The sequence below is a fragment of the Pinus tabuliformis genome, chromosome 8, assembly GCF_031772625.1.
Source record: "Pinus tabuliformis cultivar Carrire ecotype Pingquan chromosome 8, CPIR1, whole genome shotgun sequence".
Taxonomy (NCBI): domain Eukaryota; kingdom Viridiplantae; phylum Streptophyta; class Pinopsida; order Pinales; family Pinaceae; genus Pinus; species Pinus tabuliformis.
In genome coordinates this window covers 2,020,652,565-2,020,724,653 of record NC_142294.1, presented here as the reverse complement: position 1 = coordinate 2,020,724,653, position 72,089 = coordinate 2,020,652,565, and the positions used below count along the sequence as shown (strand labels likewise).

Here is a 72,089-nt window from a genome sequence, read left to right as displayed (position 1 = left end):
CTTTATGTTATTTGGGTTGCATGGTGAATGGTATTTCAGGCGGGCTTCAGGTGGTAAGTGGTATTGGACGGGCTCCGCCCGATCCCATACACTGACTGACACGTAGCACGCAACAAGGAGAGAGAAAATCGCTTTTTGGGTGGTTGATCTCCACGCAAGTAAGTCATCCAAAATGCACATCATCCGTCAAATCAAATGGTCGTAGATCAACGGTGCACAATGCAAGAGCAAGTTGGATGATCGGGATGGATGTGAACCATCGGATGAGAACAGATCTATGGTGTGGGATGCCAAAGGACCGATAATGGATGAGGCATAACAGCCGTTTGATTCCTCTGTTGTAGAGTTTTTCCTGTGTATTTCTCTATGTAAACAAAGAAGCAATTCTTTGGGATTTTCACTGCACCAATCTTTCCGTTTGAAAATAGGTGGCCACCGTACCTTAAGCGTTTTACAATGATTGTTTAACACTCGACAGGGAGTTGAACAGAAAGCGGTCGGGAGCCAGAAAACCCAGGAATGTAGATGAACCAATAGCGTCGATAGGCTTAAAAGCCATTCAATGGCAGCACAGAGGGGGGTCAATTGAAGACAGTCACAGAAAGACAATCAGTCAGTCATGTTGAGGCAGATTGAATAAAGGAATAGGACAGAGGGAGAGTCTGTGCACTCTTTTAGACTCGAGGTTTTCGAGCAGATCCCTCTTTGATGTCACTGTTGGTTGAGACTCTGTTTTGAGCTCACCCTTGTAATAATATATTCTTAAAGACTTAATATAGAGGTCGACATTGAAAGCTGGACCAGGAGACGTAGCCAGGAAGTCTGGTGAACTCCTTGATTATTTGTTGTGTTGATGTGTGTGTGTGTGTTATGTTTTCTAACTGCTCATTGTCTATATTATTTGCAATCTTTTCGATCTGTTGCACCAAGTAATATAGGAATTCCTACACATGAGTCTGTAATACCTTAATATTGATTTAAGATCTCATTTTTAGATCACTTAGGTTTATAATCATCATCAAGCATGGTACAATGTCACATTCTGGCAAGGATTGTCTCAATATGAAAATCAACCATGGTCAACCATTGTCAACAGTTGTAAATGATGGTCAATGATGTTCAAGCATGGTCCAATGTCACATTGTGACAAAGATTGTCTCAATATGAAAATTAACCATGCTCAACCATGGTCCAATGTCACATTTTGACAAATATTGTCTCAATATGAAAATCATTTTGACAAAGCTTGTCTCAATATGAAAATCAACTGTGGGCAACCATATTTATTTTAGGGTTTATAATATTTATTTTAGGGTTTATATACCTTGGCTTTATAATATTAATCCCTTGGGTTTAATATTATTCCCTTTTGTTTGTGATCCCTTGGGGTTTTAGTATTAACCCCTTAGATTTATTATTCTCTTGGTTTTATAATATCATTCCCTTGTGTTTATTTATCTAAGGGTTCATATTCCTAGGGTATAATATTATTTAGAGATTTATAATATTGATCATTGGGTTTAATATAAATCCCTTGGGTCTATAATGATGGTCAACCATGGTCCAATGCCAGATTGTGACAAAGATTGTCTCAATATGAAAATCAACAATAGTAAACCATGGTCAACCATGTTTATTTTAGGGTTTATAATATTCATATTAGGTTTTATATACATTGGGTTTATAATAATAATAATATTATTATTATTATTATTATTAATTAATATAAATATATATATATATATATTATATATATTATTATTATTATTAACAATATTAATATATTGTTATTTTAATTTTAATTATTTTTTAATTATATTATAGAATTAATTATTGTTAATATTGTTGTTAATAAATATTGTTAAGTTGGATTCTAAGTGATATTGACCTTATTTTTCTATTTGAAACTTGGGAGCATGACAAATCTAGGGTTCCTAACCTTGACGGATTCATTCTTTGATCTGCTTGGAACAAGAAATCCTCTCGAAGGGGTCTTGGCGGTATAGCCTGTTATATTAAGAACATTGTTTCTTCTCACATCCAGCTTCATACTATCAACTCCTTTAATCAGTACATTTGGATCGAGATCTTTGATTCTTCCTCCAACAAGATTTTTCTTGCAATCTACTATTTTTCTCCTATCAACTCTACCTCCTATAATAAAAACAACTTAGATAAGAATTTTCCTTTCACTACCTTAGAAAAACACATTCACATCCTGAGGAATGAAGGTAATATCCTTTTTCTTGGGGACTTCAATGTTAGAACTGCTACCAACCAAGCTATTGTGTTAAGTAACCACTCTAACCCCGAACCCTTATGGCTTGATGAAGATGATGACTCAGCTAATAGATTCAAGAGAACCTCTGAAGTCAAAATCGAGAACTTATTTGGCACCAACCTCCTCAAGATTTGTATTTCCCAAGACCTGATTATCTGTAATGGAATTAGCAAGTGGCCTTCCTCTGGCTAGATGACTTGTTTGCAATGGTTGGGAAGTAATGTTGTGGACTATGTGATTTCTGACACCCATGTCCTTAACCATATTACAAACTTTGAGCTCCTTAAAGATTTTTAGCCTGACTCTAGCCACAAGCCTTTGTCTTTAGCCCTCAATCTCATTAAAGACCTTTTCCTAAAGGAGTTAAAAATGGATTTAAGTTCCTTGACTTATAATAATAATATTGATCAAATTTATCAAAAGTTTACTACTACCCTTTCCACTACCATTTGCAAGTTCTCTACTGAGGTTTCATATAAGAATATTAATATAACTTCCAACCCTTGGTATGACAAAGACTGTAAAAGTGCCAAGAAATTTATTCAAGATGCTCCTAACGAAACTGTAAAGCTCTGAAATATTAGTATATACAAAGCCCTCATTAAAGAGAAGGAGCGGTCATATATTAATAAGAGACAAGAGCATCTTCTTCACCTTTCTAAAGTTTCACCCAGGAACTTTTGGCAGAATGTATTTGTTTGTAAATCTAAAGACAATAATTTGATCCCCTTAGAAAAGTGGTACATATATCTTAAAAAGTTGTAGGACTTCGTGAACACCATGGACAACATTGTTAGCACTCCTACTAAGGAAGATATCTTTTCTCTTGAGGACGTTGAGTCTGGGATTAATAAGCTCGCTAGTGGGAAAGCTAAAGATATTGAAGGATACCAAGATTAGATCTTAAAGATGGGAATATTTATCCTCATTCCTCATCTCCACAAGCTTCTCAATTTGGTTGTAAAGCATGGCTTCCCTAAGCCTTGGACACAAAGCCTTATTGTGCCCATCTTTAAAAATGGGGACAAAATTGTTCCCTCTAACTACAAGACCATTATGATTAGCCACATCTTAGCCAAGCTTTATGGTCTCATTTTGGATAAGAAGATTAGCCATTGGCTTAGTATCCATCATGGTAAAAGAGCTAAAGGGAAAGTTGTTTTAGGAGATACCACTCAACTATCGACCATCTTGTCACTCTCAAGATCATTGTTGTGGAGTGTCGTAATGGTAAATTTGATCTCTTTTGTTGCTTTGTAGACTTTAGAAAATTCTTTGACTTTGTTCCTCGGGATAAGTTTTGGAAAATACTTTATGAGATAATGATTCCTCTTGAGTTGAAGATTGTCATGATTCGCCTCTACGATATGGTTGTTGTCAAGCTTAATGGTTTTTGTCAAGATTAAGACCAACGAAGGATGGTCTAAAGATATTAAATGCAATATTGGGGTTAAGTTTGTCCCCTTTCCCCCACCCTTTTTGGTATTTACATCGATAAGCTAGAGGAGTGTTTGGAAATCGTGGGGTGTAAGGGGGCTGAGCTTCCTGGTATTATCATTAATCTTCTCCTCTACGCCAATGATATCGTTATTCTTGCTATAATCCATGAGGACATGGACAAGCAACTTAAGACTCTTCATAACTATTGCTCCAAGATGGGTATGACGGTTAATACCGACAAGACTAAAATCGTGATAATTAAATCCAAAAGGATCACCAATGAAATTTCGTCTATGATAACAATTACTTGGATTAGGTCTCATATTTGGGTATTGGCATTCCTTATCAACTCAACTATAATTACAACATCGAGAAAAGGATTATTAGAGGCTAGAAACCTTATTATGAACTTGAAAACAATTGTAAGGTCGTCGATATTTATATTTGGAGTTAAAAAAATTGTTCCTCTTTGAGACCCTCGTCACCCCCATTGTCCTATATGGTTGTGAAGTCTGGTGTTGTAGTATATCCAGAGATTCATGGAGAAATATTGAGATGATTCAAAACCAATTCACAACCTACAATCTCAAGATCAAGGGAAATACCCTTTATCATATCCTTCTGATCGAATTTGGCCTCTCCCCTATTGAAAGCAGGGCTATGTTTAAGTATCTGATGTATAAGAAGAAGCTTTACAACATGGAATTGACAAGATTCCTAAATTTTCTTCTAACTTTAGTCAAAACCCCCACATTCACCTCAAGCGTGGTGGCACAAGGATTCCTAGACTTGGCTCAACCTTTGGGGGATAAATGAGGAGATCATCCTAGGAAACAAGGATAATGTCAAATATACTATCATCTCCAAATTTAAGGATAAGTTATGGGATGATAAGGAGATAGAGGTTAAAATGAAGTTAAGATATTATAAGGAGGTGATCAACCCCACCTTTGAGAACTAGAATTATCTTTCTGTGTTGACTAGCTTGAAGAAAAAGATGAACATCATTAATATTAGAACTAATTCTCATGAGCTTCAAAGTGAAATCGGGTGGTGATCTACTCCCAAGACTCCTTGGAATGATAGGATTTGTCAGCTTTGCAATAATAAGAGGGTGGAGGATGAAAAGCACTTTCTTTTAGATTGTCCGACCCTTACTCACATCCGCTCTCATTTCCCTAACATTTATCACAGTTCCAATCTTCTTGACTTGTTAAGTCAACCCAACTATAGTGATCTTGGTGTGCTTCTTTCCCTTCTTTTTGAGCACAGAAATAATATTCTAAAGAATTACAATTAGATTCTTCTTCTTCTTAAGGTCCAATAGATCACATTGGTCTTAGTGGATGTTCTTCATCATCATCATCATCAAATTATTAATAACAATAATTATTAATATTATTAATAATAATTTGTATTATTATCATCTTTAATTTTTTATATTATTAATATTATTTATTAATATGATATACACCTATCGGCGTATATCAACCACATTCATTAATGTGATTGTGCTAATTGTAATATTATTGGCATGTATTATTATTCAAATTTATTTTAAATAGAAATATTAACATATTTTCATATAATGTTATTTAATATAAGATATATTAAATTATTTCATTAATACAAAAATATAATAAGATTAATTTTATTACAATATGTCATTTCTAGGAATATTGTATGAAAAAATGTAACTATAAACTTTATTTAAAATTGGAACATGAAACGCGATTTAGATTTATAAGTGCAAGTATCTGAGAAGAGTGGCTTGGTTATATATATATATATATATATATATATATATATATATGGAGATGGTCTAGAAAAGGTGAGATTTAGATTTTGGATAATATATCAAATGAAAACATTCACATTTTCAACTAAATTTATAGTTTACTTTTGTACATTGAATCGCATGAAAATAATGTTATTATTCAAAATAGATAAATGAAGTGTATCACCATTTTGGTTGACATCTTCACAATGAGAGTAATTTTCGTTGTAACATTGTAATGATTGAGTTGTGATTGAAAGGTTTTGATATTGTGTATAAATACATGATTAAGAATGTGCATTTTGATGATAGTGATTCATGAACAAGGGACTTATAACTTATTTGCTTCATCAACATAAATATTTTGTAGAATTTATTTTCTAATATTTGTTCTCAGTCTTGAATAGATATATAAATGTTCAAAATGGCTACAAGACCTCTATTATTGTTACAATTTTGAGTATAAATACTTTGCAACACTACCTGGGATGGATAAGATGACTTGTTTTCTAGTGTAACATACACATGAGCAACTAGTAGCTAAGAATGAAAAAATAATTAGGTCCCTAGAAGTGGTTTGACAATGCTAGGAAGGACACGATGAAAGGAAATCTAGGGGCATATGTTGTGGGTAATGACTTTTTTGTCTTTCTCTTTGAGTGCAAAGAAGACAAAACATTGCTTTTAGGAATGGGCCACATTTCTTTGGCTCAAGGGGAATGTATATGAATGCCTAGTTTCTAGATTTCAATCTAGATGAGGATATCCCCACTATTGTGCTTGTATGGGTAAATCTTCCTCATCTACCTTTGTCATGCTAGAGCAATGATTACTTTAAGGCTATCAGAAGTGGCATTGGAAGGTATCTAAACTATAAGGAACCAAAAGGTTCATAGTTTGGATGTGCTAAAATATGCATTGTGGTGGAATTAGAGAAAGGTATCCCCTCTTAAATCATCTTGATTCAAGGATATTGGAAGCATGTGCATTCTCTTGAATACAATAAAATTCCATTTAAGTGCAAGAGCTTCCATGAATATGGCCATTTCACCTATGACTGCAAAAACTACTAGAATGGAACTGAGGAAGAAAAGAGATGCCCAAGAAAATTAGTTGAACATTCAAAAATGGGGAGTAAAGATTGGGAAAGGTATACTTAAGAACTTCAATCCTATTGTTATAAAGGGTTCCTTCTCCTCAGCCAATCCAATTAAAATTCTTTCTTAGGAGGACAATGACGAAAACGAACTAAATGTAGAAATTGTAACATTCGGTCATGAAGGAAATGTGATAGAAGGAGAGGAAAATATTGTTGAAAGAGAAAATGGAGAGGCTTAAGAAGGGGATCTGATAAGGGAAGCTCAAGTGGCCAATGTCGATAAATCTCAGCCTCTTCAAAGCTCATCCACTCCGACATTATCTGGAAGGAAAGAGATTAGGATTGAAAACAAGTTTCCCAAACATCAAGAATTAGTAGAAGGAGCAGGAAAAGTTTTAACATGAAGTGCCAAGAATATAACCAATTGGGGAAGTGGCTCCTTCATCCAAGAATTAGAAAACCTTAAAAAAAGTGGCAAACCTTCTAAAAAATAAGCAAGGGAAGTAGAATCCAATCAAAACATTAAGCTTGGAAACCAATTACAAATCATAGAGATTTTCAAGAACGTGAGCAACAAGGAACATGGGAGTGTGAATTCTAGAGGAGGTAAGTTGAGTTCCTATAAATTTAAATGATCATTGTTTCATGGAATATATGGGGAATCATAAACCCCATTAACTCCCACACTTTGAAAGATTCAGTGAGAAGAGATAAACCTAAAATCATATTTTTACAAGAAGCCAAATTAGAATTCAAGTCCCACTAGCACAACCGGTTGAGGATGGGCCTCTTTAGAAAGGCGACCTAGGATCAAACCTAATGGGGGGTGGTTGTGTGCTGTGATAGGGGGAGGAGACATGCTAAAAAATCCAGTCAGCAAAGGGTTGGTGTGGCCAAGTCTGGGTGCGATCCTGTGGTGACTTTGACGACTTAGATGCCCCTGGGTCACGGCTCCTCAAGCAATAGGTCAAGCCTAGAGGATCACAGACAACTTGACAAACAAACAAAAAAGAAGCCAAATTAGAAGAAATTGATATTCTCTCTATGGAAATAAATTTTTTGGAGAGATAGTAATGGTGTAGCGCAAAGTTCTTGTGAAGCTTCAAGTGGCTTATGCACTCTTTGGATAAATTCTTGCTTCTCGCTAAAAGTGTGCTCCAAATCCAAATTTTGGGTGGTGGTTAAGCTAAAAGACAAGAGGAAAAAGGAAACTATCTAATTTCTTAATATTTAAACTCCAATATTATACATTGAGAAGGAATAATTTTGGAAATCCTCAATTAAATTAAAAGACTAAAAGTGGCATATAAACATAATTGTAGGGGGATACTTTAATATTATTTTATATTCAACATAAAGTCATAGGGCAAGCAATGTTAGAGACCCCTTCAGGAACAACTATAATATCTTATTATTGAATGGGACCTATTAGGGATTCCTTCAGAAAATGAAAGTATACTTGGTCCAATCACAAAAGCAGTTTTGAGCACATCATGACTCGTTTGGATCACCTTCTTATCCATAGTGAATGGTTGGTCAATGGAATAGTGTTTATGTCCTCAATCCTAGTGCAGGGAGTCTCATACCATCGGCCAATTATTCTAACTATGGATCCTCCTAAAAATATTCTACCAATCCCATTTCACTTTAATCCTGGGTGGCACCTGAAGGAAGGAGTTACTTGCCTAATGAAGAAATTATGGGCAATGTCGATTATCACATCTCCAATGTTTTGTGGGAAACTAAGCTGAAGTTGGTAAGAAAATCCTTAAGGAAATGAGAAAAGTAAAAATTCAAGCCTCTAGGCCAAGAGAAGCATGAACTTATCAAGAGTATTGAGGCTCATCACTCCCTGATGGAAGATGAATATATTACAGAGGAGCATATATAAAAATAAAACAAATTAACCAATAAAATCCATGTTCTCGGCAAGTAAGAAGAATATTATTGGTTATTAAAGTCGATAATTCTTTGGCTTCATGAAAGAGACAGGAATTCTTCCTTTTTCCAAAACAATCTCGAACTCGGGAAATAAGAAATCAAGTCAAAGAAATTTATCCTGAGGGTCTTCTTAAAATATCCTCCTTCCCTAAGATCAAGCAAGAATCCTTTCACTTCCTTAAAGAATTATATTCAGAAGACAAGGAAAATGATCTTGAAGATGTGTAATCCTCAATTTCTTGTCTTCCTTTGACTGTATCAGACTCGGATAATATACAACTCATCAAAATAATTGAGGAATCTAAGGTGATTGAGGCAATCTAGTCTCTAGAACTAGACAAATCTCTTGGCCTAGATGGTTTTTCCATTAGTTTCTACAGATCCTTTTAGGTCTTAATTAAAAAGGACCTTATGAGAATTCTGAATTCATCCAGATTGAAAAGGAATCTAGAAGGAAGTACAAATTCTTCCCTTTTGTCTCTTATTCAAAAGGAGTCCAATCCCACCTCTTTCTCTCATTTTTTACCTATCTCATTATGCAATTATTCTTACAATATTTTGACTAAGGCAATGGTTGTTGCTTGTACTTGGTTTTCGACTTATCCAAGATGGCGTGCACTTGTTAGCAGATGTTTTGGATTCGTTTGATAGACTTGGTTGCGTTCTCAACCTCATATTGTACATCTGAGAATTTTTGCTATCTAATTGCATGAAGTATGGCAACATCAATCGAACACAATGGTTGAAATCACAGGCCCACTTGAAAGGGACTGCAGTTAGTCAAGCTATGGAGAGATTTCTAATAATTGTGTTGCACATAAGGAAGGCTCTCATCCTAGGTTCATGGCTTGGAGTTGTACATGTGTAGTATGTGCACTATCATTTTGTTGACGACCTCTGTATGACCATTAGTTTGGGGATGGACTACAATAGACTTGGTGAGATTGGTGTCCAATAACGTCAAGAGGCTCGACTAGAATGTGCTTAGGAACCTGCTATCCCGATCTAATATAATGGTCCACAAGATCCCAAATGTACCCACACTCGTTTAAATAAGAGTTTGCCAGTTTCCTTCGCTTTGATACTCTTATTATAAGCTACCAATATAAACATCTTAGAAAAAATTCCATGACCACAAATACACAGTCATTACCATGCTTGGTTGAAGGGAGTCTCGACATATAGTCCATGGAGATAGATTACCAGGGTTGGTTGGGAGTAGGAAGAGGATTGTACAAGCCTTTCTTCTTGATGGTTAGCTTGGCGATGGCAAAAGTAGTGCGGGATCTAATATATTTTCCAACGTCTTGTCATATTTTTGGCTAATAAAAATACTTCTATAGTACATCCACAGTTTTCTCCACACCAAAGTGTCTTGTTACCCGACTATAGTGTGCCTCCCAAAACACCTTGCAATGCTTTCTTGAAGGAACACAAAGGTGGCCCAAGTAGCATAATAATGCATCCTAGAGGAGGAAATATGTAACTTTATTGCCATCCATTAGCATCTAATATGTGGTGGTGAACTCTGGATCATTTTTGTACAGTTGTGGCCATCTGAAGGTCTCATGGTGCCTCCTAAATTAGCTTGGCATGCTCACTCAAAGGAACACAAAGGTGGTTTAGGTAGCGTAATAATGCATTCTGGAGAAGGAAATATGGAACTTTCTTGCCATCCATTAGCATCTAGTATGTGGTGGTGAACTATGGGTCATTTTTGTATAGTTGCAGCCATCCAAAGGTCTCTTGGATACAAGAGTTGAGAATTGTAGTTAGTGTTGCAACTATGGGCTAACTGAGGAAATCTGAAAAATGTTTGGTGTTGCCCTTCATGTATTTAATGTTCAAGTGAAATTGTTGCATATATGTATATCACTTCTGATGTCGATCATTACGCAACTTATCTTATGTCTGTATAAAATAAATAGGTTCATGATCTGTTTGGATGACGTATCCTTCCCCATAATCTAATGTTCCATTGTCGGTATGCATGCATGAGAGACTACATTTATTTATAATATATGGGGTATTTTTGAATTATGTCGGAAAGTTCCTCACTGTGATAGGCCACTGGATGCCCTTTCTGGGTGAGAACTGTGCCAATAGCATAGTTGGAGGTGTTTCTCTCAATTTCAAAATGGTTGTTGCAAGTCTAGAAATATGAGTATCGATGCAAAGCATAGGTGATGCTTGAGTTCAATGAATGTCGTATGTTGGGACTTGGACCAAGAAAACTTTAATTTCTCTCCACCCTTGGTAACATGACTTAAAGGCCAAGTGATACGAGAGAATCCCAACACGAGCCTCTGATAAAAATTGATAAGGCCAAAAAAGATGTGAAGCTCTGTTATAGTGGTGAGGGTGTTGGGTTGTGTTATATTCTTTCCATGACTAGCCCACGTAGTTAACCGGGGGGTTAGAGGGGGGGCGGAGCCGCAGCGGGGGGGTCATAGGGGGGCGATAGCCCCCCTTGTCCTGGGGGTTTGAGGGGGGCGGGTAGCCCTCCTCTATGGGGAAAGAAATTTGGACCCTATATTAGGTTGGGCAGACCTACCTATGCTTTTGTGCATGGCTTTCACACATGGTTTTGGACGCGATGGTTTTCGGTCCATGGTTTTGGATGCGATGGTTTTCGGTCCATGGTATTGGATGCTTCGACATGTATAAATATGTATTGTAACATTGAAAGGAATATAATGACAAATCAAGCTGGTAGTCCCGGTTTTGGATCCAGGGGAAAATCTCTGTGTATATGTGTTTTATGTGTTATGTTCTCACATTGTTTATTTTCTTTGTTTTAGAATTCGTATGGAGGTAATTATGTACGGGGTTAAAACCTACATTTGGTATCATGGTCAATGCAAAATGAATTAGATCTTAGCTAGATCCAAATGCACACCTTGCTCATCAATCTTGTAGCCCATATACTGGACTTGGCTCATGCCAAAGGTGCACTTCTCCAAGTTGGCACATAGTTTGTGCTGCTACAAGGTTTGAAGAACATGTTGAATGTGTTGCAAGTGATATTCCCAACTCTTGTTGAATATGAGGATGGTGTCCAGATATGAAACCATGAATGACTTGGTTAAGGGATGCAATATGTCATCCATCGGCCTCATAAAAGTTGTAGGGGAATTTGTCAAACCGAAAGGCATGACCAACCACTTGAAAAGGCCCTCCTTGCATTTGAAGGCAGTCTTCCATACATCTGTGGGTTCTATTAGAACTTGGTGATAGCCAAACTTCAAATCGATCTTGTTGAAATGCTTGGCACCCTTGAGTTGGTCAAGAAGGTCATCAATCCATGGGATTAGATACCTGTTCCTGACATTAATTTTGTTTAGTGCCTGATAATCAATGTAGAGCCTCTAGGTTCCATTCTTCTTCTATACAAGTATAATCAGGCTCCCACAAGGTGAGGAACTTGGTCGAATGTGCCCCTTTTGTAGAATTTCATGGATTTGCTGCTTGATTTATTTATTTTCTAGAATGAAGCGACAGTATATCAGCCCATTTGGTAGAAGTGCTCTAGGAGTTAGATCGATCGAATGCTTGATATAGCAATGCAAATGTACCCCTGTGGGTGAGGAGAAGATGCCCCTATATTCTTGCATGACCTTATCCACATGCTTCTGATGCATGGGGGAACCCTTCCCGGGGGCCATGGATGTGGCCACTATCTTCCCCTTGCTTTGAGATCGAATCATAAAGAAAACAAATTTATTTGCATGGAAGATGATCTTACTACATTGATTACAGTAATCAAAGTGATAACGGTAGGTGAGGCTACCTCTAGTATCCTATATAACTTATTGCGCAAAGTAACAATAACAGTGTGAGGAATGGACTCATACACAACATGACGCTTCCACAAGTATGGTTGGCCTAATAACACATCACAAAATTAAAGAGGAGAAACATCACATAGTGCCTCATCTGTGAAGGGCTTGATGTAGTAGCAAAGGCGACACTAATGGATGACGCAGAGATCTCGTCCTTGGTGGAGCTACCCAATGGTGTATGGCTGCAAGTGTGGTGTGGTCGGTAGGCCCAACCATTTAATGACCTCTTCTAAAATGAGGTTATTTTGGGTCCCATTGTCAATAATGAACTATAACGTAGAACACTTCACCCATATCTTTGAGTGGAAGAGATGCTCCCCCTCCTATAGATCTTTGGGCTCGGTCTTCTGGACCTTCGTGGTGGAAACAGTGGCACTGGATTCTGCATCGATAATCTTCTTCCCCTTGTCCTTCCCCTTATTAGGTTCTAGCTTAGAATCAGAACATGTATCAAATTCTAAAGCTTTTAACCCGACCACAAATGATTGCTTTGCATGACACTCATTTTTTTGTTGTGAGTGGGGCTCTTGTGGAACTTGCACCACTTTCATGTGTCCTTCTGATCCAGGTGGATGTTGGTGGCCACCCACCTATCCCATCTGGACCCCCACAACTGTCCCTTTCAGTTTTTCAATTTCCTTAATTATAGCGCAGTTTACTATTTTTAGCAGTTTTTCGGGTCCTAAACTTCCAGAGCCGTTTTGAGGCCCTAAACGACGTTTTTTTGGGAAATCTACGCCAGCAATTTTTCTACCAAAAAATCGTCTTTTTCGTCGTAGTCCTCGGAGAGATCTTTCCAACGGGCTATCATGCGCGTCAAACAGAGATAATACGACCAATTCGCGACCCCGGGAAGTTGATGTACCAACTTACCCAAAAACGGGGCCCACAATTTGGCGTTTCATCTTCTAGGGTTAGGTTTTGGAATGTGAAGGGTTTTCCATTGTTTCCAAACAATAAATAGGCCTCCGAGCCTCATTGTAACACAGTTCAGAACAGTTCAGAGACATGTAGCCACCACATCTCTTCTCAGAGATAAGCTACCATCGCCCTAGCTGGTTTATTTCCATTCCTGTTTGTAAGCATATTTCAGTATTTTCTATTAATGAAATGAAGCATTATTTCCGTTGCATCTTTGTGTATATGGTTATCTCTGTATTTTGTTGTGTTCCTGTTTAAATCCGGATCACCTTCTTCGTCTTCATGGTGCCATTCTTTGCTTTTGACTTCAATGGATTGTCCTGGGTTGCTCCAACATCGCTCTGTCCCTTGTTCTGTCGTTTTGGGGTGCTCTTACCCTACTTCTGATTCGCAGATTCAAAGTCACGTTTCTTTTCTTTAAATTTTTATTCAAACATGGTGGCACATTGGTATGATGCACCAAGTGAGGAGATGTCCATGAACTCCATTTCTTCCTAAAATAAAGTAAACTATCAAACGGGAACTATATCAAGTACCCATTTTTTTGAGGTAGCAAAAAATCATCTAATTTTTAAAAGTGTTGATTTAGAATACACCCTTTTTTTGGAGCATATTTTTGACACTTTAAATTTTCTTATGTATCAAGTATGAACATTTTTTTTTAAATCTTAGTGATTTTCATGTTGATTTTGAAAAGTGTTGATGCAGCATCAGCCTCTTTTTTTAAAGGGCCTATTTTGACACTTTAAATTTTCTAATGTATTAAGTGTGGATCATTTTTTAAAATGTTAGTGATTTTCATGCAGATTTTGAAAAGCATCAACATTTTTTTAGGGCATATTTTTGACACTTTAAATTTTCTTATGTCTTAAGCATGCACAATTTTTTTTAAATGTTGATTATTTAACCATTTTTCAAGTTGTTTTATTCCTCTTCTTGTTTTCCGTCCTAAGATGTTTATTTTTTAAGGGTTTTCCAAACATGTGTTTTTTGTTTTTCGGCAATGTTTACTACAATGAAATTTTTAATTTTTTTGCAAATTAAAAAATAATAAAATTAATATTTTGAGGTTAGGATTTTATATATATTTATATATCATTAATTAATACTTCAATACACATAAAATAATTGTCATTAAAAAATAATAAATTTGAACACTCGGCCAAAAATACACATTTTCATATAGATATAATTAAAAATGCGTATTTTAGGACCTTTTTACTAAAAATGATATGTTAAATAAAATATTTTTATGAAAAAATTGAATTAAAAAAGTTGGAAAAATAACAAATTTTATGAATTTTATATCCAAGGATGATAACATTTGAAGTTTCTTTTCCAAAAAAAATGTTTAAAAAAAATAAAACACACAATTTAAAAAACAATAAAAATTATAAAATAAAAAATAGAAACAAAATTCTTAAAAATAAAAATTAAAAATACAAAACAAAATTCAAGTAGCTCACTACTGGAAACCAACTACTCAAGGTAGTAGATGGAGAGAATGGTTGAATAGCCAAGAATGACATCCCTTTCCTGAAAAATATGAATTGGGATTATTTTGACGAGCTCCTCAAGGAACGTCAAATTCAAGTTGATCACGAGGAGGAAAAATTAAGGTGGGGGGGAAACTCTGCAAGACTTTTCAATCTCAAGGAGGTTTACGGGTACATTGCAAATGACAAATAGATGGAGTGAAATCTAAGATGGATCACTTTATGGGGCAAACAACAATGACCTAAAATTACCCTCTTCCTTTGGCTTGTCCTCTATAGTAAAATCCGTACTTGGGACAATCACCTTGGTAATACCTGGGAAGAGTCCATCAATCACCTTATGAATACCTACAACTATACTTCCAAGCTCTGGGATTGGGGGGTTCAAATAGGAACAGGGTCTCATTTCATATAACTACGGGCAATTGGAGAACTAACATGTCTCATCCCCACTAGTCAACCAAGCTGGAATCTCCTACCGGGAGTCGTTTGCGAGGTCACCTTGAAAGAGAGAAATAATAGAATATTCATAAATATGAAAACTTCAGGGGACAGTCTTCTCACCGTGGTCAGGTAGATAATCCGAGAAATTATCTTTGTTTCCAATCTCCTTACTGTGAAAGGCCCTCCCCGTGCATCTGATATTTGTATCTTGCAACTTTTGGACTTTGAAAACTTCTCCACTGCTACTCCGACACCGCTTCCACCCTCTCCTGGAATTCCCTATACTTGTAGTCCACTGGAAGGTAGTGTATTCAAACTAAACTATGACGAAGCCTCTAAAGGAAACCCAGGAATGGCAGGCTTTAGGGGCGTCTTTAGAAATCATACGGGTAATATGCTATGGGTCTTTCATGGTAAATTAGGAATCAACACCAACAATGTGGCAGAGCTCCAGGCCATGGAGCTTGGGTTGGCAATAGCAAAAGATCAGCACTTCATCCCACTGATAATGGAAGGAGACTCCACGATGGCTACTCTTGTTCACCCCAAGCTCCAGTGTTGGATCCTCGGTCAGCAAAGTAATTTACAATTGAAGGCTAGCAAAAACTCTACACCGCATCGAGCAACACATCAATGATTTGGGTGGGCTCCACTTTTAAGCAGTCTGAAGGAAAGCTAATGCCATGGCAGGAAAGGATAGGTTGTACTCCTGTGCTTGGAGGGATATTAGGGAAGGCCCCCTCCGCAATGATTTTGATGCAATCAACATCAAGGACAATGAGGGCGGTAGTATTAATGAACCTTACACAGGCCTATAGAATTCTCTTGCTCAACACATACAAACCCTCTAAATATGTGTGATGTGCTCTACTCCAAGCATCAAGCCTCATAATTTCCATAAAATCCCTTGGATCTCAGTCATGTCTTAGGTTAGCAATCGTTGCCTTCTTCTCCCAAGTACTTATAAGATTCCTTAATCCTCCATGGGAATTGATTACATAAATGAAGCTAGATTTCATGGTTTTATTACCATTATCATTCTTCTCGGTAGCCTCATCTCCTATATGCCCTATGAATACCCCTTACTTGGCACTCTCCTCCACCATTACATCACCACCCGCACTCTAGAATTCCCTCCCATCTTCTCTGGCAACCCTGGCCACAGCCCTCTGCATAACTCGCCTAGCAACAGACCTCTCTCCTTGCATATAAGTATGGCTCGAGCTCCCTGCCCCAACAGTGGCCCTTCTACCAACCGGCGTAGAGGTAGGAACATGGATTTTTGGTGTCAAGCCAACCTGAGAACGAGGAATAGAGTGGAATTGGTTTCCAGGCAAGACGTCCTAAACTGCCACAACATCATCCCGCAAGAGACTAGGGGCCAGATTGATCACCCAAAGAACCAAGCCAGAGACATCAAAAGAAATACCAGTACTAAAAAAGTGGGTGCCCAATTCGAGTGGATTCGCAACCCAGGGCTAACGAGAGCTAGAGAAAATTTGTGTAGCAGATTCATAGAGATTTCCTGGAATATGAAGACAATTATGGGATTAGCAATGAAAGAAAATATCCAAGCCAAAAAAAACATAGAGGAAAAGTTGGTTAAGTTGAACGAAAATTTCACATTTTATGTCGAAATGGTCAACCAGAATGCCATTTATCGCCAGGGAATCCCCGCACTTCACCTTTCTCAAGCGGAGGATGGAGAATTCTAAGGATGGGAAATATATCATGCTTAGAATCAAGAGGAATTCGGGAGGCACCTCATCTAGCCAACCAACCAACTAGGGCACTCCTGCAAGAGATAATCTAGATATGCCCATCACGATGGAAGAGGACCGCTCTATCTGAATTGTCTCTCATGTGGTTTGTGAGCACTTAGTTTTAGCTTCACGCTCTGTGGGCTTGTTAAATCTCTTTTTTTGAAAGTGCTAAAGGTCAAACAATCTATAAGACTCATGGAAACCTTGAAGAGGGGTATATTTTCACCTATTTTGTTATCGAATATGTTCATGATAGCATGTTTAATGATAGTAAGGAGAATATTGTCAAACACCACAGAAAGTCCAGAAAGGAACTCTATTGTCGGTGATCAAACCTACATTCTAACCAACCGTACCCATCTAATGTCAAATGTAGTCTTCTGTTTTTGATAATATAATATAGCTCTCTCTTTCTTACAAAAAAAAAAAACATTAAAACTTATTTTTGTTAAAAAAAAATGTAAATGAAAAACATTGAAAACATTAAAAATAATTAAAACAAACAATTAAAATTAAACTAAAAAAAATAAGGCCCCACGGTCCCTGGCCGAACGCTCGTTGATCAGCCTACGTTGGCAAGGGTGAGGAGTTGGGCTCAACTCCTCCCCTGCCTCCCCCCCCCAACCATTCTTCTGGCCCCATTGACCCTGGGAAGAGGTAATCGAATTCCGAGAATCACACTGCCTTCGCCTAGGGACGCAACTCCCCAGGCCCTGGTTAGAGACAATCCAATTCTCGAAATACGACTGCCTCTGCCCATGGCTCATTGGTTCGAAGCCCTGGGTGGGAAGTTGGGCGCAACTCCTCCCCCCTACCTAGGCCCTGAGCCCCGTGGGCCTTAGACGAAGGCAATCCGATTCTGGGAATGACATTGCCTTTTCCTAGGGGATTTGGTGTTGCGGGCCTGGGCAGGGGGGAGGAGTTGCAGCCAACTCCTCCCCCTGTGCCAAGGCCCCCAGCCCCATGGGCCCTTGGCGGAGGTTGTATGATTCCAGGAATCGAACAACCTCCACCCAGGCCCATGGGGCCTTTTTTATTTATTTTTATTTTTTTAAATGTGTTTTTTGTACAATTTTAATTTTTAATTTTTTTTCCAAAAAAATGTTTTAATGTTTTTTGTGTTAATTGTTTTCTTAAATTTTTTTTTTAGAAATATTTTCTTGTTTTTTAATTTATATGTTTATATTTTTTAAATTTGATTTTTGTTCTTTTATCTTTTATAAGTGAAATTTTTTTCTTTACATTTTTTGTGTTTGATATTTTTTTGCCTTTTTTTATATGATTTTAATATTTGATTTTTTTTTTGGGTCATGTTTTTTAATTTTTTATGTTTTAAAATATATTTTTATTTACTTACTATTATTTTTTTTTTTTTTCAAAGTTTTAATTTTTTTCTTTCGTATTTTTTACTTTTATTTATTTTTATTTTTATTTTTTGCAAGGTCTTTGTCGATGCTCGACTATCAACTCGATCCCATTATGTGTCAAATTGATAGTTGTTTTTAAAGTTTTCGTTATAATGGATCAAGTCCACCCCCACAATGTGTCAATTTCATAGTTGGTCTTTAAGTTTTCATTACAATGTGTCGAGTTCACCTACACTTCGTGTCAATTCTATTATTGATTTTTTATTTTTTGTTCTAGTGTGTCAAGTTGTCTTAGGCTAAGATTTTAAAAACGCTATACTTTTGGCATTTAAAAAGGAAATTACTCTTGGTATAATGTCTCTTGCATTCAAGTGTTCATTTTTAAAGTGTTTTTAGTCATAAAAAAAATCCATAATGTTAAGGTTGAAATATGTTGAAAACTTAAGGTTTTTTTGTAGTCTTGACATTTGTTTTAATTCCATGGTTGAAAATTTGTTAAAAATTTAAGGTTTTGCTAAGGTATGATATTTTATCTTTAATTCTATGGTTGAAAACAATTATAAGTATTTTTTCTTTAATACCATGACTGAAATTATTGGAATTTTAAAGATTTTCAGAGACGTTATATTTTATCTTTAATGCCATGTCTGAAATTCATTTGAATTTTAAGGATTTTTAGAGATGAGGTCTTTCATCTTTAATTCCATGCTTGAAAACCATTGGAATTTAAGGTTTTTCGGATTCATGATATTTTATCTGTAACTTCATCATTAAAAAATGTTGAAAATTTACCTCGAAATATATATATATATATATATATTCCAGCAGCAACACTTTTTGTTTTTAGGGTGTTTTTTGCACCAAAAAAATTGGTTTTTATTGCCTTTTGCTGCCATTTTTAACAAATATTGAGTATTTACCTCGAAAAAAAAAACAAAACAAAACAAAATACCTGAACGTTATTCCAGTATCAACTCTTTTCGCTTTCAGCAGATAGTCGCAATACTTGAGCACCAAATATCGCTTAGTGTCTTTAATACCCAACTTTATGTGTAGAGTATGAAAAATATTTGTGAACTCATGCACATCTTGGTCCTTTTGATGTCGTAGTGTGGTTCATTGTATGTACTTGTCCTCGTAGCTCCCCACAGGGTAATATTGTTCCTTGACAGTGTCTCAGAAAGAGTTCCAAGAAGGTCTGGCTATAAACATAGAGGGTTCCTCGGCCCTTTTCTCATAGTGAGCTTCCCACTAGTCCTTGACATGGGGGGTGGCCTTAAGCAATGCAATATTAATATTTTCCCTATAGGAGAAACTATGGACCCAAAAATAACCTTCGAGTAGATTCAACCATTTATCTACAACATCTGCTTCTATTTGACCTTTGAATATATGTATATCAAACTTAACTTGTACTTTACAAGGGGGCGGCACTGCCAAAGTGACTGTTGGATGAAGATGTGTGACCTGTGGGCATCCACTGAAGGACCTGGGAAAAGTTGTCCATCATCTCATTCCTTTGTCGCTTGAGGGCTTCTTCGAGCAACAGTATGATAGGATCTCCTCCTCCCTCATCTTTCTTTCTTCCGCCATGGTAGGCCATCAATGTCGGTTAGGACGGCCTTGCAAAGGTTCAACAAGTTCAAGTCCCAACTCCTTATAACCCGACCTCGTTGGGGACATGCATAGAAAAATAAAAAAAGAGCAGATTGCTCTGATACCATTGATCTGTATTTATGAATAAATGAAATGAAATATAGATATAAATAGAAACAAAAAGCTACAATTAAAATGGAACTTCATTTCATTAATGACAAAGTACTAAAAACTGTTACATGCAAAATGGAAAAAAACTAGCTCAAGCAATGATAGCTTATCTCTCAGAAGAGATGTGGTCACTGCATGCCTTCTCAATTGTGTTAAAATGAGGCTTAGAGGTCTATTTATCATTCAGAAACAATGGAAAACCCTAAACATCCAAAAACCTAACTCTAGGAGATGAAGCACCAAAATTTTGTTGGCCCCGCTGGGGTAAATTGGTACATCAACTTACCAAGGTCGTAACTTCGGCATACGATCTTTCTTTGACATGTATGATACCTCATTACAAATATTTATCTGAGGAATACAAATTTTAACTATAATCCCTTCCCATAAACAATGGGTTTTCACAGTTTCAAAAAAACGTCGTTTAGGGCTTCAAAACAGTTCTGGAAGTTCAGAACATGAAAAACTGTAAAAAAATAAAAAAAAATAGTAAATTGTGCTACAATTAGGGAAACTAAAAGAAAAAATGTTTGGGTTCCAAGTGGAATAGGAGGGTGGCCACCAATATCCACCTAGATTAGACACCATAAATAAATTTAAAAATAAAATCCAATTGTGGGCAGCACAATGGTTGACCACATCCAGAAGATCCATTTAGTAAAAGCAGTGTTATCTTCTTTACCCCTCTACATGTGTTCTGGCTTGATAGCTCTAAAATTAGTGCTTAATCATTCGAGTCTCCTAATTCGAAAATTTATTTGGCAAGGTGGGAAAGGTAGTGAAAGGAAATTTCATCTAGTGCAGTGGAACATCGTCCATCTTCCTAAGGAAAATGTTGGTCTTATTGTGAAAGACCCTTTGTATATGAATCTTGATCTAGGAGAAAAAATAGTTTGGAGGCTCATCTCAAAATTGAAGCAATGGTGGAAATTGGCATTCATCAAAAATTACTTTAATAAAACTTAATTGCTAAAGGTTGAACTTGTCAATTGGTCTGGTCCTCGATCCCAAATTTGGAAGCTATATATAAAGGTCGCCCCTCTCATTGTCCACCACCTCAATTGCCGCATTGAGAATGGGGTTTGCGTTAACATATGGAAGGATAATTTTTCCCCTAATGACCTGCTAGGTGGAATCGAGAAATATCATGAATTGGCCAATTGGATGCAACAACATGGTTATATCAAGCTAAGAGATATCTCTCTATGGGATGGTCAGGGTCCTTGGAAAGGTTGGTTTCTCTTAGTGTTTCTGATTCATCTTGGGCCCCTATGAAACATTTTGGTTGCTACTTTAACGGGTTTGGATCCCATCTCTTTCTCTATGCACGATCATCGAACTTGGAATATAAGCTCACAACATAAGTATTCTATAAAGTTGGTTTATTCACATTTGATTAAAAAACTACCACAATCACCACCAAAAAAATTGTGGAAAAAATTTTGGAGCAAGGATAGTCTTCCAAAAATAAAAATGTTATGTTGGACCCTAGCCCACTAGAAAATTCTCACTGGTAAAATATAAAGAAAGTAAATATTCAAGGTCCATCACGATGTGTCTTGTGTTCTAGCTCAGAGGAAAATATTCCTCATGTTTTCTAGACTTTCCCCTTCTGTTTGGAGAATCGTCGTACAACATTTGCTCCTAACTTTTATATAGACTCCATCCCTGGATCACGAGTGGACTTTTTTAATAAATGGAAAAAACATATCCTTGGGATCGAAAGCATCTTCCCAATCAATCATAGTTTGAGAAGCCCTTGCTAAGTTCCTATGTTGGTCTATTTGGATTGCAAGGAATAAGGTTATTTTTAAAAATGAGCACTTAGATCCTATGTCAGTTTCCCTCAAAGAGACTTCCCTACTTTTTGAAACCACCTCATCAAGGGGATTTAATGTCAAAGATCTTGAAGATATAAACCCTATAGAACGCAAATGGATACATGTAAATAGGCAACTATAATTTTCAAGTAATCATGTGCATCGTCCTCTTTGCATAAAGGTCCCTAGCTTATGTTTGAATCACCTTAAATTGAATTAGTAGTGAATGTCTCATAATTAGCATTCCTTCTTGTTTGATGGCTCATCGATTGGGAATCGAGGGGAGGTAGGAGTGGGAGGGGTGTTGCTCATAACTGATGGAAAAATGGTATTCTAATTTTCTTTGGGTTTCAGCTTCGTGAGAAATAATCAAGTTGAGTTCTTAGCATTGTGGAAAGGTTTGGAGCTATCCCTATCCAAGAAAATCTATAATTTATTTGTTTTTGTGACTTAATGATCATCATTCGACAAGCCATAAAAGCTAAGTGATGTGTCCATAACATCTTCTCATTCTCCAAATAATTTCCTTATTTGCCTCTTAATTTGAGTGCCTGGATTTAATACATGTGTATAGACATTTAAACTCGTTTGTTGATGTATTGGCAAAAAAAGGTTCCTCCCTTGGGCAGGGAAAAATAGAAAGAACCCATGGATTAATAAATTACAACCATATTCCTTATTCATGCTCAGTGTCCCAAATATGAATGACACTCATATGTTGGTTAGCATTAGAGTTATAACTCTCCTCGGGTTATGCTCTCTTGTCATTCATATTGGTCATACGTTGTCACATCTATTAAGGTTGAAGAACGTTGTGAATTAGCAGAAGTTTAAATTTCAGCCATGCTTTTTCATATTTTCTTCCTAGTGGCATCTTCCTTGCAACAGGTGGATTGGATTCACATCTATCTTCTATGTGGATAGCTACTTATATTTATTTTGTTTTTGGTCGAAGTGTGCGGGAATTAACATGGGAAAGGCAATGCATTCATTGAGAAGATGGTTGGAGTTAATATTTCCACCTTGTAACTCCCATCAACAATCTTCTCATCGCCCTTTCAAGGATTTGGGTTAAGATATGGATTCTAAGTCACAATCTAGCTTGTGCCATGATCCTAGTGTCATTTATTTATTGTTAATTCGGGCTCCCTGGGGATTCTACAAGGTGTTGTTTTTTCCTAGCCCTGAATGTTGGCTCAGGTCGATCTCTATGACATTCATCTTCTTTTGGTGATTCACTATGGCCATGGTAGACTCTTTAAAGCCCTCAGATCCTAACACTGATGGTATATTGTTTAACAAAATTATAGACTTGGATAAAGCCTTATTAGAGGATAGGTAACATCAAGATAATATGGAGGGAAAGTAACATCAGTATTTCCAACTCCTTTTGGAAGAAAAATTGCTTCGGACCTAAGAAACATGGAACTCTCATTGAATGGGTTAAGCGAGGAGCTCTCTTCCCTCAATGCTTGGGTTATGCTAATGGAAAACAATTTCACTCGAAGTGCTAAATTTGGATAGGGTGGCATTGGATTTAGTTCCACTCAGGAGAGCAAAAATCTCATCGTCGCAAGGGAGTTGATACTTCTAACAATGGCCGAAGTTGATGGTGAACACCGTCGTTGTCTTTTGCCAGTTCTCTCGTCGTCTTAAATTTCCTTATCCATTTGTGTAAGTATTGTTTGATCCTTGGTTCCTTTTGTCAAGTTATTAGAGGTAAAGTTTTATATATTAGCAAGAACTATAGTGCCAAGAATGGTTTTTTCTATTGTATGGGTAGATGAATTATCTTATGTTCAAATCTCATAATACTGCTATAAGGGTTATGGCGCATAATCTAGCCTTTAATTGATATAAAACTTATAATTGTTCCTTAAAAAAAAAGTAAGTCCCTGCAATTTTCTATCATTGATAACATCGTATTTTATTCAACCTCTTTGCATGTTTATACCAAATTGAATTAGATATCTCAAGTTGTTCACTTTTGATACACTGTCAATGTTATGTATCTTTTTCTAGTTTTAATCAGTGGCTTAATTAATTATTGATCGATTGGACTTACTCTTTATTGGTTGAAACAAGGTAATAAATATGTTCTCCTGTGTTTAAATTATATCCACACCAACCAACCACTAATTATCAAACTCAAGCAATACTATCTAGCAGCGTTACCCAAAATCTACATATGTGCTTGTAATTATAATCCAACAATTAAGAAATATATATGCATTACCTCCATTATGAAAAAAGAGTGATGAATTCCATAATTAATTAAGATAACATTTCTTTAATTCATGGCCACATTTTCCCATACTCCCAAAGCAATATAATTAATTACTCTAGCATTGAAGTCAAGCAAACAATAAGTATAATTTATTTCTCCAGCAATGAGTTAGAACAGGGATATTGTGGTTAAATGCCAATATTTGCCATAACAATATATGTGAATAAATATGCTTAGATGAGGCTAGAAACTAGAAAATCGTGTTCTTTCTCTTCAATAGTTGACATAGGAATGACCATGTATTTGTTTTATATGATTGGTTTTGAAATATAACTCTTTTGTTTAATGCCCATTCTCTTAACGTTGAATGGTATCACTCCCCATCATGGCTTATGTAATTATAATCAAGTTCAATACAAACTTAATATATATTTACATATCATTAGCTCCATATTTAATGAAATATGATGGAAACAACAAACTATCAAATGTATTGATAATAATAATAAAAACTCAACAAAGTGGTGTTAGATATACAACATAGCGAAAATAAAATCGAAAGGTTAATGGAATGTAAGAATTAAAGCATACATTTCCAATTTAACATTTAATTTGATGCTTACATACATTCATCCAATCAAAAATTCAAAGGGGAAGATACTACCACGTATTACATGGTAATGAATACCCTTGTTGATGTGTATGATATGTGTACAACCCCAATATCCAAGAAACAATTGGATATGGATTGTAGGAAAAGTGTATGATCTCCATCCTTCATCAACTTTTGCATGCAAGCTTATTAAAGACTTACCATTGCTTGTCTTACAAACAATCTCTGTGATCCACTACTTACTATATAAGAACATAAATAGAAATTTGAGCAAACAATTGTAGAATTAATACTATTACAACTATAGGTCTTAGTGAAAACAATTAATTGGATGGTCTGAGTTCCATGGTTGTTGTGTTCAACAAAATGATAAGATAAAAAAAAAATATTATTGTAGATTTCATGGCCCCCACCGTATAGTGAATGGGTCAGCACGTATCGTGATTAGGTTAAAGTCTTCATGAGAGCATGAATCATAAGATTCGTTGGAGTGGTGAGCAAGTGTAGTGAATGAAAGGTAAATGGACCCGGGACAAAGACAAAGTGAAACCATTATTGTAAGTTTTGTAGGAACAATTATTTTAAGATTTGTAATAACAAAACTTTTCTACCAGAAATTTGGGTCGATGGAAAGCATAGGGAATGTTGAATAAATAAATACTATTATCCTTTTTCGGACCCAGCGCTATAACCCATGTTGTTTATGTTTTTTGGACCCATGTTGTTTATGTTTTTTGGACCCATCGCTATAACCCATGTTGTTTTTTAGACTAAGTTTTGTGGACAAAAACAATAATAGAACCTCAAGAACAAGCAATGGACATACCAAACCCAAGGATATACCAAATCCCGGAGAAGGGTGATATTGTCATCCAACGGGTGAAAATCCTTGTCTTATATTTATGAAACAGTGCCTCTATCACAATTGACCCCATCGCTAAAACGAACGTTCAGACAACGTGATCCGGGCAGACAACGTGAAGAAAAGTCCATGAATGTACCAAACGGTGAAGGGTGATATTGTCATCCAAAGGGGGAAATTCCTTGTCTTATATTTACAAAACATTCCCTTTATTACAATTGACGCGTAACTTCAACTAAACCCATCGCTAAAACGAACGTTCAACGTTAAATTTATGACTAAATGTTGTCGACGAAAACAGGAACACAACATGACCAAAAGTCTATTCCATCTAATCCATTTGACGGCAGTTTACCAGGGAATTTATTGTGAGAAGGTTACACGAGACTTAACTATTCAGACGGGATGGAGAATTTTGAAAATACTTAATTTTGAAAGATTAGATTAACTATCAGTACAACTATTTTATAAATATGATAAACGGATTAGTTACCATATTTTTTTTAAAGCCAATTATTTTCCAAATATATTATCTACTAAATCACTAAAACTAAAATTCTTTAACATTAATTGGTATTTTTAACTAACTAATATTTCAATTCTTCACTTCTGGCTCATAGATACCTTGGTCGATGGGTAGCGGCTACGTCCAAGGTTGTTTAATATTGAAGTTCTTGGTCAATGGGTAGCGGCTACGTTCGAGGTTGTTTAATACTGAAGTTCCTGGTCAATGGGTAGCAACTACGTCCAAGGTTGTTTAATACTGAAGTTCCTGGTCAATGGGTAGCGGCTACGTCCAAGGTTGTTTAACACTGAAGTTTAATACTAAGTGAACCCTTAATTGGTATTTTTGACTAACCAATATTTCAATTCTTCACTTCTGGTTCACGGATACCCTGGTCAATGGGTAGCAGCTACGTCCAAAGTTGTTTAATACTGAAGTTTAATACTGAGTGAACCCTTAATTGGTATTTTTAACTAACTAATATTTCAATTCTTCACTTCTGGTTCACGAATACCCTGGTCAATGGGTAGCAGCTACATCCAAGGTTGTTTAATACTAAAGTTCCTGGTCAATGGGTAGCGCCTACGTCCAAGGTTGTTTAATACTAAAGTTCATGGTCAATGGGTAGCGGCTACGTCCAAGGTTGTTTAATACTGAAGTTTAATACTGAGTGAACCCTTAATTGGTATTTTTAACTAACCAATATTTCAATCCTTCACTTCTGGTTCACGGATACCCTAGTCAATGGGTAGCGGCTACGTCCAAGGTTGTTTAATACTGAAGTTCCTGGTCAATGGGTAGCGGCTACGTCCAAGGTTGTTTAATATTGAAGTTTAATACTGAGTGAACCCTTACTTGGTATTTTTAACTAACCAATATTTCAATTCTTTACTTCTGGTTCACGGATACCCTGGTCAATGGGTAGCGGCTACGTCCAAAGTTGTTTAATACTGAAGTTTAATACTGAGTGAACCCTTAATTGGTATTTTTAACTAACCAATATTTCAATTCTTCACTTCTGGTTCACGGATACCTTGGTCAATGGGTAGCAGCTACGTCCAAGGTTGTTTAATACTAAAGTTCATGGTCAATAGGTAGCACCTACGTCCAAGGTTGTTTAATACTAAAGTTCATGGTCAATGGGTAGCGGCTACATCCAAGGTTGTTTAATACTAAGTGAACCCTTAGTTGGTATTTTTAACTAACCAATATTTCAATCCTTCACTTCTGGTTCACGGATACCCTAGTCAATGGGTAGCGGCTACGTCCAATGTTGTTTAATACTGAATTTCCTGGTCAATGGGTAGCGGCTACGTCCAAGGTTGTTTAATACTGAAGTTCCTGGTCAATGGGTAGCGGTACATCCAAGGTTGTTTAATACTGAAGTTTAACACTGAGTGAACCCTTAATTGGTATTTTTAACTAACCAATATTTCAATTCTTCACTTCTGGTTCACAGATACCCTGGTCAATGCATAGCGGCTACGTCCAAGGTTGTTTAATACTGAAGTCCTTGGTCAATGGGTAGCGCCTACATCCAATGTTGTTTAATACTGAAGTTCCTGGTCAATGGGTAGCGGCTACGTCCAAGGTTGTTTAATACTGAAGTTTAACACTGAGTGAACCCTTAATTGGTATTTTTAACTAACCAATATTTCAATTCTTCACTTCTGGTTCACGGATACCCTAGTCAATGGGTAGCGGCTACGTCCAAGGTTGTTTAATACTGAAGTTCCTGGTCAATGGGTAGTGGCTACGTCCAAGGTTGTTTAATACTAAAGTTTAATACTTAGTGAACCCTTAATTGGTATTTTTAACTAACCAATATTTCAATTCTTCACTTCTGGTTCACGGATACCCTAGTCAATGGGTAGCGGCTACGTCCAAGGTTGTCTAACACTGAAGTTCCTGGTCAATGGGTAGCGCCTACGTCCAAGGGTGTTTAATACTGAAGTTTAATACTGAGTGAACCCCATCCGAAGGGGATCAACACCCCTCAGCCTATTTACTAACCTGACCCCAAGAGATTTTCGGAAATTGACCCTTGGCCTCCCGACTGGGGAGGCACTGATTTGACTGATTGAGCTAACTCTTGGGGCTTTATTATTTTTTATATTAATGTACTAATTAATTAACCAATATTTTATTCTATTCATATTATTTTTTATATTAATGTACTAATTAATTAACCACTATTTTATTCTGTTTATTATTTTTTTTATATTAATGATGATCTTTTACATAAGTTTTTTATTATTAGTTTAAATTTTTCAAAAATTTAGTTTAAAAATGTTTCAGAATTACTCTCGTGTGTCGTTTGTTATTAGTTTAAAATTTCTAGAGATTTAGTTCAAAAATATTTTAGAATTACTTTCCTGTGTCGTTTTTTTAATAAATCATTTTAAGCATATTTTCATTTTTAGTTCAGTAAGTCTAGACACATTTTTATATATTTTCATTAATAATTATTTATTTATTTATTTATCAATGAAAGTATATTTTTTATATTTTCTATAATTTATATTATTTTTAATTTTATATATATATATATATTAAATTTTTTAAACTAATATAGAATTATTTTAATCTAGGATTTATTTAGAAGAATTAAATTTCTTATAACACAAATCTTTATTAAAAAACTGTATTGCTTCAAAATATCTTTACAACCAGACTATAAAGATTAATTATATTGTGTAGTTTCCTTCTATCATATTAGCAAAATTCTTGCTATCACCAAGGGACTAGCAAAATCCTTTAGCTAACTTTTATAGCAAAATTCAACAAGCAAAACCAAACACTCTCATTGTAATGAGACACTACAAAACATAGGATTATATCAAAAAATATTATCAAAGTAAAATACCATTAGGAGTCTAAAGAAGATACACGGGTTGGATCCCTTGCACTCGAATCGGAAGGAATAGGTGCATTAAAATCACCTTGAAGATGTCCTTCCATATGGGTCAGTATAGCATCAAGGTTGTCCATACATAATTGTTGATTTCTCAGCATTCTTTTAAATTTCTTCCAATGAGGAAAACACATTATACCTTTCCACCTACTTATCCTTTAGAACCATACCCAATAGTGTCTCCATTTTCCAATGCAAAGCGATTGCATTAAGAGATTGCTTCCTCCGCCCCCTGGTATGACCAAGGTTAGGTATCCAGCTGGATACCCGCTCCATGATCTCATAATCATATTGACATTGTCTTTCCACACCCACCATGGTTTTTAACTTGCAAATTTATCGCTGAGTCTCGAGAGGTACACCATTAAAATAAACCTCAGCTAAGTCTTGGGTGAACAAACGAGCCATGTGTTGACCCTAGGCTTTGCTTCCACCGCTACCTCTCATACTATGCATTCGTTTTCTAAGAGGCATGATGTGTTAGGTGTCGGCTCTTTCCTCAAGTGTCTACGTGATCTACCACCACTAGAAATATGTAGTGCTCAAACCTGGAGAAAAATCTCTTACAACACACTAGTTACCAATAAACTCTTACCCCATCTACTTGATACCAAATACATTCAAGGTACACGCTACCTGTGACGCATGCCTTAGAGTATAATTATCTATAAGAAAACGAGACACCCCCCTTCTTTTTTATGCAAGAAACTAGAGGTACAAACCTCAACAATCATAATACCATTATAACTTGAAGAGCATAGCTAACAAGCCTTGAACCAAGATTAACTATTTTGAAAACACCACAAACCCAACAACTTAGTGCTACGGGCACTTACAGGGGGAGACCAAAACATTTGTCTAAGAAAACGACCCAATTGATACCAACAAACCTTTGCTATAGAGAAGAACAAGACTAAATTCCTACTCCAGGTTGCCAAACCCAAAACCCAACAAAACTCAGATAACCAACACACAGACAACACTAGGAAACTTTTGTCCGAGGCAAATAGCATACCAAAGAGAAATTACAAGAGAAGACCGAAACTGAGCGGTTAGGAGAACAATTTCCACGAGCGCCAACGCCCACTAGTTGTGTGTATAACCCAGTCTCATTTGCAACTTCATCAAAAACAAGTGTTCCACTGAATCCCACCAAACTGCACACCCAACTAGAGATTTTCCTTTCCCGATTAGTGCCTCCACACCTCTGGCCATACCATACTTTGCTTGGTTCTTGAAGTTTCAACAAAGCAATCCCCGGAGAGCAACAAGTCTTAACACACACACACATCAGAGGCAAAGGTTTCATCTCCTCACCCCTACTCAGGCGACGACCTCTACCACCACCCACGGAAACCATAATTCTCACCACCCCAAACCATGATATTAATATCCATCTATAACGTTGCATGTGGGCTCATGCCAGGGACAACTTGTGCCCCCTGGCTTTTAATGCCCATAACTTCAACAGGGGTGGTGGGTTCATCCCACAAGACCCCACCTCGATCCTTAGACTCACCCCTATCCAGAACCTTAAAGTGCAAATCTATCTTATACTATAAAACTTTAAAAAATATTTGGATCTCTAAATGATAGATCTAGGATTAATATGGATTAATTTCAATTACATTTTTTTTATAAAGTATAAAGTCGATATGTAATTTAAAATGGAAATTGAAATATATATATATATATATATATATCTTTGTGTGTGGGTTTTGTTTTATATGTGCGTTAACTAATTACTCATCTCTTTGATGATGGATTGCAATATCAATATTAGTTGTGAGGTGGCATCTCCTTCATACTGAAAAAGCAAAAAGCAACTCTAAATGAAATCATAAACTTTTGCTTTTGATTATTTTTTTCTATATAAAATTATGTAAAATTAAAGATTTGTTTATTATTATTATTTTTTAATTGTTAATATAAATATTATTTTATTATTTTAAAATGTGATATTAAGGGACAATATCTCCCCATACTTAAATTTAAAAAAATATATATTCATGAAATGGAATCTTTGGTTTTATATAGAGAGAATAATATTTACATCCATTTTTTTTATTAATAATATTTTTTTGAAATGTTACATGCCAACTCCATATTAAGCATTAAAGGAAATACAAATCTCCCTTCCACTTTGCATTAAAAAGCATCTCTCAATGAAATAAGAAATCTCTATCTAAAATATTTTATTTATAATCCATATTGAAATTTCTTTTGTTATTAATAATTTTTTAAAGGATACATATCGATTTTATATTAAGAATTAAATAAATTACTCATCTCTTTCATAATGAAAAGTGAAATTACAAAAAAAAAAAAAAAAAATCAATTACTTCATTCTCTCTATATAAAATTGTGATAAAATTATCTCTCTTAATATAGACTAAAATCATTTAATTTTACGTTATGTCAACAAAACATAAAATCATCAATTATACATCACTTTGTACTAGATTGTCTAGATTGTAATATCAATATTATATTTTTAGATCTTATGTGTAAAACTCTATATTGATTAATGAAGAAATTATATATACTAAAAAGTAGAAAACAATGCAAACATAAATTGAATTTTTTTACTTTTAATTACTCTATTTCTCTATATAAAATTGATATTACTCTATTTCTCTATATAAAATGTATACTTACAAAACAACATCTCCGCTATAGTTAATGTTGAAGATAGTGCTTCCGTTAATGTAGTAAGCTAAATTTATTTGGAGTTGGTTAGATATTCTCTCAACTACAATTTCCCAATTTAAAATTAATTGGATCTAATTCTAACTATATATATCATATTTGTGATTAAAGGTGTGAAAACTATTTGTATGTGTAACTTAGTTTTCTTTCTTGGTATCAGAGTCCCTTTCGGCCTGACTCCCTATGGGAGGGCCAAGAATAGGTACAAGTGTGTGTACAGTTTGTTTGTGTGAAGTTGTGTATAGATTTTTTTTAGGGACTTCTCGTGTAAATATGCTTCTTCCGTGCCTCAAGAGAGTATCTTAGAATGATGGAATTGAATCCGTTTTAGCCTAAATGTCAACAATATGGTCTGAGGAGAACAGTGAAAGGTTTGTAGCTCCACATCAATTTAAAGTCAAACATCAAGCACAGATACACAGAAAGCAAGTAGCGTGAAGGCTCTCCTTATTGTCAAGGTGGAAGAGACAATTTTCCATTGATGCTTGTTGTGGCATTGAGAATAGTGTTGGGCCACTTGTGGGAAGTTGCAACAGAACGTTGTCCATGCGCGTGTTGATTGAGTTGTCCATCTGTTTGCTAGAGCTCATGTTGTGTGAGACAAGCAATATGGTAATTTGTGTAATTTGTAACCAACGTTCATAAGTTTTCATCTACATTAGATTTGTGTAAATAAGGCCTCACCCCTCTCTCTGATCTCATATATACCCATGCTTCTACGCTTTCATTTCAATTTTCTTATGTTCAAGATTTTAGTCTATTTCAAATGTGACGAAAATAGCCAGATCATGCAAAAGGAAAATGATTGTCAAAGCTCATGCTTACTGTGGAGTTTGTAATTCTGATTCCATGGTCTGCTATTACCGTGGTATTTTCTTTGCAATAGTGTCAGATCTAAGACCTGCAATTTCCTTTTAAATGCACAATGGGCTTCTTGCTTTGTATAGGAATTGGAAGGATCCTAGTAATATCATAGAATACGTAGCAAAGAAGACTCAAAGACTTTTAATGGGTGGAACTAGAGTTAATGGGCTTCTTGCTTTGTATAGGAATTGGTAGGATCCTAGTAATATCATGGAATACGTAGCAAAGAAGACTCAAAGACTTTTAATGGAGGAACTAGAGTTAAACTGAATCTGTCCACACATTTGTAGGACACAGAAATATCTTGGAATTGGAAGATTCTGAGAAATTTAATGAGTACAAAGTTACAAAGAATTGTGGTGTTCAATGGTGAATAGATTGTTATTTACATTACTATAATTGAAAGGGCCTTTGTTCCCCTATTTGGTAGCTAATATTGATGTGGTTCAGTGCATTTTTATACCCAATCACAGGTTGTTTGTCATGGTGTGAGGAGATTGGTAGTGATTAGTATAATGCATTTAGCATACAACATGTTTCCGAAAGTTCCTTTATAGAAATTTGGAGATCTATCTCCCACGACCAATTTTCCTAGCGGCTTGATTTTTAACCCAACAACGCATAAACCAAGGTTAACCAAATTTCAAACCCAAATGAAATTTCAACCATTTAATTTAACCCAATATAATAACAAGATACACTTAAACCATTTATTTTAAGCCAATATAATACTAATAAGAAAACTACATATTCCAATCCAACATCACTCCATACTCCACCTATGTATTAGGTATCTAGTTTAATCACATAAACTCATGACATTGTCAATCTCTCCATCCGAGTTACGCCCAATCTCTGCATCCGGGAGTCCAATGCGGCGGATATTGCAAATCTCTCCATCTGAGTTACGCCCAATCTCTGCATCCGGGAGTCCATTGCGGCGGCTGCGTACTGAAGTAGGAATGCATGACCCTGGAGTTGAGAAGTTCAACAATGGGGGTGAATTTAACGCATCTGGGAGCTTTGTATTGATTTATGGATGCCCCTCTACTGATAGCGTAATCCATCAATTCGTCGAACGTTCCCTTCTCGACTACCCTAATTTCCAAGGGGCCGATAGACTTATCCGACGCTCTTCCTTGCCGATACACAGAATTCAGGGATTCTTCTACAGTCAGGCAGCAATCTTCAAAAACCGAAGGAGGAACTGTAACTGCTTTGCTGTTGAAGCGAAGTTCCCAGTAGAGCACATAGTGACCAGGTATTGTAGCTGTGTCGGCATAGCTTGTATACTCGATCAACTGTGCGTCAAACGGCTCCAAATGCTTAACAGAGTTCTGTACCGCACTGTGAAGCTCTACTTCATCCGTTTTGTCTGAGTCTATACTCAGCACAACGTTCTGTCTGCATACAAAATGGAATTGAGGCGCAGCGTTGTGGAAGCCAGTCACACGTAGCACATCCCCCACTCTGTAACGATTCAAACCTGCATAAAACCAGTACTTTTAATGCAACATTCACACCAATATAATACACAGAAATGTCTAATTGAAAATCTTGTGCATATAGTACCAGCATATGTGGTGACCACAAGCTCGTATTCTTGCCCAAGCTTCACGTCTACAAGTTCAACCAGCTCCTCTCGCTCTTTCTCGTCGAGGGTCTTTGGCGAATCGAGTGTGTCACCACCTGCTTCTCGTTTCCGGTGAACGGGAAGGAACTCGAAATAGGCCATGTTTGGGAGTAAAGTGTATGACACTTCTGAAGGCTTGCAGAGAGGTTTCAGATTAAGTCCAAAGTAGCATTCAGATGAAGCGTACATGGTGCATACCAGGGGTAGCCCGCCGCTGTAGTAATCCAAAGTAGGAATATATTGAGCCATTGCACCAGTCACAATCACATCGATGTACCTGGTGTTCGGCCACAGCCGAGTTATAATTCCTTGCCAAGATTCTGTTGAACATTGCCTTTCAATAAAATCAGCTAACTCTGGGTTCGGGTGCAGAAGCTCCCCGACGGCCTCTCTCACTGATGGATCGGTCACCTCTGTGTTGAGAATGCCGGTTTTTATGTCGAGGCAAAATTGTTTCCAGTGCTCTTCGAGGAAGCGTATAGCTCTGATGAATCCAGAAGCAAAGACGGCTCCCATCCTTAGGACCTCGTTATTTTGAAGGAGGCCACATAGCAGTTGAGAGTACATGCTCTGGTAGGAATCGTGACAGAGGACAGCCTGGTTAGGACTGGTGTAAACATTGTAGGGATCGTAAGGCCTCTCCTTGAAGTGGTTACTCTTGTAATAGCTCGTCAGCACGGGACGTGCGAGCAACCCTCCTGGAGTCTTTGCCTCCGATTTTATGAAGAAGAAATACATTCCCTTTCCCTTCTCAAGTCCTTCCATGTATCTGCATCTCCAACAATTAAAGATATTCAGTCTAACACTCAACCGGCGGAAGATTATAAATATGTAAAATATGGTAAGAATATTTCATCAAATTGACTTGGTTATAGTTCGTTGAATTTAAAAATATTCCTAAAATGTCCCAAATTAAATTCAACAATCATAAAAACCTCCAACAAATTTGAATATGAAGATTGGACATATTTAAGAAAGAGAAAGACTCACTGATTCATGACGGGCATGAGAAGACTATAGAGAAGAACTTTTCTCTCCAATTCTTCCTGGATGGTGGGCATCAGCTTCCGTTCCCCAGCAGAGGTTCCCGAGCTGTGCAAAATTTGTCACACAAATTTGTCAGGAGTCTTGACAAGTTTCTGCAACCCACCGATACTATACTAATAAAAAACATGGGTCATTTTTATATGGATTTTAGCATATTCTGGATATTCAAATTTGAAAATTGGAAATTGACTTTAATTTTATCCATTTAAACTTGAGCATATGTCCATATCTCAGATTATTTTATAGATGTAATAGGTGAGCAGCTTCAATATTCTGAAATCTTCTGTAAATAAGTAGTTGCAAATTTGATTTACCAAATATTCTAAAATATGCGATAAACCAAAAAACTCCTACTATATATCCGAAACATTCTAAAATCTATACAAAACCAGCCTCCAAAATATTTTACTATGCGTCCTTATGTTGATTGAGGATTCCTACATGGGCGAGGTCAAATAATTGACCACGCCCATATGGAATATTCTGGAATCCATAATCGATTTAACTTTAGGGATTTTACAACTCATCAAAGTGTTAGCCGCAAAAACAAATTATTGACTTTGCTATTGCAAGTTTCGAAATCTGCTACATGAAATAATTTGTCAGGATAATAAAACAATAAACAGTCAACAACCTGCTACTGCTAACGTTATATTACAAATTAAAAAGAAGGATTTAATGTTATGTTACAAATTTAAAAGAAGGATTTAATGTTTTTTCTATTCGGAACAGTAATTGTTTTCTGCCCGATCAATACAGAGTAGAGTGAAGATGGTTAATACCTTGTGAGGAATTCGGAAATTGGATGAGCAGAAAGAATGGGGGAGGTATCCCCGCTAGCAATACGACGTATGTCAGGCTTCACATCATCATAAGTGATTACTGGCACACACTTCTTGAAAGTGACTCTATCACTTCGTCCATTGAGACCGTATCTCCTCAAGTATTCGGTGTCTGCATTTCTCGACAAGATTGAGGAGAGCACCTGAGTCTGCACATCGTCTGCATATGTGGTGACGGTCTCGATGAATTCCAGAGCTCTCTTGTTTCGATCTTCCAGAGAAGAATTCATCTCAACTTCCGGCAGTGTAGTCGTCATAGCAAAATCCCGAATAGTATCACCGATAACTAGGGCGGCTGGTGATTTTTTGGGGAGAGCCGTATCGTCTCTTGAACCTTTGTCTGCAAAAGAGGAAGCAGATTTCTACAGGAAAATCCTATTCGCTAAAGATTTCTGTTGTGATCTCTCCCACATACAAAGAGTGGAATTTATAGAGAAAGCAGCTCATGGAAATGAGCGACTAGTCAAAAACATGGGGAGTAAATTTCATCCTTATGTCAGTCAACGGTTGAATAGTGAAAGAAGTTGGTAATTTACAAGAAGCAGCAGATGGTGTGAGTAGCCTTTAGCCCTTGTCGCACGCGCTAGTGTTTCACCCTCCGGCAGGCGGCTGGTTACAGAATTCCAATTCAATTGCTTGAACTGCACGTAATGAATACGAAAACCACGGAAACGGTACCAGTTGCAGCACAACACACGGCCCCAGCTGTCGGATTCTGACGTTCCCGTGTCGGGGGCGTAAAGTGGAAACGTGAATCAATTTCGAAAACCACGGAGACGGTAGCAGTTGCAGTACAACACAGGGCCCCAGGTGTCGGATTCTGACGTCCCAGTGTCGGGGACGGTAAAGTGGAAACGTAAATCAAAATCACAGTAAGACTTTCACGTTTTCCACCATAGAAATTGAGCACCGAGAGTGAACAAATTAAGAGTAACAATTCACGTTTTCCAGCTGCATCGGAACGAAGAGAGAAACGAGGGTTGATATGAGTGAATTCTTGACCCGTGAATTGCGTCTGGGAGAGCCGACCTTGACTAGTTCGTTGCGTCGTCCATTGAATATCCCAGACACGACAGATTATGCGATCACATGCATCCCAAATGGACATGAACAGTCTCGCATTGGAGATCACTCAATATTTTAAGTACAATTTTTTTAATTGCCTTTTCGTTTTTTTTTAATTGCCTTTTCGTTTTTTTCCTTAATTGTTTATGGAACCACTATTCAAAAAATTCAGTACTTGCATCATGAATCAGGTTTTTAATGGATGAACATTTAGATTTTGGATTATGGGTGGATTTGGATCAAAATCTTACCTTTAGTGATTGCTTAATTTAGTATAATAGTCGCCCATTAATTAAATTATTTTATTGTATTGCTTTTTAAATTATTTTGTTTTAAATATAGACCCCTGGTTTAATTTAATATAATAAATGCAAAGAGTTGTCCCTTCATTAAATAATTTAATTTAAAGAGTTATCCCTTCATTAAATGCAAAGAGTTTTCCATTCATTAAATAATTTTAATTTTGTTGCTTTTTGAAATGTTATTTAGTTTAAATGGGAACAGTGGTCCATGGATTATGGAGTTTTCCATTCATTAAATAATTTTAATTTTATTGCTTTTTGAAATGTTATTTAGTTTAAATGGGAACAGTGGTCCATGGATTATGGAAATTTTTTAATGGTTACCATTATTTTTTATTGTTTTAAAAAATATTTATGTATTATTATTATTAGAAAGTATGATTCATTAAATATGTAGAATTAGTTGTTTGATTATTTTAATTGATTTAGAATTAATTGTATGGTAATTAGTTTAATTGATTTATAATTAATTGTCTGTTGAATAGTTTAATTGATTTATTTTATTATTTTTAATAAAAAAAATATTGTGCATTTATCAATTAATTGTATTTAATTAGTTAATTTTATATTAATTTGAGAGAACATTCCAAAAACATCTTTTTATTTATCTATTAATTAATTATAAATTAAATTTATTGTTTGGAAGGGAATCTAGGAAACATCTTTATTTTTCAATTAATTTAATTATATAGATATAATTAATTTTTTATCAATTAGGTATTGTTGTCTATCCATTAATTTAATGAATTTAGGTATTGTTGTCTATCTATTAATTTAATAAATTTAGATATGGTTGTCTCCCCATTACATTAAGCAATTGTTAATTTAATGAATTTAGATATGGTTGTCTCCCCATTACATTAAGCAGTTGTCTTTAGTGAGATTTTTTGGAAGCTTTTTCTTGTTTTGGAAGGAATCTAAGGAGCAACTTTTGATTTATCAATTTATTTTATTTAAATAAATATAATTACTTTTCTTTCAATTACATAAGGTTGTCTATCTATTTATTTTATTGTTTTGGAATGAATCTAAGAAACAATATTTTATTTATCAATTAATTTATTTTAAAATATATAATTATTTTTTCTATTCATCAACTAACTTTGTCATATTTTTAGAGTTATGAGTCATTAAATAAAGATAATTAGTGGCTTATTTATTAATTTGATTGTCTTATTTCATTGTTTTGAACAAAATATTGGAAACATCTTTTTATTTACCAATTAATTTAACTAAATAAATATAATTAGCTTTTTCTCCACGGGGTCTTGGATAGATGGTGATCGGTGCTCTGTTAACGTACTTCTTGATGCAAAGTCACCGGTTCAATTTCCTTGATATATTGGACATGTTGAAGATGTAGTCATGTCAAGCTTACAAAAAATAAATGTAATTAGTTTTCTATTTATTGATTTATTTTATTTTATTTTTAAAGTTATGCATAAGAAATTAGAATTAGTTGTTTATCTATTAATTTAATTACTTTTTTTATTTATCAATTAATTTAATTAGATAAATAAAATTTCCTTGATATGTTGGACATGTTGAAGATGGAACTAGTAGAGATTCTAACAGTTGTTATCAAAAAATGGAGAGGAGCAAGAACGGGATGACAGGCGACTGGGGTTAGGGTTTCGAAGCAAGAACGCGTTACAGGTCACAGGGACGGGAGGGCGATTAGGGTTGAAGGCCTCGTTACAGAAAACCTCCGCAGCTACCTTACCTCTTCCATTAGTTGTTTATAGCTCAGCATTTCCGGTTAGTTTGTATTAACCCTAAACGGTTATCGGTCCTCCACTGACATACTCTGTTGCTCGAACCGATACTACAGGCAGCTGTCAGCTAGCGGTTTTGACAGTTATGGAGGACATTGTTGATTATTCCACGGATCCTACGGAGAACCAGCCCATTTGGACTCAGCCTGGGACCACTGCGAAAGATTTTTTCTCATTTGACCATGAATTTACAGCGGAAGTAGAAGCCCTCCCCACTTTCTCTAGGCTGCGCATCCCCTCCATCTCTCTGCCCAAAGAAGCCTTGGCTATTCAGGATTTCACCGCCCCTCCTCTCTTACCAGGCACCTTGGTTGTTTCTGAGCACTCGCGAAATCCTAGCTTACAAACCCTAGGGCAGGGTTCAGGTTCTTTTCACTCCGCGGCGGGGCCGGACAAACCCCTGGCGGGATATCTACCGGAACAAGACGATCAGGCACCGGTATTATCTGCTCCCTTGGACACGGGGACTCCTCTACCCGGCAACTTCACTGGAATTGGCATCATTTCAGGGCATTTTGACAACATTAGGGTAAAAGGCCCTATGGCAGCAAGGGGTTCAGTCACACATGCGGCGGCATAGACTGGCAAAACAACTGAAGGCACGAGCAGCAAACACAGAGGGGCATCCAAGAGGAAAAGGTGTCTCCTACAGAGCAGCAGTGATATCTTCCTTAAACTTACCGAGGATACACCATTTCTAGAGTCAATGGATTCGGCAGAAAAAGTACTGGTGGGTCGCGTCAGGGGAAGGCACTACAGTGTGGAGAGGCTGCAAAAATGAGCAAAGGAAGTTCAGGATCATCATCTGATGAAACCCCCTAGGGTTCAAACCTTTGTCAAGGATTGGTTTGCCCTGAGATTCAAATGTCTTGCACATACAAACTGGGTCCTCTCCACTATTTGGCACATTGACCAGGCACCTGTCCTCCTCCGAAGGTGGACGCCGATGTTTGATCCTGAATAGGAAAGAGTGGAGGTTGGGCCTATCTGGGTGCGTCTTCCGGGCCTTCCCTGTCATTTCTGGACAGAGCATATTTTCAGGCAGATTGGGGATGCTATGGGATCTTATCTTACTTTTGATGACTCTTTTCAAACAACTGGAAGAATGGCTTATGCCAAGATTTTAGTGCACCTTGACCTCTCGGAAGGACTTCCTGAGTACATCAACATTCAATGGAGGAATGCTACGAGGCGGCAGATGTTGGACTATGAAGGGATACCCTTCAGGTGTAGGCGCTGCCACAAAGTGGGGCACCTATTCAAAGATTGCCCACTGAATGGGTGGAATCTCAGGAAGGCTGCTAGACAGGCTACTCAGGAATCTCAGGAGTAGGAGGCACAGTCTCATGGAGATCCAGCAAGGGAGGAATAGCCTAGGGCTTCTGAAGACATTCCTAGGAACGCCACTCCACGTTCTGAAGGAACAGCTGCATTATCTGGTCCTGGATTGAAGACTACGGAACTGGCTCAGAGAAACCCGAGGAAGCGTGGCAAGCCGCCTCATCGTCCTCCGCCACCAGTTCCAGCTCCGGCCATGGCAGCCTCGGGAGACTCCAATACTTCGGGTATGAATTCCATTCACTTGACCCCCTCTCAATGCATTTCTGATATTAATAATAATACAATATCTGGGCTGTCATTGGGACCGGGAACTGTAAATTCGATGGCGGCCTCTGTTCAGATTACATGTGATATTGCTCCCCCTCACACTACTTTCCCCCCCACGCCCCCTTCCCTTTTTTGTACCCCTCCTCCGGCGCTCTCAGCCTCCTTGACTGCTCTTTTTGTACCTAGATACAATACTCGTTCTAGATCGAAGAATTCGGTACAGGATCAAGTCGGACTTGACATCATCCATCCCCCTCCCCCACCTAAGGCTCTCTGCGGTCGTCCCTCTGATGTTAAACGTGCACAAGCACAAGCGGATGACGATATTGCTTTGGGCAAACAATACACCATACCTGGGGTCCTTAGAGCCAGAGAAGCCCCCTCCGAACCCCCTCCATGAAGATTTTATCCTTCAATTGCAGAGGGCTAGCTAGGCCTGATAAAAAACTAGCTCTACGTCGGTTAATCTCTTCCGACTCGCTGGATATTATCTTCCTACAGGAGACTTTAGGCTCTGTTGATGATATTACTCGCACTCTTGAGCATTCTCTTCTGGGATGGAAATTTTCGGGATTGGATGCCCAAGGCCGATCAGGAGGGCTCGCTTTGGGCATCAATTCTCGTTCTATCAAGTTTTTAAACAGCTGGGGAGGGGCTGGATTTATAGGGGCTGATGTACACTCAGCAGAGCTGGGAATGCTTTTCAGAATCATCAACATTTATGGGCCTTGCCAGAATCGGCCTGAGTACTGGGATCATCTTCTGAGATTGGAATTATTTTCGGTTGATAATTTGATTCTTGGAGGGGACCTTAATTTTTCCATAGGTCATTCAGAATCCTGGGGTCATCGTGCTCAGAGGGACACCCTCTCGGACTACTTCTCGTCCATTCTGGATTATCATCACCTGATCGATATTCCCTCTGCAAAGATACAAGCCACATGGAGGAACAATCGAGTTGGTGAAAATGGTTTGGCTAGGAGACTGGATAGATTTTTAGTCAAAGAATAGGTTATGGATCTGGGATTCAACATAAGGCAATGGGTTGGCATGGGTGGACTCTCAGACCATCTGCCTATATATATGGAAATGGAAAGTGGTAGAGCTAGGCCGAAGGGTCCGTTTAAATTCAGCTCAACCTGGCTCAAGGAAGCCTCGTTTATCAGCATGGTGACCGATTTCTGGAAAGCAAACCCTCCAGGGGAGAGGGGAAATGTAACAGCAGGATTTATCAATAACCTCACAAAGCTGAAGAAGATGTCCAAACTCTGGGCTCACCAAAAAAGAATACAGGATGATCAAACTCTGAGACAGATAGAGCTCGAGTTGGTTGATTTTGAAAATGTGCTGGGTGGTCTATATAGCTCAGAGGAGCATAAAGGTAAGATCACATCCCTCTACTCGACCCGTGGAAAAATTCTTAAGGAAAGGGAAGACATCTGGAGGTTGAGGAGCAGGGCTATTTGGATTCAGGAGGGGGATGCTAATACTAAGTTTTATCAAAAGTTTGCTAATGGGAGGAAAGCGATTAATACCATCTGGAAAATGCAGGACGAATAGGGAAGGACAGCAAACACATTCCCTCAGCTCGCTTCTCTAGCCAACTCTCATTTTAAGAAAGCCTACAGTGACCCCAGGGAAGCTAACTTGGCAGAAATTATCAGAGTTGCTCAACTTTTCCCCAGATTTGTGGAGCAAGAAGATGAAGATGAACTGATGCAAGAAGTAACATTAGAGGAGCTAGAGGCCACATTAAAATGGTTTAAAAAGGACAAAATCCCGGGACCTGATGGCTGGACCATCGAATTCTATCTGGCTTTTTTCGAATTGATTGGAGCGGATCTACTTCGAGTAGTTGAGGAGTCAAGAGCTTCGGGTCATTTGGAAGCTGCCATAACCTCCACCTTTATTGCACTCATTCCGAAGTCTGATAATCCGACCACCTTTGATGAATTCCGTCCCATTTCGCTTTGTAACTGCTTGTATAAGATTATTGCCAAAATTATAGCAAACAGGTTGAAGCCAATCTTATCGAAGCACATCTTGCCTGAACAATTTGCTTTCCTTCAGGACAGGCAGATCCATGAGGCGATTGGGATAGCACAGGAAGTATTACACTCGCTCCATAGCAAAAAAAGCAAAGGTATGATCATGAAGGTAGATTTATCTAAAGCTTTTGACAGAGTGAATTGGTTGTACTTAAGAATGCTTTTAACTCATCTTGGGTTCCCTTTCAATTTTATAAAATGGATTATGGGATGCATCACTAATATCCCATTTAGTGTCCTGGTCAATGGGAGGCAGGGGTGTCCACTCTCACCGCTTCTGTTTCTACTAATCATGGAGGGGCTCAGCTGGATAATCAAAGAGGATCACAGGGAGGAAGATTAAAGGGTATAAAGATAACTGAAGATTGCATGCTCACTCACTTACTGTTTGTGGATGACGTTCTGATTTTTCTCAATGGAAGCGTTGGAGATCTGACAATCATCAGAGATATCTTTTCTTTATTTCAGAAAGCCACGGGGATGATAATTAATGATGGAAAATCTACTCTGACGGCCACAGCTTGCTCCCAGCATGAAATCCAATATGCTCTCCACCGATTCCACTTTGCACAAATTGGACTGGATGAGGGATTGAAATATCTGGGTTATAAGTTAAAACCCATTGGATACAAGATAGCGGATTGGACTTGGCTCATTGCCAAGTTGGAAAAGAGACTCAGCATATGGTATCTCAGATATTTATCTCGGGCTGGCCGACTCACTCTCATCAAGAGTGTCCTGGAAGCAACCCCGGTCTATTGGATGTCCCTGGCTTGGATTCCAAGAGGCATATTGTCAAGGATTCAAACACTCTATTGCAGATTCTTATGGAGGGGTAGTCAACCAGGAAGAATCTTCGCCTGGGTCAAATGGGATGCCCTCACCCTTCCGAAAAAATGGGGAGGCTGGGGACTAAAAAAACTTGATGATTTTTCCTCAGCCCTGGCAGCGAAGCTAGGTTGGCAGATGGTCACATCAGACAGTTTGTGGATGAGAGTGGCTTACTCGAAATACATTGCCCCTTTACAGACTTTGGATTGGATCAGGAGACCGGTTAGACTCAATGCTGGAATATCGATTATTTGGAAGGCTGTCCTGAAAGCCTTGGACCCCATTCGCACAAGCCTAACTTGGAGGATTCATTCGAGAAGTAGGGTGCGTATTGGAATCGACCCGTGGATTGGATGCGGGAACATGCATAGATTGCCTCTAGATCTACTAATGCACCTCGGAGAGCAAAATGTTACACACCTTGCTCATATAGCAGATGAGGCAAACTCCACTTTCCTCTATCAAGCTTGGAAATCAGGCCTACAGCTCAACATTCCACCTCTTTGGCAGCAGCACTGGAGGGACTATATACAGGCTCTCTCGGAGGCTCATATACGCATTACCGACGGAGAAGATGAGCTCATCTGGGCTTTGGAAAAAACGGGGAGATATTCTCCAAAGGAAGGATACTTAGTTCTAGCGGAGCCGAGGAAGCCCCAGATCCTTCATTCCTGGTGGAAACACCTCTGGAAGTTGAAGGCGCCTCCCAGATCTAGATTATTAATGTGGTGCATTCTGAGAAATAAAATCCCCATAGGGGATAACCTAATGAAGCGTTCCTTCCATGGTCCTCACTGGTGTTATCTTTGCAACATTGATAGTGAATCTGCATCTCACCTGTTCTTGAAATGCCCTGAAGCCCGTAAGTTATGGGCCCTTGTGACAACAGCCGCCCCCACACCTTGTGACTGGCAGGCAGACTCTCTGATAGAGGCCTGGAACTTGTGGTACTCCACAGTCACACCCCACAAATTGAGGAACCTCCCCTTGCTGTTCTGTTGGGCTGTCTGGATAGCCCGCAATCTTTATATTTTTCAGAATACCCCTCCCAGGTGGCCTATAATAGCTGCTAAGATCAAGGCAGACTATGATCTCATCCCCGATGACCCCCCGCCCCCTCGCACAAGGAACATCACCCAGGAACTGATTGACCCCCACATGCCTTGGGCATATTTTGATGGGGTCGCACAGGAAGAAGGTTGTGGTGGGGGTGCTATTCTTCATTTATCAGAGAGGCACTCATACAACTTGATCATGGGTTTAAGGAGGGGTACTAATAATTTTGCGGAACTATCAGCAGCCATGCACATTATTCGTTTTGCTTTGGAGAAGAACTGCCATGCTTTACAATTGTTTGGGGACTCTAAAATTGTTTGCGACTGGTTGAATAAAAGTTCTTATTGCTGGTCATTCTCATTGAGACACATACTAGATGAGACATTAAGATTGATATCCAATTTTGACTATTTTACATGTAATCACATCTACAGGGAGCGGAACACAGATGCTGACCACCTTTCCAAAGAAGCTGCGATCCGGGAGCCGGGCATCTAGTTGATCCGTGAACAGAATGAGGAGCTCATTACCAATACTATCACCGGCCGTTTATGGACATTATGGATTAGATTCAGGGCTCCTGATATCATATTTTTGTACATATTTCTTATCACTGTTACTGATCTGGTATGCGGCTATTTTTATGAATAGCACAGTACTTTGTTTTGAATATTATCTCCCTACGTGGATTAAGATAATATGTTTCTTTTTTTGAGCCTGTTGCATTTTTCATGGATACTTTTCACAGTTTTGTTGGGCTATTACCTCCCTGCGTGGATACAGGTAACTAGCTTTGCTGCTTCTACGGAAGATGATAGACTATCTATAAAAATATCGAAATATGCATATGCATCTACAAAATGTAATTTTTGTTATTAATGAAATTATGAATTTTTCCATGGGAAAAAAAATATTGAAGATGTAGTCATGTCAAGCTTACAAAAAATAAATGTAATTAGTTTTCTATTTATTGATTTATTTTATTTTTAAAGTTATGCGTAAGAAATTATAATTAGTTGTTTATCTTTTAATTTAATTACTCTTTTTATTTATCAATTAATTTAATTAGATAAGTAAAATAAATATCACACAAGTTTCATAACTTATTTCTCAACATAGGCTATGAAGTGTGCACTAATTTTGGGGTTTTCACAAGATTTTATTGTGTTTGTAGGGCTTAGCATATGAACTTCCCTTCAGGTATTTGGTACATAGGGTAAAGGTTCTAGGGGTTCGATTACGTTTCCCTTATCCCCTTTTCGATCACGAACAAATTATCTTTTTCTTTGGTTGTCTCTTCTACACCCTAGTTGTCCAGATAACTATCTCACAAGGGACGATCATTCACTAGATCAATGACAAGGATCATTGCAAGTGGGCGTAACCTAGGAAGTGAATCCATGTGAACCAATACCAAAATCTAAAGTCGATTTAATAAAAATTACTTTTCCTTCCCTTGATACTTCTCCCAATCACAATAATGTTGCCATAATTTAGCCTCTAAAATCCCTTCTTCTCTAAAGCTTAGCCCTGACACGAAAGTGAAGATCAATATCCTAGCACAGACAAAGAAAAAAAGGTACATCAAGGTAAGGTTTGCAAAAGTCTCTATCATGGTCACTAAGGATACAAATTTGGAGGTGATTCCACAATTTTTCGTTAAAACCCTAGTTGCTCGCTTTTGTGTAATGTAATGGATGGAAAAATCATAGAAGTCACTACTAGGATATGTTCCAAAGTTTCAAATTTCGGTCAAGGGTTGGTTCTATTTCATTTTTACTTTGAAAGCCAAATGTAGCAAGATTAAGAGGTCTTCGTGGAACTGCAGCCCGTCGAGACTGCTCAAAAATTGTTTAGTGGATTTTGAGCCTAGTGAGCCAGTGTTTATTTAGAAGGTTTGAGCTATCCTACCTAGTCTCCCTCTCTTTTAATGGTTTGTGCAGATCCTCAATGCCCTTGGAAATAAGATTGGTTGTTTTCGCTAGTTGGAACCCAACTAAGCTATTAAGCCAGACCACAAGTGTGTTTGGATACAAGTGGAGGTAGATTTAAGTGAAAGGCTCCTAGGAGAAACTTAACTAGTGTTTGGATCATCATCTTGGACTCAAAAATTTGACTATTGGAACCTTCCTTTCTAGCATTAGGTATGTCATGAAATCAGTCTCATCTATGTGTAATATTAAAAATTATTTCCCCCAACCTCAGTCAAGAAAAGAGTTGTGGTAAAATATCAAAGAATGTGGAAAAGGTCAAGGCATTGGAAGTTGGTTCTCAATCAAAAGGAAAAGATGAAGTTATATAAGAGGCTCACTCAGTATGCAAGCTCAAGCAGGGATTCGACACAACCTAGGTGAAATTGGCAAGGATCAGGCTCATGGTCTTTCTTGTTTTATGATTCCATCATCTCATTTTGGTGTAAAAGGTTCCTTCTCTTTTTTGGAATCTTCCCTAACTAAAGAGGTGATTTCCCCTCACCTCTCATGCTCCCTCCATACATTATGGTGATCTCCTTCTGCATTCCCTCTCTCCCTCTCCTCCCCCAAAGCCTTCTAGTCCTTGTGTTGAGCCCTTGGCCTGAATGGACTTATCCCCATCTAAAGGTTTTGATCCATCATCCTTGGTTCCTGCCTCTAAGACCTCACCTAGGAAGGGTTACACCCTTCACCCACGAACAAGGCTAAAAGAATGTTCCTCCTCTCAAGGGATCTTAAAGCTCTCAACCCAATTCAACCCAATCTGGTTAGTCATAAGTCCCACCTCCTGAAGGCATAACATTAAGTAGTTTTAGACATCAAGAAATCTAGATAGTGGCCATTAATAGGGCCCTTAGAGAAGGGAATGCCCTAAAAAAGTCATCCTCATGATGGTTTTATCCTTTAATGCAAGAGGGGTAGGGTGTTTTATAAATAGATTTCCCTCATAAGGTTGATAAAATCCCATAGTCCTAATGTTGGAAGGTTCTTGAGAAAAAAGTTGGTTTGGGACCTTGGCTTAAATTTTAGGCTTTTTCATTAATGGATGCAATGGGTATTTCTAATAGTCTACTCACTAGTTGGAGTCTTGCCTTTAAGGCACTTTCAACATCTTCTCTTAATTCTACTATCTCAGTTAATTATTGAAAGCTAAGGAGTTTGGTATTGTGTTAATGATTATTAATATTTATGGTTCATACATAAACAAACTCTATTTCTAGGAAATCCTATTGGGGTCCAATGTATGGAATGTTCCACGTATTCTCATTGGTAGAAACCTAAATTTCACTAAACCATTGAGGATGATATGGGGGGAAATACAAGACCAATTCAGTGGTTTCCTCTCAACTTTTATTGAGAAGCATGGCCTTGTGGATGTAGAGATAGTTAAATTATCTCCTATCTAGGGAAATTTTCATGTCCATGAAGATGTTGTATTTAAAAGACTAAATCGCTTCTTCATCTCCACTTTTCTAATGAACAATTCTTTTATCATTAAGTCGCGGGTATATTTAAAAGGTTTATCAAACCATCTTCTGAACCTCTTTATGATGGTATTGGTGAAAGAAAAACAGCCTTTCCATTTAAGGTACAACAATAGTTGATTCTAGGAAGATGATTGTAAAAAGCTAGTGGAAGAATAATGGGAACATTTGGTTTTCTCTCCTTCAATATCTCATATGTCCCAATTTGTAGAGAATATATCTAGGATCAAGGAGGCTACAAAGAAATGGTTTATGTCTTATAAGGAAAAATCACAATCTCTGATAAAATAAGTGGAATGGGGTATCATAAATCGTTATCAAAGGAATTCTTTTGGTATTTTTTTAGCATCTAATTTAGCACGTCTTCTGGGGTTGGAGTCATCTTGAAAATATCTACAAGAAAGATAGGAAATTGCCTAGAGGCTCAAAAATAGAGCCATATGCATCAAGGAAGGAGGTAATAACAAAAAAGAAAACATTAATATGAATCCTATAGAAAAATTTTGAATTCAATTTGGGAAATAAAGAAATTAAACAATAGTTTGGAATTCACTTTCAAGGAAAAGGTTCTCCAAGATATATCCCAATTTAAAGAACTTGTCAGCTTCCCCATTAAGGAAATCCTGAGGTGATATCCGAAGTCCTTCAAATTTTCACTGAGGAAATGGATAGAATCTTGGAAAATGAAATAATGGAAGATGAGGTTATGGTTGCAATCCATGCTCTACATAAAGGAAAGTCCAAGCTTGGATGGCCTTTTAGTTGAATTTTTCATGGAGTTTTATGATCTTCTTAAGAGAACCTCCTAAAAGTAGTGAATGAATAGAAGCAATCCAAAAAGGTGTTGGGAATGTTCAATTCGACTTTCCTCACTACGATCCACAAAAAGAATGATGGAGTTACTTTTGACAACTTCTGGTCAATGTCTTGCCATAATGTCATATATAAGGTCATCTTCAAGGTTAATTCCCGCAACCTAAAGCTTATCCTGAGTGACCTTATTTTGAAGAAAAAAATGGTTTTCTCCATGGAAGACAAATAAATTATGTGGTTTCCCTAGTCTAAGAGGCCATAAATTGAAAGAAGTTTTCTAGCATCCCACTAATCACTCTCAAGCACAATCTTTCTAAGGCATACGATCGTGTGAGCTAGAGATTCCTTTGTATTTTCCTCTTTAAACTAGGAATGGACCTCCATTTTCTCAACTAGATTATGGGATGTGTCCAATGTGTTTCCTACACGGTGCTTATTAATAGAGCCCCCTCCTAATTTTTTAACGCTTCTCATGGGATGTGACAATGCTATCCTCTCTTCCCTTTCCTTTTTCTATTAGTTGCAGTAGCACTCAATAAGTTGTTATCTAATGCAAAGTCTGTGGGCTTGGAATTAAGGTAGTGGATCAATAATGTCTTTCACATTTACTCTTTGTCAACAATACCTTTATTTTTCCTTTGTCTCTTAGGGGGGCCTCTCCACTTTGAAATCCATTCTAGATTTGTTTTGTAAAGTTATAGGGATGGTAGTGAAAATTAACAGATCTTGTTTCATTTCTCATGCTTCATCAAATACTATATGTTTTCAGGTCAATATTTTATTAATTTTCCTGCATAACCCTCTAGATGAAATTTTTAAGTACTTGGGTTTCAATCTTAAGCCAAAAAATAGATTTGTTTATTATTTATGGTTGTACAACAAATTGAAGCTCGTTTCTCACTCTAAGTCAATAGACTTCTGACTAGAGGAGTAAGGTTATGTTAGAAACTAGGACAATGCTGAGAGGGGGCTTGAATCAGTATTGTGACCAAATTATACAACTACTACCATTTAAAAAAAATTGCTCAAAGTAAATAATTCTTGAACGAGTAAGCAGAAGCACACCAATTCATAAATCAGTACACAACAATATAATGGGGAAACCACCAAATTTATGATGCAATTTATAAGTTACAACTTGTATTACATCAATCTGCCTGCAAACTCCTACTTGCATGTTTCTCGGGTTGCCACCCGAAGGAACCTGCCACTTCGTTATTTATCATCTACCACCCCTAATTTAACAGCTACCATTGAAAGTAGATACCACCCTTGATTTATCAGCTGCTACTGAAAGGAACTTCCACCCCCGATTTATCAGTTTCTACTTAAAGGAGCTACCACCCCTAGACTGCAAGATCCAACTTGCTAGCCATGTTGATCCATATTTCATACCATGTTTCAAACTCAAACCAACAATACTTTATTTCTTCAAGCATGATTCACCCTCTCTCTCTAACACAACTCAACCACCTATTTCAATCACCAATATCACCAATGCATTCTCTGCATTTTTCCACACCCCTTAGACACCAATTCTAATTCACCTTTATGATACACACATATGCATTATCTTGCACAGTTAATTTTTATCAAGCTTTGTTCATAAAAGCATTATAATACACCTTCAGCAATTTCCTTCTTCGATATTTTATCTCTAATTGATAGTTCAACAACAATAATAATAGAAACTTGTTTCTCTACTTATTCATTTTTTGCTTATAAAGAATTTGAGATGATAATTTTAGGATTTATCTTTGGTTATCTTCGGCTCAATAAATCCTCATCTTGACTTGTCTTTCACTTGTGTTCTACTTCTTTCAACTAATCTTGATGTGTACTAATGGTACTCAGTCTCATAATTGTTTTCATAATCTCAACCTCTAAGTCTTATGTCGATTTATTTAATGGTCGTGCATTTATAGGTTTTCACTGACATCACTTGTGCCACGACTTCTACTGACGTTATCATGTGTTGTGTCAGCATGCTAACTATGTTGTTGTGACAGTTGTACACATGTCACTTGTTGATCCCACGTCATGTTGTTTGGTCCATGAGTCATCTAGGTCATCAATATGGGTGTGTTACCTATCTACTATTAGGATAATTCATGTTCGATTGGGCAACAGATCTGGGTCATTAATATTTTGTTAATTGGTTGATTTGACAAATACTATCAAAACATGGACTCCCCCTTATTGATATAATATTAATGGGGGGGAATGGGGGGAGCAATTCTGCTATTTGTCATTGGCAGATGATAAACCCCTTTGACCTTCACCATTATGCATCAATCTCTGTCATAGGTTGATTGATCCTAGATCAAATGGATGACCATAATTAAATGAAAATCCCCGTGTGTGTTTGACGTTTAGAAAAGGTGGGGGAGTTCGTTATTTAGCTTGTAGAAAAACCAATATGCATGGAACTCTACACCTTTGACCACCAAGTTTGGTGAAACTCCATACTACTGCCAAAATTAACACCAAATTTAGCTTGAACCTTGACCTTTTAGCCTCCAAAAATTGGCTGGCCATATCTTTTGATCTTGGAGGTATTTTTCATACTTCCATATACCATTAGAAAGGTAATTCCTAGAACTATCCATCTATGGTACTTGCATGAAAAATTGAGTAGATCTTCTATACTAAAAATTGGTCCAAATATTAGGAACCTTAGCCACCTTTATTAACACCTTTGACATGCTTTTCAATCCACCTTTGACATAACTTTCTAACAATCTCCATGATACTACTTTTGACATCAATGAGATCATATTTCTAACAATGCCAATGATAACACTTTCTAGCAAGTTAACACTTCTTAAAGAAATTCTCAAAAGCATCCCAATGTATTGGATGTCGATTGCTCTAATTTTGAAATTCATTATATCTATGATCTTGAAAATTAGTTTTGATTTCTTATGTGTTGGTTCTCACCAAGCAGGTGGTATCCCTCTATTTAAGTAGGAAAAGACAACATCCCCTAAAAAATTAGGTGGGTGGTGTATTAATTTTTTTTTTCCATTTCAGCGAGCCTTTGGCATCCCATAGTATATGGAGGCTAGCTCATAACATTCTCTATGGGGTCAATTATTGAAGTCAAAAATATTTTCATAATGAACCAATTGAGTACTAGTTTAGGAAGCCAAGGAAATATTATAAGGGATTCATTGTTTGGAAATATCTTGTTTCATCTCTTCGTTTGATCAACAACTAGACAATTTGGCATATAGGGAACAACAAGAAAGTGAATCTAGGGTAAGACCCTTGGCTTGGTGTAGGTGATGATTATATGTTATCATGTCCTGTTAGGTCCCTATACTACTAGTGTAACCCCTTATTGTTATTAGTACAACCCCCTTATTATATTGTTGTGCCCATGTAGTCCCCATATTGTTATTATTGTGCCCCATAGCAGCCCACTATTGTTATTGTTGTGTCCTTACATTATTATTGTTATGTCGGCTCTGATTACATTATGACCCCCTAGAATCATATATATAGAAAGGAGGTCTTGTCATTTGTATCATCTAAGAATTATTCATTTGTGTAATTTAAAGGAGGTTTCCCCCTTGAAGAGGTTGAATTCTAAGGCGTTGATCTTTCTTTTCTATCTTTTTGTGAGTTGGTTTCATAACATGTCCTCTTCTCAAATTACTCCATTAATCTAGCTATTATTTCTTTGTTGATGTCCAAGCTCAATTCCCCTAATACTGTGGTATATATGGATGGAAATATTTAGTCAATTTGGAATTGACAAGGCTTAAACCTTCTAAATGGGAATATATATGGGCTTGCTAGCTTCAAATTCTAGCAAACTAAGAGAAGACATAGAGGACGATCTATGTTGGTCCAATAACCCATGTAATAGAGATTTTACTACAAAGTCAGGCTATTCATATTTTGTTGAATCTCAATTTATTGGAGAAATGAAATGGTGGTGGAATATAATTTGGAAGTTATGTTGATCCAAGAACTCAAGTAATAGAGATTTTACCACCAAGCTAGTCTATTCATATTTCGTTGAATCTCAATTTACCAGAGAATCGAAATGGTGGTGGAATAGACTTTGGAAGCTCCATGCCCCACTTAAAGGCATGTTGGCAAGCCTATCTACTCCCTTTTATTTTGACAAAATAAAGGGGCCCTCCTAGAGTTTTTACTAATTTTGTAATTTTTTGAATTGATTGGATTGGTATTCGATTGATTTATGCATTTTTTCTCTACTCATCATTTTGATCTCTATGTTGAATTCCATTTTTTTGCATGATGTGTGTAATATTATATGGCCCATTCTTTCAGCCATCAGTGATGCCAAGGGTTATTTCCTTTGATTGTTATGATAACTAAATTTATCATTACTCCTAATAGCAAGAAAATGTTTAAGTTTAAGGGTCGTCAAAGATTCTGTAGCAGACCTAATTGAGTTTCTAATGCTAATAGGATAACTTATATAAACTACCATATCGACTCTTATATTAATCCTTTTATATATGTATGATGTGTGATTTTAAATGTTTTAATGTTCAAACCAATGGTGATAACCTAAGGTTTATACCCTATATTGGTAGTGTTGTATGTTTTTAAACATTTCATTTACATCATTTAACAATTCAATCATATCATGTATTTCAATTAATGGTCCACTGATTTCTAATTAAATATATGATTCTCAATTATTTGTTTAATGGATTCGCACTTATGGCAAATACTAGTTTCGATGGTGTGTTACATTATCACGTCTATTCATCGATTGATCTGGAATCCTAAGTCCCAAGTGTCAACCTGTGGTGATGTCAATTGTCATATGGATCGTTATCCCACGACCACCACTCATTTCTCATATCCCTAGGCCATCATGGCCTGACTCGAGCTAGTACTTGACAGTAGTTGAATTCATTACTCGGGTTTTCCAAGAGGGTTCTCCAAAAAAACCCATTTCGTCTCTTCTCATTTTAGTCCCAAGGGCACTGCAACTTAGGGTTTGATGGTTGGTCTTTTTATTTTCCTGAACCATGTTTTAATCTATTTCTAGTCTTTACCCCCAACATGCAGCATGTAGTGTGAACCGATCTCATTAGGGCAGAACTTGTTGAAGCCAATGAAGAATGTTTGGCTATGTTCAGCCAAGTTGGCTAATGGGAATTTTTACAGTTGTTCTAGGGACATAGTGATGAGGTCGTTAAAGCTTTTTCTGCCTATTTTAATGGGAGGAGAGCCCGTGTGGGAAACCTGGAAATTAAAATTAATTTGGAATTTGTAGCAATATCAACACACCTTCCTCTTAAAGGCTAAAGTTGGTCTAAGAATGTCACAATTAAAAATGTCCCATGGAGGAAGCTCCTCGCTAGCAAGGACTGTGAGTACCATGTTAAAGGCATGCATGTATCATCTTTGAAACCCAAATGGTGTGATTTGTTGCATTTGATTCGTTGGTATATAACTTGTGAAGGGCAGTATAACATAGTTTTTATGTATCATATCAAGATTTTAATGGTTTTCTTAGGCCAAAAGCTTAACTTGCCCTATTATTTGATGAAGAGTTTAATGAAAATGTCACAGGCCTATCAAGCCAACCACAAGAACCCTAAAAGGTCCTTATTCCACCATAGTTTGATTTGCATGCTAGTTAAGCATCATTTGGCTTAAATGGGTGATAACTAGGATTATTTTCTTGCTCAAAATGGTTATCACAAGCCTTTGTCATTTACTCTTACTCAGTCTTCTACTACAATGGCCCCTAAGCCCTCTCTTATTGGTTCAACTCCATCACTAGATGATGAATTCTGACAAGACAAGTGCGAGGCATATGTTCGAGCACCAAGATCACCTCTTTCAAATGATAGCCAGGTTGCAATTTTAAAAATTTTAACCTCCCTTCACTTTACCAAAAGTGTAGCAAGAACCCATAATTTAAAACCCTCCATATAGTCTCCTCGGCCCGAACCAAAGTCTGCCCAGTCTACACAAGAACAAACAATTGGTCAAATTAAATAGGATATGGTTAATACAAAGCAACTTCAAAGAAGAATTGCTCAAGCCAAAAGGACTAGGCATAAAATTCCCCCTGTGGGCATTCCCTTGGTTAATTTGGAAACTAATCCTAATCCATCGTAAAAAAGAACAAGCCCAAATATGGGAAACCTCCTCGTGATCATGATGACATAGCCAATTGTGATGATTCTTCCATGGGTACCCCTCATTCAGATAAATTAATTGCTAATATGTATGGGAAACAACAATACATGGTTACTTTCCGTCGTTTGGAACATCGGATCAACCAACTAACCTATGAGAATAACCAGTTGAGAGCCTCATTCGACATGAAGGATAATTCTAAAGAACAAAAGTCACCAATTGTCGAGGGTAAAATCTAGTCAAAGGACACATACATCATAATTAAATATTTGAATCTTAGAGTAACTATTTCTTCATAATTAGAGGGATATGATGTAGATAAATAGTGAATTTGTTTTTATCTATGCATGTGGAGTTTTTTAGGTATGTTTTGTTTCAATATGTTTTTCTATTTTTATAAAAGGTCGCTACAAAATCAAATATTTTGAAGCAGCCTCATTTTAGTATTAACATGAGTTTGTTTAATTTTAGTTTGCTTATGTGGGAGTCATTCCACATGTGCAAGAAAGACATCTCAAACTTCACAACCCAGGATACTCTCTATCATCGTCTTCCTGCTCTTAGTTTTGTATGGGAACTCGATCTGCCACCTGTTTCATTTCAATTTGGTCATTCTGCTAAAACGCCTAAAATTACAACAATTTTTCTTTTAATTTTGTAATTCACTGTTAAAAAGACAATTTTTAGTTTTTATCTGATCTCAAAAGGTTGTGAGCCTATGTGTATATATATCCCTCATTTTGATGAAAAGGGGGATCTAAAAGGGAAATTTATTTTTGGACAAGGAAATGTTGGTTAAACTTTGACTGTGGAATACTTTTAATACAAGTTCATTGATTTCATTACACTTGATCTGGTTGTTTTGTCATTATGTTCCATGGTCATATGAACATCTTCTTTATTCTCCTACAATTTATTTTTGAGATATAGAAGATGATGTTGCTTGATGATTTTATTCTTAAAGCAAACAAGTGTTCTTATCACATTTCTTTGTTGATAAAACATTATTTCAATTTGTAATCATTTCATTTGATTGATATTCTTCTTCAGTGACCTGTGTCCTAAGAAGTAGTATTGATCCAGGCATTAGTTTAATTTGACATTCTGTGAGTTTTCTTTTTAGATATTCAAGTTGACAGAAAATGTCATTTCTTCTTTATAAATTGATAGTAATGTTGTTGTAGATGATTGTCTCATTCATATCATTACTTTAGCTAGTAGTATTTATTGATTGTTTTCATAAAACCAATTATTAAAGTTATACGAATTTAAAAGAGATATTTTACAGTTTTTCCTTTTATTTATCTTGGCCAAGAAATAATTAGAATTATATATTAGTTAGTATCTACATTTATTCTTAATGTAAAATATAAAAGTAAACATAGTTGATCTGTGTTTGTCTTCCAAGATAAGGAACCTGTAAATTTACAGTTACTTGTCCTGTTATTATTTTCATTGAGAAATAGTTTTGATTTGTAGTTGCATTTAGGAACATAATTTAATTCCATTTCATAAATACTATTTATAAATTTTATTGACAGTGCATCTTTCTTTTGAGCCAGTTACGTTATGTTGTTGCCTACTTTACTTCTTGTAACATAGTTTTGTACATTTTGTATCATATCTTGATTTTGTAGCAGTAGTTACTATATTATGTTTCTTAATTCTAATTTCTAAATGCAATATATAAATTAGAATTATTTAGTATAACATAGTTCATTAATAGTGAAACATTCAAACTTTTGTTGTCAAACTTATATTAGATTTAGGTTGTTTGATTCCCATCATTTCATCTGTATAGCTAACTTGATAATTTAATTGTAGTTTATTTTAACCATAATTTAGTGTATGATTAATTTAGATTAGTATAGGATAATTGTAGTTTATATTAGGATTACTCTTTCCCGAATTCACTCCTTCATAAGAAGAAAGGATCCAAGGCCAATGGAGCCTATAAACCCATCGAGGGTGACTACTCCAAACAACTTGGGCTATTAAAGAGCCTTGGTCTGAGTCACTTCCTCCTTGTTGACTTAGGTGTACAAAGGCTCGTGTCAATAAAATGGCGCTAGAAGGAGGGAACATCTAACTGTAAATGGAAAAAGGCAGTCACAAATGAAAAAATGTTAAGTCACCTATAGTCACCTGGAGTCACATCGATCCTCCCTTTGCTAAGACTTTAGTTAGCTCTCATCCACAACTCGAGCAGACCAATAGTGAGCCTACTACTTCAACTTGACCATATACACAAGTTGAAATTGACGAGGTTCTTCAAAAATCTCATGAACTTATTTCTGGAACTCAAGAGAGATTCGAAAGAACTTCTTCCCTTGAAAGAAGATTATCTTAAAACCATGGGGGCTTCACTAGGGGAGAAATACCATACCATGTGGGTTCATATTGGGGGATATATATTGAGGAAAAAAATGACACAATAAATTGAACATATAATAGGGGGTAAAGGGTTTTAATCTTGACAGGTATAGAAAATGGAGCTCCAAATTAATGAAAACATATAAAGGGGTGTAACAAATGCTAATTAAATATTGGAAACCTACAATATCTAGTGAAAGTAGGGATTTTTTAAATTGGGAAGGTGTATTGGGTTCACATTGGTAGGGGGTTAAATAATGTGACTTTTAGAGGTATTTTCCAATATGTAAACAAATTAAGGGTATTGTTTAGTATGCCACGAATGCATGTGCTATGTTAGAGGTTCATTGAGTGAAGCCCTTGTGCTTAAAACATAGTCACTCCTCTTAACCTTCACTTACAAGAACCCGCGATACTAGATCCACACGAAGGCATACCTCATACTAGCATTACAGTAAACAATAGGTTGCATAATATTATTACTGGTACAATTATTGACCTAAACGAGTCTACATCTGAGATATTTGTTGGTGATTCCAGCCAACCGGTTATGATTGGAGGTTTTGATGCCACTTTTGATTTGTAAGAAGATTAATGCACATATGAAACCTTCTGACATAAAGATTGTACAATTGGATAGAACTAATGTTAAAGTAGTAGGGGAGTTAATGGTGTTCCAATTAGATTTTCACAAGACCATAGAGTCAATTATATTATAGTTATTGTGATTGCTGACATTCCTGAAGTATATGGACTATTTTTTAGTAGGGATTGGATGCAACACCTTAACATATTTATGGTTGTCGATTTGACTCAATTACAACTACCCTACAAAGGGGAACCAAATAAAATAAAAATTAGTAGGGATTCATACATGAAGCATATCATTGCTTATTTAAATGATTCAAATGGACTGGTTAGGACAAATGACTTCTTGGATGTTGACTCTTTATTTGGAAATTTTATTGCTGATTTTTCTCTAGTTTTGAATTTAGAACAACAATATCATTTGGAAACATTTAATGCATTAGTTACAGTTGATCATAAAGTTCATGATATCAATAATGTGTCAAATCTTGATAAATCTGAAATCTAGTCATTGTATTTTGATGGTTCTAAGTCCAAAGAAGGGGTTGGTGTTGGATGTATGCTTTTGGATCCTAATGAAAATAAATTTTTTATCACATGTAGATTAGAATTTCAATGTACTAAAAATGTTGCAAAGTATGAGGCTCTTATTCAGGGACTCCACAAAGCTTTGGATATTGGAGTTGAATGCCTAAGAGCCTATGGTGATTCTAAGATAATTGTTAGACAGGTAAAATATTTTATTCACTACCTTTCAGCTCACTTGAAGGCTTATCAATTGTAGGTATGGGATTTAATATCAAAGTTTTCAGCTTTCAATATTGATTCTATTTCTAGAACTATGTATCAAGAATAATATTTGTTAGCTAATGTAGCTTTTGGATTTATCCTTGTTGAAAATTTTGAACGTGATTCATTTTCAATTGAATTTCTTTTCAGACCATCCATACCTAACAACATCACTAACTAGTGCATGTTTGATGATGAAAAATAGATAATTGACTTTATGCACATGGAGGGCACTTTTAAAGACTTAGTTATTGATGAGACCACTCACAATGAAAATTTGTGGGATTTTTCTCATATAAGCAAACATTGGTCATCAGATGAGCTGTTTGAGATGGTAAAACCGATCCCTAAATCTATTATTAGATTGGAAAATTTATATGACTTGCATGATATATTTAAGAGGGCAAAAGATGAATTGACTTGGAAATTGATGTTATAAATTTGGGGTCAAAAGATAATCCACATTGTATTAATTTAGGAGTAAATTGTTCTCCCAAGGAAAGGTTTGGTTTCATTAATTTGTTCAAGTAGTACAAAGATGTATTTTCTTGGACTTGTGATGATCTCAAGACCTTTGATCCAAATACCATGCAACATGTTATTCCTATGAAACCCCAAACCAAACCCTTTCAACAGAAACTTAGGAAAATGCACCCAAGTCTCGAATATGCAATTAAAGAAGAATTAAGTAGACTCCTAGCAACTAAAATCATCTTTCTGGTGTGACACACTCAGTGGGTTGCAAATTTAGTACATGTAAGAAAGAAAAATGATGACATTCATTTTTGTGTTGACTTTAGGAATCTAAAAAAGCCTCTGAAAATGACCATTACCCAGTACCACCCATGGAGAAAATTCTCCAGTGTGTCCCAAGTTTTGAGATGTTGTCCTTCTTAGATGGTTTCTCAGGATACAATCAAATTATGGTAGCACCTATTGATCAATTAAAGACCACCTTCTGAACTTCTTGGGGTACCTTTACCTCTCAGAAAATTCCCTTCAGATTGATAAATGCAAGTGAAACTTTCCAGTGGGCGATGGATATCACTTTTAGAGGTTTGATTAACAAATCCATAGTTATATACTTGGATGATACTATTTTTTCCTTAAAAAATAGGTATGACCATTTGTTTCTCTTAAAAAATGTGTTTGAGAGATGTAGAAATTTTGGAATATCCCTTAATCCAAAAAAATATATTTTTGCAGTTACTGAAGGGAAATTATTGGGATGTATTGTATATAAAGATGGAATTAGAATCGATCCTAAAAGGACGCAAGCCATTAGTGCTTTAAACCCACCAAAATCCAAAAAGGCCATGCAATCTTTCATGGGAAAGATAAATTTCGTCAGACATTTTGTTCCTAGCTTTTCAAAAATTGTAAAACCTCTTCAAGACATAGTAAAGAAAACTATTGTTTTTAAATGGGGAGAATCACAAAAACAAGCTTTCAGCATTATTAAACAAGCTATTGCAGAGGCTCCTACATTAATTAGTCTTGATTTTTCCAAAGAGTTTCTTTTGTATACACTTGCTTCAGACTCTACCTATGTTATTGTACTCATGCAAAAGGTTGATCCTAATACCAAAATCCATGTTTCTTTCATGAGCTCCACTTTTAAGGGAGCAAAGCTTAATTATGCACCAGTGGAAAAACAAGTTTTTATTGTGTACAAAGTAGTTAAGCATTTTCGTTTCTATCTACTTAAGTCTATAGGAACTTGGGAAAAAAAGGGCTCACCGAATGACAGGCTTACAAGAATTTGACCTTGAAATTAAACCTACAAAAATCATCAAAGGTCAGGGTCTTTGTAAATTGGTTGTTGAATATGTTTCTTCTCCTAGCGACCATTCCACTTTTCCAAATGATCCCTCTCTAAAAAATGAAGTATCTTTAATACAAAATGAAGTCTTTTGTCAAGATCAAAATCCTAATTCATGGTATTTAGACATTAGATTTTATTTAGAACATGGTACAACCCCCTCTCATCTCAATGCAACTCAAAGAAGAGCGTTAAGGTTAAAATCAACACCTTATCGGCTTATAAATAATGCTCTTTTTTGAAAAAATTATAATGGGGTGTTACTTTGTTGTCTAGAGCCAGAAGATGCTTCAAAAATACTTTGTGAACTCCACTTTGGCCCTGTTGGTGGAAATTTTGGTCGAGATACCACTGCACACAAGGTTCTAAGTGTAGGATATTGTTGGCCAACTCTGTTTAAAGACGCCCATGTCCTTGTTAGTGTTAATTTGGTAGCTTATGGAAAAATTCCCTCCACTAGACATTATTCCTCGTTCAAAGAGACACAAAATTTCCCCTAGAAGCACTCAATTTGGTTAAGGAAAAATATATTTTTGGTGAGAAGACCCACATTGGCACAAAAGTTAAGTTTGGCCTAAGAGGCTAATTAGCCCTCCTCCAATACCTATAAATACATGTTACATCAACCTCATTTGGACACACTCATCATCACATACATCTTCTCTCTACTCCTCTCCTTGGTTCATAAAAATTGCAGGAATTTGCGATTATAGGAATTTGCATGATATTATAGGAATTTTCTATTACAAGAATTCACGTATGATTGTAGGAATTTTCTATTATAGGAATTCGCGTATGATTGTGGGAATTTTCTATTATAGGAATTTGCGTATGATTGCAAGAATTTGTATGTGATTATAGGAATTTGCATGATATTACAGGAATTTTCTATTACAAGAATTCACGTATGATTGTAGGAATTTTCTATTATAGGAATTCGCGTATGATTGTAGGAATTTTCTATTACAGGAATCCGCGTATGATTGCAGGAATTCGTGTGTGATTATAGGAATTTATGTATGATTGTAGGAATTCACAGTGTGATTGTATCCATTGTTGAGCTCTTGTAGGGTTGATTTGATCGATGACTTTGACTGGTTAGGGCACACTTTGACTTATATTGATTTGGATAGAAATTGCAAACTTTGCCAGTTGACCAAAATTGACTTTGGAGGCTCATCATTGGTTATTCTTGGTTTGTCTATATTGGATAGTCAAAGGTTGACTTTGACTCATTGTTGAAATTGGATTATTGTACTCTTTGTTGAACATTTTATGACAATCTAATAAGAAGAAGAATTTGAAAGGGTTTTCCCCCTTGTGGGGTTTTTCCCTTGTCTTTGACCAAATTGGTGTCTCTTGTTGATGCTCTTGATTGTCTCCTATTGTCATTGCATTTACTATTCTATTTTCAATTATTGTTGATTATTGGAAGAATTAATTATTACTGAAAGGATTACTTATAGAATTGGGCTAAAAGTAATTGACATAGCATATAACAGTGGAAAATTAACATAGTATTAGAGTTAAGGTGAAGGACAAGCCCAAAGGAGACAAGAGCTAGAGAAATCATGTTTTGGAAAAGTTGAAGGAATCTATTGAACATGTCAAGATGTCTACCTCATACTTCAAGGAAGTTGAGAAGTGAGGAGACTCAAAAAATTTTGCTTCTTGGAAGATAAGGTTGGAAAACATATCAAATGATAATGATGTCTTAGAGTACATACAAGGAAAAGTTCTGGAGCCCCAGAAAATGCTCCCCCCTACTACCAAGAAAAAGTACAATAAAGGTGAGTTAAAAGAAAAGAAAATGTTTGATGATGGTTTACAAGATCATTTACTTGTCTATGTTGGAAATTTGAAGAAATCTAAGGATATGTATGATAAGTTACACGGAATGTATTAAGTCAACAATTTGAATGAAATCATCTCCTTGAAAGATCAACTCAAAGATATGGAAATGAATAAAGGAGAATTAATGCAATCCTATATCATGAGGATATCTTATCTTAGATATCAATTACATAGAGATGGGGAAGTTGTACCTGATAGAGAGTTGGTATTGGTAACCCTTAGAGGTCTCCCTCCTATCTAGGAAACCTTCATTACCACCATAAGAAATAACAATAGTTTCTTGTCATTTGATGAGTTTGTGGAAAATTCACTCAAGAAGAATTTGAGATTATTTCAATAGGTAGGAATGATCCCAAAAATCTTTTCCTTGTGATGCATTAAAGAATTACATATTAAGATTGCATTTATCCATGGAATTACAAGTGCATAAAAGAAGAGGAAGAGAAGAATAGCAAGTCACGCATATAAGACACCGGATTGATATCGGAGTTCGTCCAGGAGGGAATATGTCTCCAGGCTTTGCACAAATTAGTGGGGAGGCCCTGTTTTCATCAGATGGCAAAATAATGAAGATACATCAAAAGTCAAAATGATGACCTTATACCTCCAAAATTGAAGAATCCTGAAAATTGCAAATCTCTAATGGAGAAATGGATAGCACCGTTGAGTTTGTGGCGTCGAGATATGCTAAAACCATATAAAATTTGTCGAAAACTGACAAAGTGAAAATCTGGCCCCCTGGAGAAATTGCTTAGATCATGGTTCTAGTCCCCTCTCTGCACTACTCATGGTTCTGCCACCTGCAATGGAACTGCTTCGAACTGTGTGCTTGCTCTTCTCCTCCTTGCGCACTAAGCAAATAAGTTCATTTAAGGTTTGGAGGGTGGATCCACTAAGAAGGTGGTTGTGGCACAATGGCAATTATAAGTAGTTTATTGAGGAGGGGTTGGGTGGTCAAACCCTGCCCCTCCCATTTAATACATTATATTTTTTTGTGTTAAACTGGGTGGCAGGTCGACTTATTTTTGGTGGCCCGCGCCCCTTTTCCCCGACATTTTTTGGCACATATGGGAGGTGGAGAGGGCAGTGGGGTTGACAACCCACACCCCCACCTATTAACATAGCTTTTGGGTTGGTGGTTATCGGGGGCGGCAGGGTCATGGCCACTCGCCCCATATTTATATTAATATGGTTTAGTTTGGGAGGGGCCGACGGGGATCATGGCTCGTCGACCATTAAAGAAATTGTTTTTTTTTTATATATATAAACAGCCGGTCCGATGGAGGTGGCGGGGTTCATGGAACACCACACACACACACATATATATATATATATTTATATATTTCTTGTTATTAAAACAAACCGGGGTTTTTTTGGAAAATTCAAAAATTGACTGTAGGAGACAAATTAAATAGACCACAAATTCGCCTGGAATCTAGCCCAGGTTGGCCGAAATCCGGTAGCCGGATTTTGTCCAAATTACTGCCTCCGTAAGCCTGCCTAGTCACCCAAGTCAACCCTAAACTTTGACTGCTTGTAACTTTTGCATACGGGCTCGGTTTGACGAATAGTTTACACCACCATGATCACGACGACAAGATATTCAACATGAACATGGTTCGAGCACAATCCAAGAACTTTTATTTTTGACCCTTCCTGAGCCCTCTTGGACTTCTGCATGTGTCTAGAGCCGCCTGGATTAATCCTCCCCACTTAGGAGCTTTTGGACCCCAAAAGCATTTACACTTACCACATTGTTTGTGTCATTTTCAGTCCCCACTTTCAATCACTTGCACGTGAAACTATTACATTCTTTGCAATCATGCACACCACACATGACTTAACAACCCTTCCTTGCCAAGAGTTTATAGCACACACTCCTTGGCCAAGGATTACATCAAAAATAATCAATACCTCAATTACTAATAAAGAAAGGCCAAAATATCATCGTTTTGTTTTGAAGTGATAGGAAACACACCATCACTTTTACATTTACTTGCAACGTATGATTTACAATGGTGGCCATGACAAGCTACTACCTTAGAAAACCAACTTAATAAAGTAGAAGACCGTGAATGGGGTGGATTCATTTGTTGAACATGTTCACCTTTAGGCTCCTCTAACAATGTTTCCAGAGCATGGAGCATCAGACACGCGGTTTGTTGGTGTCCCTCTTTGTTGCAACGACTACAACGATTCTTTTTCCTCCAAACTTTCGGGGCTGCCTTGGGGCACTTTCCCCTGGTGTTCCTCTGGTAAGTGTTTATGGGGCCTTCACTATCGCTGGACTGTGAGTAGGGAATTTCATCATCTGTCGTTGGCTGGTTACTAGCTATATTGGATCTTTCTCCCATTCCTTTCTACGTATTCGAGTTCTACACGACGTGACAATTCCTCAACTTCGATGGGGTTTACAATGCCGAGGCTGTTTCCCTGATACCCCATCTTCTTCAATAGTTTGGATCCAAACCCTGTAGTATGTTTTTTAAAAGAAGTGAATTCATCATCATGAAAATCATATGAAATTGGGGAATCACTTTTTACCTCCAGATAACAATGTTGCAGCTTTTCCAAGGCCTCATCATTGGCTTACAATTGGCATAGTAATAATTTTTTTTCTTCCCTTGCCTCATGTAGAAGCCTCCTTAGCTCAACATTCTCTGCTTGGATGCGGTGGTTGATCTCCTCAAGTTCTTGGAGTCCTATTGCGGGGAGTGCCCTTTTCATTATGTCTGTTGAAATCCTAGATTCATGGTCAAAATCAGACCCCAAATCTATGGGTCCTCCTGTCGTGATCCCAAGGGCTGCAAAATTCATTTCAACACGGGAATCAGACCCCAAGTCAATGGGCCTACCTCATGCAAATCCTGCAGCTGCAACCTTCTCATCTTCCTCTGACTTGGAATCTTGGTTTTTTTGCACGGTGGTGATGACCTTTTGCTTCCCCTTTCTGCCATTCCTTTCAAGTCTCAGCTCAGAGTGCAGCTTCTGGCAATTTTCTTCGTCATGCCCCTCTTTCTCACAATGTGTACAAGAGGGATTTACTCCACTTCTCTTAGCTGTTGCGGTTCTTTTTGGGTGGTCATCTCGTTTAGGTGTTCCCCTGTTTTCCAAATGAATGACCTTTACACTAGCTGAGTCAATGGTAGTAGGTTCAAACAATAATAATGAATGTCTAATGTAACTATGTAATAATCCAATATACTTAGTTACTACTTCAAGTGAGTCAAGTGCAATGCCCAAATTAAGTGCTTGTTTTCTAAACTCCTTAGTAAAGCTTTGAACATCCTAACCTCTGCCTTGCCTTAAGTATTGCCAATCCATTAAGGCTTTTTGCTTATAACCCAAGGGATAAAATTGTTCCTTTAATGCAAAAATGAAACTAGGCCATGAGGAAAGAAGATTACCCACACTCTTACTACTTCATAATTTTCTCTCCCACCAGACGAGAGCGGTGCCACTCAGTTGAAGAGAGGCCAACTGAATCTTTGCCTTGTCCTCTTCAATCTGTTGAATCCTGCAGTAGATCTCAATCTGCCTAATCCAGTTATTAAGCTTTTCTGCATTACTTTCGTCGTTTTACATGGGAAGATCAAATTTGACATCTAATTTAAAGAAAGGTTTCTTAGATGCACCCATTGAATTTCTACGATGATGGTGATGAGAGGAAGAAGATATTTCACTCGTGGAAGGAGAAGGAGGGGGTTCTTCTCCACCATTTCCATGCACTGGCCCTTGTTCTTCTACCTTTTTCCCTTCAGTTTTCTCCAGCCTTGAAAGCAACTGACCGACATTTTTTTCCATTGTATAGAAGGTTTTTCGGAAATTGAGCTCCTCTTCATAACAAGCCTCTTCATCTGCCATGTTTCTCCTTCGATGTGCACGCCCCACTTCGAGATCGAAAGACCTTAGTTTCCCTTTGTCTCTTTGGAGTTTGTTTCTTGTTAGCATACAAACATGCAATTCACATCTACAAAGACCAGCTTTGATACCACTTGACCCCAAAAATCTTTCCCTTGTGATGCATTAAAGAATTACATATTAAGCTTGCATTTATCCATGGAATTACAAGTGCATAAAAGAAGAGGAAGAGAAGAATAGCAAGTCATGCATAGAAGACACTAGATTGATATCAGAGTTCGTTCAGGAGGAACTAAGTCTTCGGGCCCTGCTCGAATTAGTGGGGAGGCCTTGTTTTCATTAGATGGAAAAATAATGAAAATACATCAAAAGTCAAAATGTCGACCTTATACTTCCATAATTGAAGAAGCCCGAAAATTGCAGATATCTGATGGAGAAACGGATAGCACCGTTGAGTTCGTGGCGTCGAAAAATTATAAAACCATATAAAATTTGTCAAAAACTAACAAAGTGAAAGTCTGGCCCCCTGGAGAAATTGCTCACATCATGGTTCTGACACCCTCTCTGCACTTCTCATGGTTCCGCCACCTACAAGGATTGGCCTCGAACTGCATGCACGCTCTTCTCCTCCTTACGCATTGAGCAAATAAGTTCACTTAAGGTTTAGAGGGCGGATCCACCAAGAAGGCGTTTGTGGTGCAATGGAAATTATAAGCAGTTCATTGAGGAGGGGTCGGGTGGTCAAACCCCGCCCCTCCCATTTAATACATTTCTTTTTTTTGGTTAAACTGGGCAGTGCGTCCACTTATCTTGGTGGCCCGCACCCCTTTTTCCCAACGTTTTTTGGCACATATGGGAGGTGGAGAGGGCGGCGGGGTTGACAGCCCCTGGCCCCACCTATTAACATAGCTTTTAGGTTGGTGGTTACCGGGGACGGCGGGGTCATGGCTGCCCGCCCCATATTTATATTAATATGGTTTAGTTTGGGAGGGGCCAACGGGGGTCATGGCCTGTCGGCCATTAAAAAATTTGTTTGTTTGTTTGTTTGTTTGTTTTTGTTTTTGTTTTTGTTTTGTTTTTGTTTTTTTGTTTTTTTTTTTTTTTTTTTTTTTTTTTTTTTTTTTTTTTTTTTTTTTTTTTTTTATATATATAAATATCCAGTCCGATGGAGGTGGCAAGGGTCAGGGCCTGCCACCTAATTATATGTATATTTTTTTAATTTCTTGTTATTAAAACAAACCGAGTTTTGTTTTGGAAAATTCAAAAATTAATCGTAGGAGACAAATTAAACAGGCCATGAATTCACCCGGAATCTGGCCCAGGTTGGCCAAAATCTGGTGGCTGGATTTTGTTCAAATTGTTGCCTCCTTAAGCCTGCCCAATCACCCAAGTCAACCCTGAACTTTGACTGCTTCTAACTTTTGCATATGGACTCTGTTTGATGAACCGTTCACACCATCGTGATCACGACGACGAGATATTAAACATGAACATGGTTTGAGCACAATCCAAGCACTTCTATTTTTGACCCTTCCTGAGCGCTCTTGGACTTATGCATGTGTTTAGAGCCACCTGGATTAAGGATTCAAAAGCATGAAGAAGGAGCGAATTAGCATTTGTCACTCAAGGAAAGAAAAGGAAGGAAAGAGGAGGTGCATATAATTCAAGAAAGTTTGATCCATCTCCCTAAGACTCCAATAGAAGGAAATTAAAAGGAAATAAGGACATGTCAAAGATTGAGTGTTACAATTGTCACAAGTTTGGCCATTATGATCAAGATTGTCGAGCAAGGAAGGGTGCTCCAAGGTCAAGGAATAAAAACAATCATGGCTTCAACAATAGTAGGTTCAATAGAAGAAGAGATTATCAAAGAGGAAGGGATGATAGAAGAAAAAGAGATTCTCCAGATGATCAAGAAGAAGAAGGCCATCGTCCTCAAAAGAAGTCAAGGAATTCTAAGTATGAAAGTAATGCAACTACTAGTCAATCTGAATACATTCTCATTTTTTCCTTCTCTAGTTCTTCTCCTCCAGATTCATATGATAGCTGGCTAGTAGATAGTGGGGTCTCTTGACACTTCTCCCAATATAAGGAGGTCCTCTCATGATCCAGGTGGATATTGGTGTCCACCCGACTATTCCACCTAGAACCCCTAGTCAGTTTCATATGTTTCATTGTTCATTTCAGCATTTACTATTTTTAGCAGTTTTTTGGGTCCTGAACTTCCGAAGCAATTTTAACCCCATAAACGACATTTTTTTGTGTTCTACAACAGTCCCATAGTTGTGGTGAGGGGCTTGCAGCGAAACCTGTAGTACTCATAGAGACCTTTCCAACAAGGTATCGTACGCACCAAGTGGAGATAATATGACCAAGTTATGATCCCAGGAAGTTGGTTGCCCAACTAACTCCAATGGGGCTCACAAACTCTTGGTGTTACATCTACTAGGGTTAGGGTTTTGGTTGTTTAGGTTTTTCTCATGTTTTCCAATAATAAATAGGCCCTTAAGCCTCATTGTAACACAATTCAGAGGCATGTAGCCACCACATCTCTTCTCAGAGATAAGCTACCATCGCCCGAGCTATCTTATTTCCATTATGTTTGTAAGCATAGTTCAGTATTTTTCTATTAATGAAATGAAGTATTTTTCTGATGCATCTTTGTGTTTATGATTATATTTGTAAGTTGTTGCATTCCTCTTTAAGTTCGGATCAGTTGTATCAGAATTTTCTGCTATTTCTATGTTTTTCTTTGCATGTCCCCAACGAGGTGAGGGTATAAGGAGTTAGGGTTTGATATGGTTAAACCATTTCAAGATCAGCCTCACAAAACTCGACGATCTCCCATGGCGGAAGAAAATAAAGACAATGGGGCAGGAGATCCTTTCAAAATGTTGCTCGAGGAAGCCCTCGAGTGACGGAGGGACACGATGATGGATAACTTTTCCCACATCCTTCGACAGCTACCCACAAGCGATGCATCTTCATCTAGCAGCCACTCTAGAGGTGCCACTCCTTTTAAGGTACACGTTAACTTTGATATTCCCATATTCGAAGGCCTGATAAATGCAGATGTCGTAGATAAATGGTTAAATCTATTGGAAGGATATTTTTCAGCTCATGACTTTTCCAATCAGGAAAATATTACTTTTTCACTTCTTAAAGTCGCCCCACACGTCAAGGATTGGTGGGAAACCTACTGTGAACAAAAGGATGAGAGTGAACCCTCATTGTTTTCAGCCACACCCACTTGGAATTATTTCTGAGATGCCATCAAGGAACAATATTACCTTGTCAGGAGCTATGAAGACAAATACATAAAGTGGACCACGCTATGGCAAGGAACAAACCCAGATGTGCCAGAGTTCATAAATACTTTTCATACCCTTTGCATGAAGTTAGGTATCAAGGATACTGAGTGGCATTCGGTGCTCAAGTACTGCGGATGTCTACACAAGTACATCTAGGATGAGATGGAGTTCCTGGACATTTCCTCACTCGACACGGCGTATCGATACTTTGTCAAGAGTGAGCAAAAGTTTAAACAGAAGAAACGAGACTTTGGATCTGCGAATCCAAAGCAAGGAAAAGATGACCCCAAACCATAGAACAAAGGACCAATCCAAGACAACCTGTTGAAGCTGCAATAAAAGAACAACACCCCGAAGATGAAGAACGACATGGGAAAATGGTGTGAGTTCCATAAGAGCTCCACTCACAATACAAGTGAGTGTCGAGCCAAGTAGTCACTAGTGGCCGAGATGAAGGCTTCTAAATTAGACTTAGGTTTTGATTCTGAATTAGAACCCGATAAGGGAACTGACAAAGGGAAGCAGATCATTGATGCAGAGCCCAGTGCCACCGTAGCCACCACCAAGATCCATAAGATTGAGCCTGAACATCCAGAGGAGGGGGAACGCCTCTTCTGCTCATAAATGTGGGTGAAGGGTTCTTCGCTGCAATTCATTGTAGATAGTGGGAGCCAAAAGAACCTTATTTTAGCAGAGGTCGTGAAGTGGTTGGGCCTAAAGACTACAGCACATCCACAGTCGTACATGTGGCTTCACCAAGGATGAGATCTTCGTGTCAGCCAGCAGTGTCATCTTCCCTACAACATCAAGCCCTTCACTGATGAGGTACTGTGTGACGTTACTTCTCTTGAAGTTTGTGATGTATTGTTAAGACAACCATACTTGTGGAAGCGACATGTTGTATATGAGTCTATACCTCACTCGATGATTATTAATTTGGCTAATAAGTTGTACAAGATACCGAAGGTAACCTTGCCTACCGCCATCTCTTTGATCACTACAAAGCGATGCAGTAAGATCATTCTTCAGACCAGGAAATTGTTGGAAATAATACTAGGGGGGTGGTGAATCAATATTAGTCAAGTCAATAATCTTTTTCTTTTCATACTCAAATTTATATACGCTACTTCAATGAAGGTAACCCGCGTGTACACGCAACTGTGTTTAAGGCAACCAACATATATCCAGCAAACTTAGGATTCAGTTAATTCATCATATGTTGTTCTTTAATCAGTACTTCATTAACCATATAAACAGTAACCATGTGCAATAATATCATAACAAACCATCAAATACATATGCATTAACTAATCATTGAAACTCAATAATCATTCTCTGAATCACCCACAACTGAATCACTGAAATCCCATCATCACTGAAGCACATCACAATCAATCAATCTGAACATTCAGAATACTGTTATCAAAACACAGTCACCAGAACACAGAGCAGAATCCAGAATTTTGCAACAATAGCCAGATGCAACTGCAACTTCAAATATCATATTCTATAATGTATATGCTATTTGTATGTGTTGAACCAACGTGTATACGCGCTTTTATCAAAGCCAACCAGTGTACATATTTGCAAATATTAATTCATAATTTTGCAGTTATTCAAGACTTCAGCCATACCCAGATCATAACATTTACAGAATAACACATGCGTCAGTATTCAGATCTATACTATACATGGTCAAACCACATAATGATAATTCATTACAAGCCTTAAGATCTTGATCCATCATTAGATCTTATCCCTCATCAACTGCTAAGGTTCATCCTTGATTCAGATCAAGCAAAGCACCATAAGCTGATAACCTGCATACTAGATCTCACACTTCATTAGATATTCAATCCTTGCATGCTTCGCCTAATGATCTTCTCCTCCTTATATAGTTTTAGGCCTTTCTCAATATCATGGACCAAAACCACTTAGGACCAATACCTTGGACCAAATACCTAGGGTCAATACCTCGGACCAAATACCTTGGACCAATACCTTGGATCAAAATACCTTGGACCAAATACCTCATACCAAAAACTTAGTTTTCCAAGATATATGTGCTTTTCCTTCTGTGAAAGTGCGTGTGTACGTATACACTACTTGTGTTTAGTGAACTTGCATGTATACACTGCTTGGTCAAGGTGAACCTGCGTATACCTCTCTTTCTTCATTCTTTGTAGTCTGATCTGTAATTCTTTGTTGTTGAAATGTTGTA

General features: G+C 37.1%; 2 protein-coding genes across 2 annotated transcripts; one reads left to right on the top strand and one right to left on the bottom strand.

The window, feature by feature from the left end:
- Positions 1 to 33,319: 33,319 nt before the first annotated feature.
- Positions 33,320 to 36,560, bottom strand: LOC149244537 (indole-3-acetic acid-amido synthetase GH3.6-like). The gene is made up of 4 exons (XM_089374883.1): positions 36,115 to 36,560; positions 35,276 to 35,377; positions 34,225 to 35,054; positions 33,320 to 34,138 (listed from the first exon to the last, which is right to left on the bottom strand). The coding sequence occupies exons 1-4, from the start codon at positions 36,429 to 36,431 to the stop codon at positions 33,558 to 33,560; spliced, it is 1,830 nt and encodes a 609-aa protein (XP_089231009.1). The 5' UTR covers positions 36,432 to 36,560; the 3' UTR covers positions 33,320 to 33,557.
- A 5,378-nt stretch (positions 36,561 to 41,938) lies between these two features.
- LOC149244536 (uncharacterized) lies at positions 41,939 to 42,484 on the top strand. The gene has a single exon (XM_089371573.1). It carries the CDS (start codon positions 41,939 to 41,941, stop codon positions 42,482 to 42,484), a length of 546 nt encoding a protein of 181 aa, XP_089227699.1.
- The last annotated feature ends 29,605 nt before the right edge of the window (positions 42,485 to 72,089 follow it).

What these genes read in the sequence shown, in the direction of transcription:
- LOC149244537 (XM_089374883.1), bottom strand. Translation starts at nt 36,431, where the DNA reads ATGACGACTACACTGCCGGAAGTTGAGATGAATTCTTCTCTGGAAGAT. An exon ending in ATTTCCGAATTCCTCACAAG is followed by an intron (nt 35,378 to 36,114) that starts GTATTAACCATC and finishes AATTTTGCACAG; the next exon opens with CTCGGGAACCTCTGCTGGGG. An exon ending in CTCATGCCCGTCATGAATCA is followed by an intron (nt 35,055 to 35,275) that starts GTGAGTCTTTCT and finishes TTGGAGATGCAG; the next exon opens with ATACATGGAAGGACTTGAGA.
- LOC149244536 (XM_089371573.1), top strand. Translation starts at nt 41,939, where the DNA reads ATGGATCTGGGATTCAACATAAGGCAATGGGTTGGCATGGGTGGACTC.